Raw genomic sequence first — 72089 nt, 5'->3', positions numbered from 1 at the left:
CTTCTCAGTGACTAAGAACGCAGTGTTTTGATCGGCTGCGATATTATCCCTGCCTTGCTGCTCATTGTAAAGGCTCCAGATGCGCACACTATATATAATTAACAATAGAAGATATATCTTTTCTCAATACGTCTTTGTCTCCCTTCATCATTTCGCCTTGTCTGTTTTCTCTTGCCAAAAAAGCCCATGCTACAATTAAGTGTCTTTAGAATAACACAGCGAGAGTATTTCAGTTTAAAGGAACTCGGGGCAATTTCAGCTAGAAACACGAAGCTTGCCGTGGGGGGAGAGGGAAGAAAGGCCTAGTGCAGCTTGGACTTGAGAGAAAAAGGGTCGTCCGCAAGAAGCCTTCCCCAGCCCTACGGCCAAGCCACCAGTTACTCATGAACAGTGGCTGGCTCCCATTTGCAAAGCAGATGTAAATCTGACCCTCTAAGGAAATGACGGGAGGTTGGCATTGTGTCAGCTATCATGTCACTCGGGAAGCTCAGTCGTTAGAGGAAAGCAAAATACTATTTAATGAAGAGAAACATCAAAGCTTTTGTGTGTCGGGGCCGGCTTTGGGGTAAAAGGGCTCATGGAAGGTGAGAATTCTTTCAGCATCATTGGGATGGCCAGGTAATTAACAAGCACTGCTCTTTGCTAATAAACAAGCACTGATCTTTGCTAATAAACAAACACTCCGTGGCAAGGCTTCTGAAGCCCACCACCCGGTCTCTGGGCTTTTGAAAACTCAGCATGGAAAAGAGTTGACCTTTGGTGAAAAGACAGTGGCTGATGTGCTCTTAGCAGCAGCAGAGTAGGAAACAGAGGTGGCCAACAGGTACAACCCCTCTGGAAAGAAAACCGCAGGCGGAATGTCCCCCCGGACATGCCCACGCACCCGAGGTGCACCCTTCAAAGACACCTTCCACATTGAACCTCCTCTAATTACTACGGTCCCCGTCCTGAATTAGCAGGGACTCCATGGACGAGACAAACCCACGCACCGCCTTGCGGTCTGTAAATTCAGTTAGCAACCAGAGCAGGCTAATTTCCAGTGATAGCTTTTCACGGTTTCCTGTAGCATCACAGTTACAGTCAACATGTCAGGTTCTGTTCTGCCGGGAGAGGAGAGAAACCGGTGCAAATGAGTTGGGGTAGGGGAGAGAGATTTCTGCAGTTTCTTTTTAACAACAAAAAAGGCAACGCCCGCCCCTCCGTCTCCCACTGCTACGTGTGGTCCAGAGCCCCCAAGCAGAGACTTGTTTGGGCTAATGAAGGCCTTTTCCCATCTGGGACATTGGTTTTCTTAGCAGAGGAGGCTGTTAATCAGCGTAGTCCAAAAAAGCCGATGAGCTACACTGTTTTCATGTGTGTTTCTGCCGCCCTGCTGCTGGGATTGTAATGGGATTTTCACAGTCCAAGAAGGCAGAGCTCCTGTCCGACAGAACCCCCATCCCCCACCCCCGCCCCACCCTGCCTTCGTTCAAGACCAGGCATTTGTGAATGATTTCACATGACAGCAACGTGTGCATGACATGAGGTCTAGTAATTGTTTTACACTAATTTTGACTTGTGAATGCCCCTCTCCCCCAGTCAGGAGAGTTTTTAAAGAGATAGACAGACACATGGATACACAGACAGACAAAGAGATCTCCTGGTGTTTCTATTTTTCAGGCATAAATAAATTTACTAAGAAGCTTCGAAATCCCTATGCCATCGACAATAATGAGCTGTTAGACTTCCTCTCCAGGGTACCATCTGATGTTCAAAAGGTACGTAATGAACGGCCGCCACCAGCAGGGACCCCAACCCTGAAGTCTGGCCAGCCCCAGAGTCAGAGGAGCACAGGGCTGTGCTTGGGTAATTGAGATAACGAATCAGAAAATCCTTAAAGCGGCCTGGCTTGCAGGGAGGTGGCAAGGAAACCTTTGTCCCGAGCCTGAGACGATTACGGAAAATTACCCGGAAAAAGAGCTACTTAAGAATGATCTGGAACCCCTACTGTGTGGGTATAGTGTGATGGTGTTCTTCCGTTTTATGATCGCTTGCCTCCCCCAGGAGGATAAGATGAGCTCAGTGAATGGGAGATCCCAAGCTGGGGGGATTCTTATTTTCCCCCTCTGCCGCGTGGCAGGCATTTTAGGGGAAGTAGTGGACAGGAGGATTATTATTATTTGTTTTAATTCTTCCTTGCCCTTATCACCTCCTAGGCTCCCCTTCTATCTTTTCCCCTCTGAAGACTGAGGGATGCTGAGGGCAAAGCCCCCACTCACTCTCACACATAAAGGCAGAGATAGCGTGACATAATTGGAGATCGATCGGAAGTATTATTCACAGGTACTTCGTCCAGCGGCATCTGGTTTCTGTGGATGCATTGAGATTAAACGAGGCAACAATACCAGAAAGTCTCATAGAATACCTGATCTAGGCCCCTGCAGATCAGGCTGCCATAAATCCAGAGGAAGGAGGGTAGGCAATGATTTCTCTAAAGGAGCATCGAGATCACAGAATAGGTAGATGGGGAGACCGTGGTAGGACGTACCAACGCGATGATCAAAGACACAGCCCTTTATTATCTGACAGCATCCAAATCAAGTATCGATTTTCGTCTCCGGGCCACAGTCGCATCACTGGTTCCCAGGTGGCTTTGTGCGGATTACAGTGACTTGGAGGTGAAAAGCCCTAGAATTTTTTTCCCCTTCATTCTGAGTTCTAGAGATTAAAACAGACTCCGTGATGCTATTTCTCTTTCACCTCCATTTTATAATATAATTAGCTAATAACTGCGCTCTATGAATATGAAGTTACTCGTTAACATTTGCATCACATGATCATAAAACAGTAACCCGGCCCTGTTTGTTTTGCATTGAAGATTGGAGGGTATGTCACCCCTGCTCCCCTGGGGGACCCTCACAAAACACTCTAAGGAAAGGGTGCTTTTTTCATGTATCTGCTCTCGGCAAAGTGTAGCTCAACATATGTGATGGGACACGATGTCTTTGGGGAGTTTGGCACAAATGCTAAAAAACAGTGAGCACATGTGGTCTGTAATACAATACTTCAAATAAAGCCATTCTGCCGTCAGCCAATCAAAACCCACACACCAAAGCAATGGGATCGCAATGTGCAGTCACTTGGGTCGCAACATGAGGTTGTCCCTGCCTTCTTGAAGAAAGGAAATCACCATCAAGCACGCCCCACCGCAAGGATTGTCTCTACACGGTCGACATGGCAGCCCCTCAGAGCGGCCATCCATTTGGGAGGTGACATGATTACAGAGGGACACAGCAAAAGAGCATTCGAGGAGGATCTACAATATGCTAGTGAGATCCTCCCATGTGTCACCAAGAGTGCTTTCTAATAACACAATAGACAGTTTGCCACTGGGGACACTCTGAACACTCATGTTTATCACAGATGGTTTAGCCATTACATTGCGAAGGAAATTCCTTTTTAAGAGAAATCTATTTAACTTTGTGGCCAGTATCAATTTCAACATTTTTGGGGGGTGGGGGGGCTTCTCTCTGGCCAAATAAATGTATATAGTTTGCAGAGACATTTTTTTTTCCTCCGAGATTGTAGATAGTTTGAAATGACTCTTTCTTAGTAAGTCGCTGCGTCGTGTACTAAGGGAAGCACTCGCAAGAGGCAGTTATTAAGTGTACTTGTGGCTGAAAACGGGCACGCGCAAACCTAGAATTATCTGGCCGTGCCGCGAGCAGGTAGAAACCCAGGCATCTCATTAGAAAAATCTGCTTTTAATATTTTGGTTTCAAGAAATGATGCATGACTTCTCAAATCCTTCCTGCAATTAATCCCTTCATGTTCCTGTGTTTAGAAAATGATTCATTACCTTTGAACCTTCCTTCCTTTGCCTCGGTTTGTCCTCGGGGAGCCATTAACGCGCACTGTGGCGAGCTAGGGTTACCTAACCGCCGGCGTCCCGTCTGTTTGTTTTCACAGGTGCAGTACGCCGAACTGAGACCCTGCAGCAGCCACAGCCCCCTTCGGAAGAAGCGCAGTGCCGTCTAGGACACGCGCCAACTCTGGCCACCGGCACCCGATTCCCTGTGGGGTCGGTGAGACCCGTGATGTCTCTGTTCCACCGGTGGTCCCCACGGTGTCTTTCCAAAACACGTGCTGTGTGGAGCCCTCCCCCTCTTCTCCCCGCTTCTCCACGGGCACCGATTGCACACGTGTGCTCACGTCCACGCACACGGGTGTGCCGGTTGCGTAGCAGGTCAGCCCCTCGCAAGGAAACAAGCCAGAGACCGTTAAAGACTGATGTCCCTTCTCCCGTAGAAGGTAATGTAAGGCTGTCAAGGGTCTCAACAGCCTCCTTGAAAACAGCCGGGAGTCCACCTGGATTCAAGAGGGACTTTGAACTTGTTATGGTACCTCCACCAGATTCTCCTGAAGATCCGGTCATGTCCACTCCCGTCTGCACACTCCTTTCAGATTGTTGTTCACATGAGGCAGTCGGTTTTTCCCAGTTAGCAAATCCCTGGTAGCCATCGTCTCCCCACATAGTATATATCATGCATAGATTTTTAAATAATGACCCAGATCAGCTCAAGTCTTTGTGGGAGTCTTTCAGCCGGGATTACTGAAGACCCGTATGGAAAATTGTGGTCAACACCTCGGCGCTGGATGTCAGCCTCTTTCACCGTCCATTGCTGGCAATGGAAGGCCCCAGAAAGTCCAAAGGGACCACTCGTCCAAAAAGCGAAGGTTTCAGTGAGAGTATTTGGTTGCCTTAAAAACGCCATTTCTTCTGACTTGACTTCGCTTTATTTCCAAAATAAAATGTCAATATTATAGCTGCAGGACGCGGGGGATGAATGAATGAATTCTGAAAGTATTTAGAAAGAAAGGTGAAGGCTGGGGAGCAAGGGACTAACGAATGAAGGTGGACCGCTCACCTGATTGTCGTAATCCCTTCATTCGCCCGCATTTGGGGGCAGAAGGTAAAAATAAGGCAGCAGTCCAAAATGATCTTTCGTTCCTGAGCAAAATAATCTGCATGTAATACATCTATATCTCAGAACCGCGTTCCTAGAAAAGCATCATCCCCAAATCCTGAATAGTATCTGATGCCTACAGCCCCCATTTCATAGTACCCCCCCCCAGGTAAAAACCCCGATTTTGTGCATATATAAAATGTATGCCAATACTTTATGTTCAAATGATATTTAAGTTGTAACGACCGTATTTTGTTGACACATACTTTGTGCAGTTTTATATATATATAAAATATATATATATATGTATTGTAAAGCAAAGCCGAGGTAAAAAAAAAACAGATTTAATAGTGAGGTTTGCTATTTTTTTTTCCTCTCTGGGTTGTAATTTAATAATCTTCAAACAAAATGTTTATGAAAAATGCCAAAGATTCTAAACCTTATCATCCCGTGTCTGTTTTTCTTCATATTATATCTTCCTGGGTTTCTTTCTGGCTGAGCCAGATTTCTGCATGATTTGATTTGCTTCAAGTTAATGAAGCTGGCTGGAAAAGAGCCTTGCAGAAATTATAAAAGCTCCAGTAAATCTCTTAGTTGTACATACAATAGATATCCAAGAACCTCTTTTGTGAAACCAGTTACTCAATCTTCTGTGTAAACAATGCCTCATTGTCTCACTCCCGACTATCATGTAGTTTATCATAGTCTGTCATTTTGTAACGACCTAAGTCAGACATTTTTAAACAGACATGTGAGATCTGATAAGTCATTCGAACGAAAACTTTCAGCAAGCAAAATAACCCCTTATTTATTTTTAAAAGTAGCACTGATACTTTATTGTTGTTCTTTGGCTATACAATTTCAAAATGAAATAATTTGTCCAACAAGGAGCCATCATTAGCGACTCTTACTCCCTCTGTAACCCAACAGGAATTCAGAGCGTTAAGTTTAGGATGCAGACAGCAGCTGGGATTCGGGACCGAATCAACCTTTAATAAACTGTCAATGGAAAACAAGTGTTAATTGATTAAGGAGGCTTTGAAGGTTAAAAATGTTAGTTGTAAGGGGAATGTGAAGACTTGTACAAGTAATCAAACTCGGATGAAAGATTCCAGAATGCTTTATATAAAATTTATGGATTGTGGATTCACAGTACGATCATTAAAGATAATTTAGTAGGAATGTTGAAGTTTAGCCAAGCTCTCCTGGTTCTCTTCTCAAACCTCACGCTCCTGTTTCCAGCCCTGCCTGGATGTCTTAAAGGCGTCTATCCCTCGGTGGGTCAGAATCTCCATTATTGCTCCCTTGATGTGTTCAGGACTCCTAATGTCACAGTCTCCTTCTCGTTTCCTTATTTCCCTTACTGGCACTGGCATCTTCTGGGCTGGGAGACTCTGGGCATCCCATTTGTTGTTACTTATGTTATTTCCCACGCTTCCCAACCCACAAATTTGTAGATCCAGTGTTGACTGTTGTGTTATCTTGTCCATTTCTGATCACCACCCCCTAAGCCAAGGCCTCCATAACCTCTCACGAGTCACGGCGATTACATTATGCCAGATTAAACCTCATTCCGACTGTTCTTTTCACCAGGAATACTTTCAGGTTTCTGAAATTCTACCTTCCTTTATGTTTTTTTAAATGCTTGTTGGGGCGCCTGGGTGGCTCAGTCGGTTAAGTGGCCGACTTCGGCTCAGGTCATGATCTCGCGGTCCGTGAGTTCGAGCCCCGCGTCGGGCTCTGTGCTGACAGCTCAGAGCCTGGAGCCTGTTTCAGATTCTGTATCTCCCTCTCTCTGACCCTCCCCCATTCATGCTCTGTCTCTCTCTGTCTCAAAAATAAATAAACGTAATAAAAAAAATAAATAAATGCTTGTTTATTTTGAAAGAGAGAGAGCATGAGCAGGGAAGAAGGGGGGGTGCGGGGTGGGTAGAGAATCCCAAGCAGGCTCTATGCTCAGCGAGGAGCCCAACACAAGGCCTGATGTCACAACTGTGAGATTGTGACCTGAATCGTTATCAAGAGTCACCAACTGAGACACCCAGGTGCCTGAATTCTACCCTTCTTTAAAAGTTTCAAAAGTTTCCTGCCCCAAATAGGCTTTCTCTAACATCCTTGTCTGAATTACATTCCACCCTTCTCTCTTGTTCCCTCACATCTTCTATATCTTTCTGGCATTTGCCCTATTCTGCTATAGCTCGTAGTTACCAGAGGCTTTTGACCCCAGCTGTCCTCCACTGATGGAGCACCCTGTCTGGCACCTAATAGACACTCAGGAAATACAAGATTAATTGATTGAGTCATAGTCGACTTTTCTTCTCTGCCCTTTTCATGTATACAGAGGGCTGATCTGGGTAGATTAGCATGGTCGATCAGAGGAAGTAATTTCTTGCATTTAGTGCATAGCTTATATTGTGTGATATTATTTATAAGCTCTGGCATGCCCACTATAAACATTTAAATGATGTCTTATATTGGTGAAGTCATTATTACCTATATATCACAGGAAAATATATTTGTGCATGGTAAAAAAAAAAAAAAAACCCAAAAACTTTCTGATTCTTTTTCTTGTCATTTATCACTTCATGAACATATACTGAATACTGATGACCTACCTGAACAAAACAGACTACGTTCCTTTGGTAAAAGCCGGCGTGAAACAGATACCTTTCAAAAGGGGCATGATGTTTGTAGATTCAAGTTTGAAAAAGAATATTCTGGCTGCAGTGGGTAGACTAGCAATTATGAATGTCCACGGAAGAGCCAACTTGAAGTCTTGATAAATTGATGGGCCTTCAAATAGTATCAATGGGAAAAAATACAAGTGAAATTCTGAAATTGTGAGATGGGTAGGAGAAAAAATGAGCAGAGCTTATCAGTTGCTTGACTATGGGGTGAGGGAAAGAGTAGAGACAAAGAGGGCACTCAGTCTGGTCATTGTTGGGTCTGGGAAGATGGTATGTGCTAAGAGAGAATTATAGGAGCAGCCATGAAAGGAACAGCTTGAACCTGGTTTTAGAAGATGTTGAATTTGAGGTAGCTGATGAGGCTTCAAAAGGGGATCTCAAACAGATGCCAATATATATGCTTAAGGGTCAACATTCATAGAAATGATTGAAGTCACATGCTTTGAGAAATTGACTCAATACTCAAAAAGTCCTGTAAAGATGAGTCCACCTAGACTAAATAGAAATATTAAACAAGAGAAAAAGCAGTAGGCATACACTGTCATAGAATTCAACTGGTGGAGTGTATTCCAAGAAAACAGGTGTGGTCTATAGTGCTAACTACCACTGAGATCACATCAGTTGAGGACAGAAGAATGACCTTTAGTTCACAGCATGGCAACTTGTGGAGACCGTGGTGATGAGTCATTTCAGTTGAATGGTAAAAAAAAGGAAACCAGATTTGGGTTGAGAAATGAGTAGCCGTAGGAAAATGGAGGCAGCCTGGCAGTAACCCTTGAAAAATTCCACTAGAAGGAGAGCAGGGAGAGAGCACAGTGACTCATAATGAAAGAAGGGGCATGGAATTATTAAGGAAAAAAAATTAGATGTCATGAACTCAGTGTATACCTATTCACAACAAAAAACTCTTCATTAGTACAAGATGGAATGATCTGTATCATTTAAAACTACTCTTGTCAAAACCCACCTCTCTTTTGTGTAGTATCAGTCTAACTTTTATGGTAGTAAAATGGTGAGGAAATCAAAATAGAGTATCTTCTGAAAATGTTACGAGTATCAATGGATAATTGGATCAATGTTGACAGGTTACACTTAAAGAATGGCATAAAGCACATTGCTTCTTTATGGAGGTCTCTTTGTATAAAGCCTGCTCCTCTGGCATTTTAATGTGGTGATTTACACGGGGAAAATGGATAGTTAGCATTTTATACCATTTATTAATTACCAGGTACTTCCTATATGCTTTAGATGTAATAATCATGTAATTAACAACAAAAACAGTGTTATGAAATTAAATACTTATGGAAAGAATAATCTCATGCAAACTGTCCCAGAAAATAGTAAAAAAAAATAAAAAATAAAAAAAATAACACTTTTCTACATATTTTATGAGGCCAATATAATCCTCACTCCAATATCCAGCAAGGTGATACAAGGATAGAAAATGACTTACCAAAATCCCTTATGAATATAAATACAAAATTATGGAAGATGTGTAAGCTTCTACATTGAAAACATGATTGAGAGAAAGAAGATAAATAAATGTAAGGCTTCGCGCATTAGAAGATTCAGTATATTAAGATGTCAAGAGATTAAATATAAGCCCAATAAAAATCATAACTTTTGCAGAAATTAATCAGCTGATTCTATAATTACATGGAAATGCAACAATCCAAGAATAGTCAAAGCAATCTTGCAGACGATTAACACTGGCAGATAGCAAAATGTATTATAAAGTTATTGTAACTAGACAATGTGCTATAGGGACAAGTGTAGACAAATAGATTAAAGAAGTAGAAAAGATCAGGACACCCACACATATTTGGTTAACCTCTCACCCAAGTTACGTCAAAGGTAACGTATTTTCAGTGTGGGAACAGCCTGCAGTGTAGGGAAAAAACCTTTCTGAAAAATGACACTGGGTCACTTTAGTATCCACATGGATAAAATAAATACTGACTCCTGCTCTATTCTCATGAAAATCAATCCTGTATGAGTTGCAAATCCTAAAAGCGGAAGGCAAAATAGATTTCAGACATAGACATATGAAAACGATTTCACGTCTATGTGATAAGCAAAGATGTCTTAAATGGAAAACAAAAGGCTAATCATAATGAGAAAATACTGATAAATTGGAGATCATTAAAATTAACTTTTTCCTCAAGAAGTATGGTTAAGAGAGTAAAAGGATTAAGCCACAGAGTGAAAAGCAATCCATAATCTCTGTATATAATCTGGCAAAGAATTCTATCCAGAATACAAAAAGATTTTCTACAATGACAAGGCTGAAAACACAATACAAAAATGGGCAAAAGACTTGAACAGTCACTTCACCAAAGAGCCTATCCAAATGGCCACTAAACATATAAAAATGTGCTCGACATCAGTAGTCATCAGGCAAATGCAAATTGGAACCTCTGGAAAATGATATTACACATAGCCAAAATGGCTAACATGAAAATTCAAGTGTTTTTAAGGATATGGAAAAACAAATTCCTATATACTGCTGGTGAGTGAGAACATAAATTGGTAAAAGCAATTTGGAAAAGAAGTATCTATTAATGTTAACCATATGCATGCCCTATGACCCTTCCCCCAGTTTCACTCTTAAGTATATAACCAACAGAGGTGTGCATGCATTGGATAAAAGATGGGCCCGAGACTATTTATAGCAGCACTCCTTGCATAATTCCAAAAACAGAAACAGTATATATTCATCAATATCTGGGACAATCAATTGCTTATGACTCTACAATGAAATACCATACAGAAATGAAATGAAAAACGAATGTTGCATGCAACAACATAGGTACCTTTCACAAATAAGACTCAACAAAAGAAACAAGACACAGCACAAATAAGTGCCATGAAAGATTTCATTTGTGTAGAGTTCAAAAACAGGAAAATACAATCCATGGTGTTAAAACTCAGAAGGCTGGGGGTGTAGTGGGTAAAAGGAGCCATAAGTGGAATTCTTGGGTTCTGCCATTTTGGTCTGGATTCTTGTTACGTGAACCTGTTAACTTTGTGAAATTCATTGAGCTGTAAACTTATGACTTGTGTAATTGTCTGCATGTTTACTAAGAGGAAAGAAAAATTATGAAGCATGACAATTTTATTCCTCATTTACCATTAAAGAATCTGAAGCTGATCATGGTTAGTATTTTCAACATGAAACAAGAGCACCAATCCAAATAAACATTTTAAGTTGTCAGGACTCATTTTAAACAAACCCAAAGCAGACAGTTCCTCCATAATCTCATTACCCTTAAATATTCAATTACATGTGAACACAAATCCATCATCCTTTTTTAGAGATCTTCATTATTAGGAATACAAAAAACGACTTTCTCTAACTGATCATCTACTGAAGCATTAAACATTGATTTACATGCACAAATTGGCCCATGAAACTTCAGGATCTGAAGTGTTCCAGAAAGCTTTCTCTTTTTACTGGTTATACATATTTTCATTGAGGCTGGCATCATAAGTAGTAAAGTTTGGGAGGAGTCAAAAGTTATACCTGGCTTTTCCACTGCATAGAGGGTCGGCACTCCTAACCCCCACATTGTTCAAGGGTGAACTCTACACACGTACACATATATTCCTAAATCTCTGTGAAATTTCACGTATTTCCAAGGATTGATTCATAGACTCCAATTAAGAACCAGAGAACCTGTGTTTTCGGGCAAAACCTTCAGAGTTTGCTTCTTGCTGCCTTTGAAACCTTAGGGGGGAGGATGTGTTTTTCTAGAAGCCCAGTGTCAGCTGTCTGCTCTCCAGAATTCAATTCATTCATTATTCAATCCAGCTTTGTTTTTTTCTTCTGTTTTTCTGGGAAATGTTTTATTAGGCGAGTCTTCATAGCTGAGAAATCCTGAGATTTCAATTTGCTTTCCATTCCTTTAATTCATTACAGTAATACATGCAAGCTTCTCTTCTCCATGTATTTTCATTATTAGATCAAAGCAACTGGTTGGAAAAGCAAAAACACATGAAATCATTTGTTTAACAGGATAATGAACAGCTGGCATTATGATGTAGTATGCATCTACCAGAACCGTTGTGATCTACGTAGTGGTAAATGTCGTGATTTTGTTTTTGCTTTTATCTCAAAAGGTCTGCACAAGCTGGAGAAGTTATCCAGCAGAGAAAAGCGAACAGGGACAAGTAGAATGTTCCTTGCACAATGAAAGGAAACATTTTCCTCCCCTGAGGTATGAATCGCCTGTACGCCTCACCGCACGTTGGGCTGAGCCCAGGTAGAAGACCGAGGATTCTGAATGAGAATCTGAACAAGTGGGAGACAGAGTCTCTGACTTTGTGAAAGGGTCAGACAGCAAGGTCTGGGTTGTACAGAGAGCCATCATCCTGGGCAGAACTGAGCTCACAAAGTGAGGGACCCAGGCATGTGTTATCTCCAACTCTGAAAGTTTTACCCTTGATTATGTTTATTGTCAGCCTCAGGTTCAGCAACTTTTGTCCCGGGAAACTTATCACATGACTGATTAGAGACAAAGCCCCTTATCAAATAAGAAGAGCATTTCTTCTTTTCAGATTGTCTGTTATTTATCTAGCTAGCTAGCTAGCTAGCTATCATCTATCTATCTCATATTCTATTTTAAATTTACCTAAAATGTTTGTGCTATATCTCTTTCTCTCTTCTAAATCATTAATAAAGATGCTAAAACATGGGTAACCTGGGTGGCTTAGTTGGTTAAGCATCCGACTTCAGCTCAGGTCAAGATTGCGAGGTTTGTGTGTTTGAGCCCCACGTCGGGCTCCTCACTGACAGTGTGGAGCCTGCTTGAGATTCTGTCTCTCCCTCTCTCTCTCTGCCCCTCCTCCACTTGCTCTCTCTCTCTCTCTCTCTCTCGAAATAAAAAAAAAAAAGATGCTAAAACAGCACATAACCTTGATTCCTTTGACCCACTGACCAGACGCCTCTCTTTAACAAGATCCAATAGCGTTTACCTCTATGACCACCTTAAAAAAATATCAGTAGTTTTCAACCTACCAGCCTGCATTTTTTCGGCAAATTCAACTTAAAATCGGAGCCTTGTGAGATCCTGCTGAATCTTCTACTGCTTATTTTAAATAGCAAACAGATCTTAGGATTACTTCTAGATAACCACCCCCTACTCACTATTGTCAGGTTTAACCTTCATAATTTATGGCAATGTATTTGCTTATAAGACTCTGGACCCAGTTACAACCATACCAGTAGCTACCATGTATTGATGGTCATTTATGGTCAAGGCACTTTAAGATCGTAGTTTTAGTCAATTACGAAGGTAGTTTGCATAATTCACATGGTGTGTCTGGGCTTATGGTTTTGATCTGTGCTCCAATTCTTGATTTTACACGAACCACTTCAAAAACAGTCACGGTCAGGGCAGTGGGGCGGGGGTGGGGGCTTGGGGAGTAGGGAATACGTTGAAATCTGAGCAATTTTAGAACTATTGACTTTTGAATGATGAGGTTTCCTGACATTCTTTTCCCTTGCTTCTTATAAATGGTTACTTGCTCATGCTGTCCATTTCTACTGAGTATTCATATTGGCTGTTCCTGTGAAAGATTTCCAAATGAATAGTGTCACAGCTATTTAATAATTAATGCCTCCTTTTCTCCTAACCCTTGGTTTTTAGCCTGGATTTCGATTATTCATAGTGCTGTGGGAGTGTGCACGAATTCAATTCACATGTGGTCCTAAAACTGCCCAGTTAGTGTTAAACTTTAATAGTTTCAAACTTGTCTCCCAATGCCTTGATAACCTATAAAATTGCTACCTTATTTGATCTGTGTTTCACGCACTTTTCTCTTTTGTATAGCTGTCCATTCCCTCATTCAGAGGCAACAAAAATTTTACGTGTCCTAAAATAGACAATTTAAAAAGGGAGAAAATTCAGAGGACTGGTTGACCCCAACTTTGGGCTATACCAAAATAAAAAGCCAGGTTTTTTGTTTGTTTGTTTGTTTTTGTTTTTTTCAGCTGCCTTTCATTAGCATTTGATTGCTGCTAGCTTAGAGTTGGATGAGGTCAATGACCTAGAGCCAGAAAGATAAGGGTTCAAATCCAAGGTTTGGTCCTAAGGCACCAACTTACTGGCTGTGTTTGGGCAACCCGGTTATCTCCCTGGAGCTTAATTTCCTCATCATTACAATAGAAATAATAGCACTCAAATTATGAGGGTTTTGCATAAGAATATAAATGCTCAGCACATAGTGTTCACTTTTATGGAATTAGGATATACGCACAGAAAAGTGCACAAAACATAGGTATGCAGCTTCCTAAGTTTTCACAAATTGACTGTTCTCATGAAACTAATACCCAGATCAAGAAACTTAACATGGCCAGCCTCCCAGAAGCCTCTTTTGTGCCCCTTTCGATTACCACCCCTTAAGGGTACACGTAAAGTTTCTCAAACTGGGCCCTATTGACCGTTGGAGCCAGATAATTCTTTGCCGTGGAGTGATAGGATACTCAGCTCGGTAAGAACATTTAGCAGCATCCCTGATCTGTACCGATTAGAGGCCAGTAGTATCTTCCCGGGTCTGGCAGGATGTGAGAGTCAAAATGTGTCCGGATATTGCCAAACGCTCAGGGGCATGTGAGAATTCAGAATCTCCCTACGTTGAGAACCACTAGGATATACAGTTCTTTTTGCTGCCAGGACATGAGCTGTCCTCTGTTCTCAAGTCTTCTCCACTCCGTGGAGACCCAACCTTACCAGCTGCAGCCAAGAGGAATTTCTGAGTCACTGGCAGGTAGGCTCATCACCTGCCAGTTCTGTAAGGAGGTGGTCCCTGGGTCTGGGGCCCCCGAATGTCTTGCATGTTTTCCCCTTTCTCCACAGCTTTTGTCACCCCTGGCCAGTGGAAGTTTAAATTGGCTCGACCACTTTTGGGGCACCTGGGTGGCTCAGTTGTTTAAGCGTCTGACTTCGGCTCCGGTCATGTTCTTGTGGTTCGTGCGTCAGAGCCGCATGTGGAGCTCTGCCCTGGCAGTGAGGAGCTTGCTTGGGATTCTCTCTCTTACCCTCTCTCTCTGCCCCTCCCTGACTCCCTTTCTCTCTCTCTCTCAAAATAAATAAATAAAAACCTCTAAAAATTTTTAAAAATAATTTGAAGGAAGTTAGGAAGGAAGGAAGGAAGGAAGGTAGGAAGGAAGGAAGGAAGGAAGGAAGGAAAGGGCGGAAGGAAGGGAGGAAGGAAGGAAGGAAGGAAGGAAAGAGAAAGAAAGAAGTTGGTTCAACCACTTTGGAAAACTGATGGCAGTATTTATTAAGCATTTACTAAACTAAGCATACGCTTACCCTGACGATTCCCTTTTCCCATTTCTATTCAATCACTTACATCTAACCTTTCCCAGAAAGAACTGAAATAACTTGCAACCCACCATGTTGATATGCTCATTAGCCTTCCTTCCTATTTTAGTGGAATCTCACAGGTGAAAATAAGATACACTATTTCCATGATATAAGCTATAGCACATTGAGGACCTCAGGATTAGTATTAATTGTTTTGTAACAAATTATCTTATTTATAATTTGAATCAAATTCTGAATAAGTCTACATATTGTGACTATTCTGATACGTCTATGCCTATTTTGAAATCTCTTTAAGTTATTCTGTTTCTACTCTGTTCTTTTTTCTTGTAATTTATTAGTTGAAGGAACTGGTGTTTTGTCCTATAGAGCTTCTGACCATATGAAGTTTTTTTTTAATGTTTATTTTTGGGAGGGGGGAGGGGCAAAGAGAGAGGGGGACGGGGCAGACAGAGGATTCAAATCATGCTTGGTGTTGTCGGTGCAGAGCCCAATGTGAGGCTCCAACCCACATACCGTGAGATCATGACCTGAGCCGAAGTTGAACACTAACCAACTGAGACACCTAGGTGCCCCCAAGAAATATTTTTAAATAATATACATCATAGGGGCAACTGGGTGACTCGGTTAAGCATCCAACTTCAGCTCAGGTCATGATCTCACTATTCATGAGTTTGAGCCCCGCATCGGGCTCTGTGCTGACAGCTCAGGGCCTGGAGCCTGCTTGCGATTCTGTGTCTCCCTCTCTCTCTGCCCCTCCCCCACTCACACTTTGTCTCTCTCTCTCAAAAAGTGAATAAACATTAAAAAAGTAATATACAGCATAAATTCATGCTGATACTTCAAACTACAGAGTTTTTACTTAAATTCTTTAATCTTATTTGTGTGTCTTACCCCAAATGGAGAATCCTGGTTTTCAATAACCTTCCTCATGATATAATTAGAATATTACATAATAAAACATGTCATTTATCCCAGAACACAGTCACGATAGCCTGAGAATAGCACTACCACTCATAACGTCACAGAAATGTGTTCATTTATTTATGTAGTTCTTCAATTTATTGTTTTTGAGCTACTTAGAATAGATTCTCTCTGGCACTGTGCTACCAACTGCCGACATATGTAGGCTCATTTGTTTTAACTTATTTTCATTTTTAGGGATGGCTAATATTTCATTTTAGGGATTTTTAATATTTAATCTTTTAAATAATAGGTAAATAGTTCACTCCCTTCCAAAGTCACATCAACAACACAAAATATAATCAAGTAAGTCTGATTTCTATCGCTGCCTCGTCCTTCTCCCATAAGTAACCGTTTAGAACAAATTCTATGGCTTTCCCTGCCATTGTGTTTTTTCAGTTTTCTAGCATACACACATACAGACACACATATATTTCTCCCCCACCCCCTTAGAGAATAGGTAATCTACTAAAACATTTCCATGAAACTTAATCTTTTATGGAACAACCAGCTCTGGAGAGCACCCCACCGCAGTATTAAAAGGTGATCACATTCTGTTTGGCAGCTTGAATGTAACAGGCAATAGATATTTGGGGTTTTTTTCCATCTAGTGCTTTACAAATGACCCTGCCACGAACTATTTGGCACGTACATGCGTTTATAGTTTTACCAATGATTCCTTTGGATAGATCTTGAGAAGTTGGATTTATTGGTCAGTATATATGTAATTGTGGTAAATATTGCTAAATTCTTCTTTACAGCGCTCTTACAATTTGTATCGTCCGGTGGTGTTTGGGATTGCCTGTCTCCTCCAGCCTCGCCAACCTCGTAGGTTGACAAACTTCTGGATTTTTCCAATCTGGCAAGTGAGGAATAGGATTTTAGCATAGTTTTGAGTTTCTCTTATTGTGAGAAGTGCTTTTCATATGCTGAACATCCATTTTGCATTTCTTTTGCTTTGAGCTGTCTGATTACTTATCTAGCCCATTTTTTTGTGGAGGAATTTTGGCATTTTTTTCTATCTTTAGAACCTAATTATATAGGAATATTAGCTATCTGTGATATAAGTTACAAATATTTTTTCCAAGTTTGTCATTTTTTGAACTGTAAAAAAAACCTCTAATTAAAAGAAGAAAGTTTTTAGTTTATGTATATATATATATTTTTGGTTGTCCTATAAAATCACTTAATCTATATTTTTCCATATTGTTCCTGGATTCTGATTAATCATTAATGAACTTGTCCTCATTCACAGGCGACTGGAGAACTCACCCTTGTTTTTTATTTGTTTTGTTTTATTTTTAAATACTTGAGTTTTTTTTTCCTGTTTGTACCTTGAAATCCATTTGATTTTCTTCTGTCATAGAGGCTGCTGTCAAAAAGTCTAATGTCTGTCTGATTTTTCTATTACTTAAAAGCAACTTACTATTCTTCCTTGGAAGTTCAATAGTTTTACTAGAAAAATGCCTCAGTTTGGACCTTTGTTATCTAGGGTTGTCCACTTTTCCCAAGTAGACGGTGTGCCTATTCAAAATGGAATTTCAGTCAATATTCAAGGTCTGCTGAGTAAGTACATAGGAGGAGTAGACTTACGGAGTCATAGGGTGTGCACATCAAGCTTTAGTAAATACCCTCAGTTTTCCCAAGTGGTTGAACCTATCTGCATTTCAACCAGTGCTGTAGGAGAGTTCCGATGGCCCCACCTCCTCCCCAACGCTACATATCTCCACCTGGTCCATTCTACCTCTGGGGATGTCTGCGCAGCGGTATCTTGTGGTTTGAATCTGCATTTCCCTGATGACTAAAGAAGCCGGGCACATCTTCATACCTTTCTTTCACTATTTGGATACAGCACTGTCCCCTACCCTCCCCCCCCCCACCCGGTGATGTAAGTTACAAATATTCTCCTAAGTTTGTCATCTTTAAACTCTAATTATTGATAAAGTTTTGGAGTGATGGTGGGGTGGTCCGAAGCTGATGGCCACGAAAGGATTCTTGAAGACGTCTTTGGTGCAACAAAAGGTGATTTTATTAAAGCAGGAAGGGCTGCACTGGGGTTGTGGACAGTGGCCAGTTATGAAGGTGGGAAAGGTAAAGTCAAAAGATAGGCCTCCAGAAGGACTTTGATATGTTAAAGGGGACTCCTAAGCTACTTGAAGCCTTGCTATTGTCAAAGCTAAGGTTGTTTTCCCTCTAGTAAGGCTTTCACATTAGGACAGTAAGGGGTCCCTGGAGAAATGTTCTACTCTGTATTCGCCTCAAGTATTTGTCGGTGGGCTGCATGTGATAAGGAAATTTAATTTTACCTGCCATTTTTTTTCTTGCCTTTGTTCCCCATATCACTGTAAAGGGGTGATGTTGGGGCTCCGGGAAACCAAGTCTATGGGTTTCTGGAGATTAGGTTATTGATAAGATGCCTTTTTCTTGTAATTTAGGAAGATATTTGTAAACTGATAGAGACTCAGATCCTTTATGACTGTGGTGTCTATCAGTTAACCATTGGTTTTCTCTCCTTTCCTTTGTCCTAGGGCAGCCAGGAGTGCCTGGGGAATATCACACACATCCCACCCTGGGGGTGGGGGTGGGGTGGGGTTGGGGGTTGGGGGGTTGGGGGGGTTGCTAGCTTGTATTTTTGCCCTCAGCCTGCCTCATGCTCCCTTATCAATTATGATGGCTTTTGTAAAAAAAAAAAAAAAAAAAAAAAAAAAGAAAAGAAAGAAAAAGAAAAAAGGAAAGTTTTAGTTTTTATATATATTTTTGCTTTTTACACATTTGGTGGTTTTGCTCTCTGTAGTTTCAGTCACCTGTGGTCAATCATGGTCCAGAAACAGATGATCCTCTTTCTGGTGAATGGTGAGAAAGTGTGTAATAGCCTAACATTACATCACAGCGTCTGCATTTTTCACGTCCTTTCATTTTATCATCTCACATCATCACGAGAAGGATGAGGTACAGCGTAATATGAGATATTGAGAGAGACCACATTCACATAACTTTTATTGCAGTATGTTGTTATAATTATTCTATTTTATTATTAGGCGGTGGTGTTCATCTCTTACTGGCCTAATTTATAAATTATCCAAGGTATGTATGGGATAAAATGTGATATACATAGGGTTCGGTGCTATCTGAGGTTTGAGACATCAACTAGGAATCTTAGCATGTTCCCCTGTGGACAAAGACAGCCACCTGTAATTCTCCTTTGTGAAGTGTTTATTCAACTTTTTGCCATTTATTTTCCTATGTGAATTACCCTGGCTTTCTTTCATTGCATTATAGAACGTCCTTACGCATAATCTGCATATGAATCACCTGTCAGAGATATGGATGGCAAGCATCTTTCCCATGTTATGACTTGCCTTTTTACTTCTTATGACTTGCCAATGATGTCTTTCAATGAAAAGAAACTCTAAATTTTAACGCAGCGCAATTTATTGCTTTTCTACTTGTTTTAGGATGGAGACGTGGGTCAGAATAGCTTCACAGCTATTGTTCTTGCAAAGCGATTAACGAACACGGCTTTGCATTTTGAATGCTTTGTATTCTCCTTTTTAACACTGGTGTCTAAACCTTCTGCCCTTTTCTCCATGTTGCATTCGATTTCATTTCCAGTCATAGCAGTTTTTAACTTATGGGGGGGCTGGGGGGAACTTTGTCCTAAAAGGAAGCTTCGGTCTATTGGTTTTGAGATTTGAGTGTTCATAGTACCAAGATGGCTCCAGCTCGCTCAGACCTTACTAGGCACTCACCTAAAAATTGAAATGTGCAAAAGTCCTTGCTAGTCTCAAGGACTGCCATACCTCTGAGTACTTTTTGGAAATCTGAGTTGAGTTGTTTGGTTCGTTAGGTTTTTTTGTTCTTTTTTTTTTTTTTTTTTAATCTCAGATCCATCCGATGCCCCGTGCCTCCTTTGCTGATATCATGTAGGTCTTGAAACTGTCAAGTTTGTCCTCACCCGTTTATATTTTGAAGTTCATGGGGATGTCATGTTACCTACTTTGGGTGACTTATGTTATAGATAGGATTTGGTTATGCTTGCCTTCATGAAATGATTTGGAAAGATTATATATGTGTATAATATATATAGTCTTCATCATCTTCCTTGAATTTCTCTCACTACAGTTATTATCCTCATCGTGCAGAGGGGGAGCCAAGCCCTTAGAGAATCTTGGTCAAAGCCAAATAATGGAAACATGTGGATTAAGAATCAAGCCTATCTCTACGAACTCTAAGGTTTTAATACCTTGTACTACTTACGTTTTTACTTCCTCCATTCTATGGCCTACTTATATTATTTATATTATTGATTGATTGATTGATCGATATTTTATTTTTAAGTAATCTCTACACCCAATGGGGGGCTCAAACTCACAACCCTGACTGAGATCAAGAATCGCATGTTCTACTGACTAAGCCAGGCAGGCACTCTTATTTCTCTTTCTTTTCATCTAATTAAAAAAAAAAAAAATCCTGTCTGGCATGTTTCAGAAAGTATATAATATTTTAATAATCTTGTGTAAACATATAATTTATAAATAAATAAAACTAAATTATTGGAAGCTGTTCAAAATACCTTAACTGCTGAGTATTCACAGGGTTTTTTTTTTTTAAATGTAAAGATCTAGTAACTTAATCAGTGTGTATTAAACTATGTAATAGGAAGTTTGAGTACTTGCTATCATGAAGAAAATAAGAATCCTGACAACAAAGATTCATTTTCATCTTCTTTATAATAGCCAGTTGTTATAATGTGAGGAAACACAATGAAAATACATGAGAAATTATAAACAAGTGTTTTCATATTGTGGATTCTGATGCTGTAGATATCCAAATTTCGTAGGCAACCGAAAATACAAATTATTGAAGTTTCGTATCACATTAGCCAAATTGGGAAAACAACATCTATTTGGAGAGATAAACATTTGATGGAAATTGGCTCAACACTACACGTCAGGCTATTTTTTCCCTTCTTTCACTGTTGCTTAAAAGTATAATAAAGAGAAGTACAGTGAGAATGCCTGGAAGAATAAAGTCTCCCAGAATCATTAAACACCACCAGTTGGATCATAAGCAGAAACATTCAGTGAGGTTTAATTTGGAGGCAGGGTTTCCTTCTTAGGTCAAAAACGATAGGATGCATTAAAGAGACTCCTTTGTGTTGGTTGCTATGGCTGTTATAACAAATTACCAGAAATTTAGCGTCTTGTTTAGACATATTTGGGGGCACCTGGGTGGCTCACTCGGTTGAGCATCCGACTCTTGATTTCAGCTCACGTCATGATCCCAGGGTCCTGGGATCGAGCCCTGCATCGGACTCCATGCTGAGTGTGGAACCTGCTTAAGGTTCTCTCCCTCTCTCCCTCTGCCCCTCTTCCCCGCTTGCATTTTCTCTCTCTCTTAAATTAAAAAAATATAATAAAACATTTGGGGGCACCTGGATGGCTCAGTGGGTTAAGCGTCTGACTTTAGCTCAGGTCACAATCTCACCGTTCATGAGTTCAAGCCCCACATTGGTCTCTGTGCTGACAGCTCAGAGCCTGGAGCCTTCTTCAGATTCTGTGTCTCCCTCTCTCTCTGCGCCTCTCTGGTTCATGCTCTGTCTCTCAAAATATATTCTCTCAAAAATAAATAAACGTTAAAAATATATGTATAATAATATTTTTAAAAAAAGCAGGACAAATTTGCCTTATAGTTCTAGAAATCAGAAGTCCCAAATGATCTCACTTGGCTAAAACCAAGTTATCAACAGGACTACATTTTTTTTAGAAGCTCTAGGGCAGAATTGGTTTTCTTGCATTTCCCAGCTTCTAGAGGCCACTCCCACACCCTGACTCCTGACCCCTCCTCTATCTTCAAAGCCAGCAATGTTGTGCAGAGTCCTTCTCATTCTACCTTCTTCTGGTTGTCTTTTCCAATTCCCTATTCCACGTGCAAGGACTTTAAAACACTCTGTGTGTGTGTGTATTCATATGAATATATATATGTATATATATATATATATTGATCAGCAACCTTGACTCCCCTTTGCTATGTAGTCTAACATAGTCACAGGTCCAGGAATTAGGATGTGGACCTCCATAATGGGTCGTTATTCTGCCTACCACACTTACTAAGGTTTTCTAACCTAAATTGACAAGTTCTGATAGAAGTACATTTCTCTCTTGTTTTTTGAGGGGATTCTGTCATCCATATTTATTTTCAAAGCAGAATATCTTTTTCTTTTTTTAATTTTGCTAATGTTTTATTTATTTTTGAGAGAGAGAGAGAGAGAGAGAGAGAGAGTGTGAGCGGGGGAGGGGCAGAGAGACAGAGGGAGGCACAGAATCTGAAGCAGGCTCCAGGCTCTGAGCTGTCAACACAGAGCCGGACGCGGGGCTCAGACCCACACAACATGAGATCATGACCCAAGGCCGAAGTTGGTCCCTTAACCTACTGAACCACCCAGGCGCCCCAAAGCAGAATTTCTTATGCTCGTGTCGATTAAGCCCACGCCTTCACATGGGCAAGTGCATGCACACATATATACATACACACAGGCCTACTTTATTTAGGTCCCTGAAAAAACAATATTACGTGAAAAAAAAACACATCCTATTTATTTAAAAAAAATTTTTTTAATGTTTTATTTATTTTTGAGACAGAGAGAGACAGAGCATGAACGAGGGAGGGTCAGAGAGAGGGAGACACAGAATCTGAAACAGGATCCAGGCTCTGAGCCATCAGCACAGAGCCCGACGCGGGGCTCGAACTCACGGACCGCGAGATCGTGACCTGAGCCGAAGTCGGCCGCCCAACCGACTGAGCCACCCAGGCGCCCCAACACATCCTATTTATAATGAGAACATGTCTTCATCGAGTCTCGAATGCAGTGTGGGAGGATATAAAGAGAATCAAACTAAGAATCAGAAAATCGATGTTCTCCACCCGATTCTGCCCTTTTGTAAACTTTAATGTAAAACGTTAGTAGTAGCAGCACTTGAAAGAGCTGTGTAGACAGTCATGGACATTTAGTTATCTTAGAGGTATTCCCCATCATTAAAACTCCATTAAGGAGGCTCCCAGCCAACTAATGGTCAGGTCCCGAGGTAAAGAACTGAAGGAAGATAATCCTGTTGTAAATTGAACCGAGAAGGAAATGCTTTCATATGGTAAAGCCAGGATGGGAACCAAATAAAAGCCAGAACTCTAAAACTCTAATTCTTGATGTCATGGCTAATACTAACTCTTGAACTGTTGAGTAGGAAGGTGCAGTACGTGCTACCTAAGTGTCTCCACTAGGGTAATAGGATGAGATACTTAGGAATAGCACCCTACAGACTGGCTTTGTGCATGAAACGTGTCCAGTTTTCAAGATCCTGGCATTAGATTAGCCTATTTTGTTGTGCAACAACGCTGCCTCAATGTTCAGCCAAAGTGGATGTTGAAACTCGTCATTAGATAGAGTTTCGGCTTCTATTTCCCCAATTTTCGATTTCACACACCCATGTTATGCTTGTCTCCTATCATTTCAGAAAATCCCAAATTGCCAATCGTAATTGCATAATTCTTTTTGAACACGCTGTCAAAACGAGAGGCTTAAATCTAAAAATTCAAGTCCTTTCAATTGATTGGTTTGGGGAATTTGCTCGCTGCATTTGGCCCAAGATTGGATTGAAGTCGTTGATTATCTTAATAGTATACTTAAATTTGAACCACACAGCTTCATTACTTTTGATTCACGCTAGGAAATGATTATGTCGGAACTGGAAACCGTAAAGCTAGAAATTGTACAATAATAGAAATACCACTTAAGCTGTGAGTAGCAAAGGCAGACTTGAACCTTGCTGAAACCTCAAGCCAACAACCAGCGGCATTTCTTTTGTCTCCAAATCTCTTTTCTCTTAAAAATCGGTGAGCTGCGCGGAACTCCGTCCGCCAAAGAGATATCAGGTGCACGCATTTGGAAGTGCCCATATGCTTTTCCGCAAACAGACAACAGGACAGGCTAATGAGAAGTGTTCGCCTGAGGAATTCATCACGTTTTAATAGGTTTGTCATCTTGACATGAGGGATCACGTTAGTCATCATTTCCCACAAAGGTGAATCCCTGCACTGGACAGCGGTTTTGCATTTTAATGCTTGATGAATGAAAATTCCACCGCCGGCGTCTACTCCTGCCTCCTACTATCATTTAGGACATACATTTAGCCGGGCTCAATTTTGCAGAGAATTTTTTTTTTTAATGCCAAGACCAGGAGAAAAGTTAACTTCTAGCTGTGTGAACTGAAGTCAGTTCGTGCCACTGGGTCTTGCTTTTCTGATTTGTCAAATGGGGGCTTTGTGTGGAGAAAGTCTGGCAATTTCATGCAGATAGAAAGTGATAAGAGAAGAGAGCTAGACCAGCTGTTCAAGCAATTTGGAAAAGCGCAAGGTATTTTCTCTCATTATTGGAAATGAGACATTTTTGTGTCGGATTAGGATAATCCATACTGTTTAATGTATAGATTTCTATATTGTGAAGTAAGTCCAGGTTACATTTGAATTTTCTTTTTCTTTAAGCCTAAAGACCACATGCCTTTATTTTTTTTGTTCTGTTGATTTTAGTCCGTGTTTCAACTCCTCCGGGTTTGAGCTCAGGATGCCAGTGCCCCATGGGCACCCACCTCATTTCCCGCCCACCTGCTACTTCTTCTCTTGGGTCCTATCTACAGCATCCGGGGCCACATGCCCTTCTCTTCCTTGATTTTCTCTCTGATTATGCTGAAGTATGTCTAGAAACAAACTTCTAAGACAGACTATATAGAAAGTTAAGTATTGGAGCCTTTTACCGTCTCAAAATGTACTTATCTAGTACTCACCCTTGTCTTAGGTCAAACGTTCAGTGTTGATTTCACGATACTCCCTTGTTATAATCTCTGGGAAACTTCTTTGAGTTTCCGTTTCAATCTTTCAATTAATTGTCTAGTTTGAGGGGCGCCTGGGTGGCTCAGTCGGTTAAGCAGCCGACTTCGGCTCAGGTCATGATCTCGCGGTCCGTGAGTTCGAGCCCCGCGTTGGGCTCTGTGCTGACAGCTCAGAGCCTGGAGACTGTTTCAGATTCTGTGTCTCCCTCTCTCTGACCCTCCCTCGTTCATGCTCTGTCTCTCTCTGTCTCAAAAATAAATAAACGTTAATTGTCTAATTTGACGAATCGTAGTTTAAATTTGTTATTTTTCCCATAGCATATATTTCTGTTGTTGTTGTTGCTGTTGTCATTGTTGTTGTTGTTGTTCTTCTTCTTCTTTTTCTTCTTCTTCTTCCTATATTCTCAAATCTGAAGGTAATAGAATGTTTTGTTTTCAGTTTGTGCTTTTTTTTAACTTTATTTATTTTGAGAGAAACATAGACAGATGAGCGGGGGGAGGGGCAGGGAGAGAGGGAGAGAGAGAAGGAGAGAGAGATTGAGAGAGAATGAGAATCCCAAGCAGGCCCCACGCTGTCAGCACCGAGCCCGATGCAGGGCTCGATCACACGAACCATGAGATCATGACCTGAGCGGAAATCAAGAGTCGGATGCTTAACCGACTGGGCCACCCAGGCACCCCTCTGTTTGTGTTTTTACATGTTTTCCTGAGTCATCTTTTTCTTTCATGTTGGTTCTTCTTTCACATTACTTTTTTCCTCACAGGTCTGTGGATCCATTGTTGATTCGTTTTATTTTGGACCAAAGAACTCCATTGGCCATTCTAGGCAAGAGCTGCAGTTTTCTCTGCTCAAGGACAAGTAGGTCCTCCTCAGGATAAGTCTGCCTTTGGAAGAAGATCTCTGTCTGGGAAGATTGTGCCCACCGGCAGCACAGGCTTCTGTTCGGGTAGGTAGTGAGTCTGGTCCAGCCTATGGGTCCTTCCAAACACTGGAGTAAGAAAGACTTTGTTGTGAGATTGCCGTCACCGCGCTATGAATGTTGATGTTACTAACAGATGACACTTAGGCTGTTCTAAGTATTTCAAACAGAATAATTATTTAATTCTCAAAACAACTAAGTGAGGTAGTGCTATAATTATCCCCCGTCTTACAGATGAAGACAGTGAAGCACAGATAGTTAAGGAAATCGTTCAAGGTCGTAAGGAATAGACCTGAGCTTTAAATCCAGCCAGGCTGGCTCTGGAGCCTGTGCCCTTGACTGTTACATCTACTGCCTTAAGAAAAATCCGTTGGTATTCTCACAAGAAGAAATCTTGAGTTTTATGGGTCAAGACCATGCTGGCTTGCTGCGAATCCCCCTTCTCCCAGAACCTCTTCTCCTTCACGCCCCTTTGAGACCTTGCCAACTTAAAGCTGAGCTTTCTGAGTATCGCCAAGGGCGAAATCTCTCCCTTCTCCAATCCACCTGTGGGGGGACGCCACTGGTGCCATCTCCTATTGGGTATCACCCCTACCCTGCTCTCAGCATGTTCCATTCACCCCCACCCTGTTCCCTAGCTCTCGTCTGTGATGACTCCTCCACTCTCTCAGCTCTTTCGCGTTTATTCTCTCTTGCACGATGCTCTAATTTTAGTAGCTTCCCGTTAAAGACGAGCCATCCCGCCACGTTCAGTTAACCAGATTTGATGAAACCAACTTAACCCCAACGTTTGGCCCTTACTTACATATTTATCTGTTCAAATGATTGAAAAACAACCTGTGTCAATTAACACCACGACATTATTATTCTAAACTAGTAATTAGCTTTGATTAACCCGTGCTAGTCTAGTGATAAAGACAGGAATGTAGTTTATTGTTTCCAATACACCTAGACTTCAAGATGTGCTTTGATACATCGAGAAGCCTAGGCATAATAACACGTCTGAAGACACTTGCAATTTTATTCGGAAAGGGTCATACTGTAAAATTGTATTCAATTTCGACTCGTTCCTTCCATAATTTTTGAATACTGGCTGTGGACCTAAACACTGCGAGAGTCTTAAGATCTCACACAGGAGAAATTCTCTGCCTTTTGAAGCCCCATAATTTTTTGTCACAAAGCTTCATGATAGGTCTATTTCTCAGGTTTTAGAGAGAAGTTCTACAAATATAATAAAAGCTAATATTTTAAAGTTTAAACTTTCTTATTATTACTTAAAAATGAACCAGTGAAGTCAGTCCATAGACATTTCAAGTCACCGAGTATTATTTTCTCCTAAGAGGGAAGGATCAGTAGAATTGTAGCCAGAAACTTTACTGAAAGTCAATGCCACCTCTTTGCACTTATCAGGGCCAATCTTGCTCTGCATATTTTTGTGGTATTCGCCATGCATTGTTAACGGTGATTGTCATGTAATTAAATCACTGCTCATCACAAGAGCCTGTTTTTATGCTGAGATAAGCATCAGAAGCCTGCTGCAGGACCCCCAGATCAATAAAGATGTTCCCAGTAGGATTACAAAGAGGCTGGGGTTGAGCAGGGCAGCAGAATTAATTAGGAATGATTTCTCTTTTTCTTTCTACTTTCAATATATTTTTAATTGTTTTTCCATGTTCAATGGACTATGCCCCCCTCTTTTTTTTTTTTTTTTTTTAATTCTACACTGATGCTCAGACACTTCTGTCCTGAGATCTGTGAAGGCTGAGCTCTTAATCTTTCTCACTTTTGAGTCATATCCGCAACTTACTTTAGTCCCACTTATCTCTGAATTTCATCATTTGGAAAGAAACTTTGGAAGAGAGTTGGCCATCCAGTTTCAGAAAGCTATTTGAACATTAAAATACAAGCTTTGAACTGCAGGTGGATTTCTTGTTTTAGTTGGCATGCTCTTAAGAAAATGTGACATCAAGTTTTTAGAAGTATTAGTGTATTCTACAATGAGACGCAACTCGAATCAAATGTGAATTTTATTTGTTTATTTATTTTTAATTTTTTTTAAAAAATCTTTATTTATTTTTGAGACAGAGACAGCGTGTGAGCAGGGGAGGAGCAGAGAGAGGGGGAGACACAGAATTCAAAGCAGACTCCAGACCCTGGGCTGTCAGCACAGAGCCTGACACGGGGCTGGAACTCACGAACCGCGAGATCATGACCTGAACCGAAGTCGGACACAGCCGACTGAGCCACCCGGGCGCCCCTCAAATGTGATTTTTTTTTTTTAAAAGAAAACTCCCTGGTCTTCCATTCGCTTGCGTGGGACACCTCCTTGTCGAGTGACATGTGAAAGTACCAGGAGCTTGAAGGCTCATTTTTTTTTTTTTTTAGACGGGAAACGTCGTCTTCTAGCAATAGGTATGTCCCAGTGCAGACGGGGTTGCCGTAACAATGAGATCTCCTGTATTCCTAATTTCAAGGATTATTGAAATTCCTGGCTGCAGCAAGGGAGACCAGAAAATCAGCAACGCCGCAGCTGCAGGAGGTAGGATTAGTGGGGAAAGAGAGGCGATGGTTTCCAAAGGGTGAAAGGTGATGGGAGTATTTCCAGAAATTGAGAAATCTATTACACAGAAGAGGAGAAAAGAAGGAAATAATCAGATATTTCAGAACACGGGAGAGAAAGTGATCAATTAATGGTGACCCCCCAATGCCCTGATGGTAAGATTCTATTGTCAGGTGGACATGGTCACAGATGGGCCTTGACAGAGCAATAGATGGGTCGAGTGGGGACTTTGATTCTTCTTATATTCTCTGGTCTTCAATAATTAAATCATGCGTACATTCTTCCAATCAACCCACACTGAGTGCCCACTCGCAGGGGTTGATAGCATTTAAGGGAGCTATAGCATCCCCTTTGCCATCCGAGTTCAGACCAAGGGATAGATGCAGGAGTCAAACAAATGGAGGTGAAAATGTTTTTGTATTACTGCTGCTGAACAATTGAGGCTAAGTTTCTGAATACTGAACCCCAGAATTACATAGTCAGACCCAGGGGCGCCCGGGTGGCTCAGTCGGTTGAGCGTCTGACTTCGGCTCAGGTCACCATCTCCCGGTTCATGGGTTCGAGCTCCGCGTCGGGCTCTGTGCTGACAGCTCGGAGCCTGGAGCCTGCTTCTGGTTCTGTGTCTCCCTCTCTGCTCCTCCCCTGCTCACACGCTGTCTCTCTCTCAAAAATAAAGATTAAAAGAGTGTTGGATGACAGAGCCCTCCCCACATGGGGGTATTGTCTGATCCTGTAAGACTCAGAGCAGAAAGGAGCAGAGCCAAAGGCCCACTCCGTGTAGACAGGCAGATCCCAAAGAGAAAGAGGAAGTAGATCGAGTGGCTAGATCTCCTTCTTCCTCCCTGGGGAGGCATGTTGATAAAGGTGCTGGAGGGAAGTCAGGAGGGTTACTCCAACAGAGCTCTCCTCAGGGCGGTCTCTTGAATAGTGGACTGGGGCAAAGGACCATTCCCATTGACTAGGCTAGACACACATCTAGATACCTGCCAGGCCGGAACCGGATATATAGTTCATGCCTTCCAAGAGCTCTCAGTCCAGTATGGCGAAAGGAGCAGTGCGCAAACAATAGTAATACACGTGAGCAATTTTCTTTTCCAACACGCGGGGCGTGTTGGACAACATGGACAATAGCTGGCCCCAACCTAGCTTTTATTTATTCATTAAAAAAAATTTTTTTTTAACGTTTATTTATTTTTGAGACACATGGAGACAGAGCATGAACGGGGGAGGGTCAGAGAGAGAGAGAGGGAGACACAGAATCTGAAACAGGCTCCAGGCTCTGAGCTGTCAGCACAAAGCCCGACGCGGGGCTTGGACTCACGAACCTCGAGATCATGGCCTGAGCTGAAACCAAGAGTTGGATGCTTAACCAACTGAGCCACCCAGGCGCCCCTACCTTTCCTGCTTTGACGCCTACACGTCCTTGGTTCCTCTGCAATGACTCCATATTGTATCAGAAGGATGCATAGGCTCAGCTCAGCTCTTCTTGAATGGAGACATCCTCATCCCCAAATGTCTGGGGCACCCGGGTGGCTCAGATGGTTAAGCATCCAAGTCTTGATTTCGGCTCAGGTCATGATCTTAGGATTGTGAGATTGGGTCCCATGCTGGGCATGGAGTGTGCTGAAGGCTCTCTCTCTCTCTCTCTTTCTCTCTCTCTCTCTCTCTGTCTCTCTCTGTCTTGGTCTCTGCACCTCCTTCTAAAATAAAATAAAATAAAATAAAATAAAATAAAATAAAATAAAACAATAAAATAAAAATAAATGTCTTCTAACATCTAACACGGAGGCTTTGCAGGTGGACATATAGAAGGGATATTAAGTTAAATGGAGAGAAGCTAAGCTCCCCTCCATTGATGACCGGTCAGGCTTTTACTGTCTTCTCAATTCGCGCTGGGTGCTGAGATATCCCCACGCCCAAAGAAGGAAGCATCGAACCACACACTTGTGCAACTTCCCCAAGCCCTATAGCTATAGTGCCTTCATTTCTCCACACAGACCTGCAAGGGCCATTTACCATTTCAAGGTATTTAAATCTAGAAGGTGGCAGATGTGTTGTCCAAGGGAATTCGGGTTTTCTGAAAAGTTCCAGAGGAATAAGGAATGTCATTATCTGCTCCCTGCCGTCGTCGCACCATCCCTACATTTTTGTATTTTTCATAAAACAAAACCTTTTCCCTTCGCAGTAGAAGCTCTGAGTGACCTTCGTGCTGTTTATTGCCTTCCTGGCTGTATTGAAACTCCAAGCTGTGCCGTGGGATTTCTAAAGGACATGGGCCTCAAACCTGCCAACCTATCAATTTAGCGGGGAGAAAAAAATAAACACGAGTGTGCCTCTCACATGCCTGAGATTGTGTTTGTGACTAACCTTCAGCACAGACCACACTGTTCTCTAAGACAGACCTATTCTCGGAGAGTTTAGATCAACTTTCCCCCGCCCCTAGCCATCTTGGACCTTACCCCTGCTTGCTTTCGTCCCTCAAGATGGAATTGTCCCTTCTCTGCCCACAAGTAGCTCTTCTCTCCAAGGACGGTGATATAATGTCTAAAGCAAACCACGCCAGCCCACGAGTCCCCAGTAGTGGCTTGGGAGGTGACTTTCAGTGTAATGAGGTCTTGCGGGCACTAGGGCCCCGAAGAAAATTATGCGACAGAGTATACCCTTGGCAACCCTCCAACTTCATATCTGATGCTCTCCACGGGCAATCAGTTTCTTGGTTTTTGTTTGTTTGTTTGTTTATGAGGATTTGGGGCTTTTAAAATTTGATGAATCGAAAAAATACCCTCCCTGGTTCTTTCTTCTGCTTATGGAGTGTTACTCTCTATTGACCATAGGCAAGAGACCCAACCAGGACCGGAAGTTTCCTAGGTTTCAGATATAGGCATTGAAGAGAGCTGTTAGATTTCTATCTCAATTTGCCAGGCTGAAAGGGGCTCCTGGCAGCTATCTTGTCTGCCAAGTGGACAAAATCAGCCTGCAGAATCAAATCCAATAGACATGACACTAGGAGATGGGAGGGAGCTATTAGGTTCCCCTGGGACCAAAGCAAGGCTCATCCCCAGATATCCCCGTTATCCGATTCAATCATTTCCCCCTCTGCATAATGTACATCGTGTTGGGATTCTGTCACTATGACATGAATCTTGACTAATGCAGATGATAATGCAAAAGTGCTTTCTCCTGCTAATTTACAGATCTTTAATTACATATAATACTGAGCCTTAATTCGTGCTTCCTGGATATTTCTATTTCTTCCTTAATAATTTCTTCATGGTCTTCGCCCATATTTGACAATTTTCTTTTTTGTTTTGTAATAGCTTTGTATATACTTAGAGTATTAGTCTCTTTTCTGTCATATGTGTAGCAAATATTTTTTTCCCCAATTGTCATGTTTTTTGACTTTGATAGGTTTTCTTGGCGAATAAATGTTTCTTTTTTTCTCTTCTGCATTCTGCCTTTGGCATTATGCTTTAAAAAGTCCTTCCTAATTCAACATTGTTTTTCAAGTGAGCAGGCAAAATGAAATTTGAAAATCAATAGCATTCGTCTATACTTGGAATAAGGATTCAGAAAAGGAAATAAAAATTATGATACCTTTTAAAATAGCAACCAAAGCTCTAAAGTGCCTGGGTTTTACTAATAAAGAATAAGCAAGCTTGTATGAAGAAAACCCTAACAGAATTGGAGGACACACAAGAAAAATAAAGGTTAGATTAAAGAAAGAGGCATTCTTTGATGGGAAAACGTAATAAGAAACTTGAGATGAGTTCATATCTACTTAAGGGGTATAAATGGTAGGTGTTTTCTTTTTTGTTTCTAAGTTTATTTTGAGGGGGAAGAGGCAGAGAGAGAGGGAGAGAGAGAATCCCAAGCAGGCTCCACGCTGTCAGCACAGAGGCTGATGCGGGGATCAATCTCAGGAATCATGAGATCATGACCTGAACTGAAACTGAGTCAGATGCTTAAACAACTGAGCCACCCAGCTGACCCTTTCTTCTTCTTCTTTTTTTTAAGTTTATTTATTTATTTTGAGAGATAGAGAGAGAGGGAAATGGTAGGTGTTTTTGTTGTTATTCTTTTAACATTTATTAATTCTTTTTTTTTTCCAACGTTTTTTATTTATTTTTGGGACAGAGAGAGACAGAGCATGAACGGGGGAGGGGCAGAGAGAGAGGGAGACACAGAATCGGAAACAGGCTCCAGGCTCCGAGCCATCAGCCCAGAGCCTGACGCGGGGCTCGAACTCACGGACCGCGAGATCGTGACCTGGCTGAAGCCGGACGCTTAACCGACTGCGCCACCCAGGCGCCCCTAACATTTATTAATTCTTGAGAGACAGAGAGACAGAGCATGAGTCGGGGAGGGGGCAGACAGAGAGGGAGACACAGAATCCGAAGCAGGCTCCAGGCTCTGAGCTGTCGGCATAGAGCCCCATGCGGGGCTTGAACCCACAGACTGCAAGATCATGACCTGAGTGGAAGTCAGATGCTTAACCAATTGAGCTACCCAGGCGCCCCTAAGTGGTAAGTGCTTTTGAAAGGGCTTCTCACCGTGTTAGCGTTTCAGATGCTCACTAACCCTAAGGGGGAATGCTATTAACAACATCAGAGTGGATGCTGGGTGGGGTTGGAGTGTATGAAGCCAGAGAAGTAGAATGGGAATGAGGACAGGGAGAAAAAAAAAAAAAAAAAGATGGGAGAATGTGTTTTTACAGACTGATGGATGACAGTCATGAACTAAGGAGTATTTTTATATCATGTTTGTCCCTGATGTCCAACAGTGAGGAAAGCATAAAGTGAAGTAAAACAAAATGAAAAAAAAAAATCAACCTATATTATCTTCTAGTACTTTTAATGTTTTATTTTTATTTGGCAGAAATTGTGAGTGAAGTACAGACCTTATCAGGTTTTCTCTCCCCCTAAAATTATTTAGCCAATTGCTGAAATACATTTTATGAATAATTCCTTCTTCCCCACTGTTTTAAAATGCCAAGTGTATTTTAGAATAATATACATATGGATCTGTTTCTGTCTTTTTTGTTTGTTTGTTTGTTTGTAATGATCAGTCTGTCTTTTCTTACACCGGAGAAAAACTTTAAGAGAGATCAGCTTTATACAGGTCTTCTGGCTTCCCGTTCGATCAATCACCAATTCGCACTCATTCTACCTTCTACACGTCTGTCAAACCCTTCAGTTTCCCATTTCCGGCGCCCTCACTCTGGTCAGTTGCACTACCATCTCCCTCCCGGAACACTGCTGAGCTCACCACCGAGTCGCCCTGCGTGCATTTCCCACACAACAGAAAACAATACACTCCTTAAGCCATTCATTTTATTGTGTCACCTTCCCTGCTCAGGACCCTTAGGGAGACTTTCACTGCACTCAGATAAAATCTATTCCGTGTTGCATGGTCTGCATGTGGCCCCGGTTGTTTCTCTCCCCCCCTTAACCCTACGTCTTTCTCTGGAGTTCCATTGTTTTGTTGACGCTGGACTCTTTTTGTTTCTTGATTGTGCCAAGATCTTTTCATTGTAGCCCTTTCAAACCCGCATTCCTTCTCCTGGGAATTCTTGTTCTCTTCCATCCTTCTTTAAAAAAAAAATACATATATATATATATATATATATATATATATATTTATCTATTTTGAGAGAAAGAGAAAGAACAAGCAGGAGAGGGGCAGAGAGAGAGGGAGAGAGAATTCCGAGCAGGTTCCTCACTGACAGCGCCAAGCCCGATGTGGGGCTCGATCTCACGAACCGTGAGATCATGATCTGAGCCAAAATCAAAAGCCGGAGGCTCAACCGACTGAGCCACCCAGGCACCACCCCTCACCCCCACCCCCCCGTGCCGCCTTCCTTCCTTCAGTCAGGTTAAATGTCACTTTCTGCCAAGACCTCGGATGAGCTGCACAGACAGCTGAAGTAAGCTGTGTCCTCCAGGTTGGGGATAGAAAAACTGTAGCACCAAACACTGCTCCCCACAGCCTGTAGCTTTCTTTTAAAACACTTGTTACTGCTTGTGATTGGATATTTACAATATCAGTGTCATCACTTTTTACTCTCTCTCTCCTTCACTTAGGCCGTAAGCTCCTTGAAGGCCGGGCCATGTCTGTTCTGTCTCGATCTCCCACAAGCAAAATGCACACAGTAGGTCTTCAAGTATCTACTGAATGAATGGTGAACATCTGGTTGGTCATGTTATTCCCTATCCTTCTTCATTTTAAACAGTTCCAGGCTATCTGTCCCAGCTTCTTCTTCTACCTAAACGTTCAGAAGATTTTTTTTTCCATGCTCGAAAATATCCTACTGCGATTTCATTATATTCGTAAACTATTTGTGGATGATTTACAATCTTTGTGATACTAATCTGTCAATATGTGAACATGACATAATATTTTACAGCTTTAACATTTTTTTTTTACTGTTTATTTACTTTTGAGAGACAGAGAGAGACAGAGCACGAGTGGGGGAGGGACAGAGAGAGAGGGAGACACAGAATCCGAAGCAGGCTCCAGGCTGAGCTGTCAGCACAGAGCCCAGTGTGGGGCTCGAACCCATGAACTATGAAATAATGAGCTGAGCCAAGGTTGGATGCTTAACCGATTGAGCCACCCAGGTGCCCCTATAGTATTGTTTTTTACCTCATACGAATTCTACTCAGTTCCTATGAGGATTATTTACACTTTATTTTATATTTTTGGTTGCAACTGGGTGCAATATTTTTGGAAAGGAGGGATCCTTTTCTTATTCTGTTTTCAAAGTAGATACATTTTTAATACAGGATCTTGCTGGTATTTTCTATGTTTTTAAAATGTATTTAAATCAAGCGTTTGCGCTAATTAATAGATCTTACTAACTTTTCTAGGTAGGCAGTCATGTAATCTATGGACAACTTATTCTTTTAATTTTTTTAAATATTTATTTCTTTTTGGGAGAGAGACAGAGACAGAGAGTGAGCAGGGGCAGAAAGAGAAGGAGACACAGAATCCGAAGCAGGCCCCAGGCCCTGAGCTGTCAGCACAGAGCCCCACGTGGGGCCCGAACTCACAAACCACAAGACCATGACCTGAGGGGAAGTCGGACACCTAACTGACTGAGCCACCCAGGCGCCCCCGGGGCAACTTATTCTTTATCCCTTTCATTATTAGAACTATTATTGCATTTTCATATTTTATCTCATCAGTTATCATTTACACAAGAATTTTAAATAATAATAATCAAATGAGATAATTTCATCATGTTTGTCGTCCCAAAGAGAATTTATTTGTTCACCATTAAGCATGATGCAGTTGCTACTGTGGCATAGATCCATTTTCATGTTAAAAAGCAATGTTTAGAGGCGCCTGGGTGGCTCAGTCAGTTAAGCATCGGATTCTTTATTTCAGCTTAGGCCCCACAACCGGGTGGAACCTGCTTGGGATTCTCTGTGTCTCTCGCTCTCTGTCCCTCTGCACCTCCCCCCTTCTCTCTCTCTCAAAATAAATAAATAAACATTGAAAAAGCAATTGGTATCCCTTTTACAAAGAAATTTTGTATGAAAAACGGTATTCAATTTTATTAAAGGTGCTTGAATCCTCAATACAAGAATTAGAAAGAACATGATTTGGGGGCCACAATCTTGAGCGTTCCAATCTGAGCAACTTCATGGACACCTTTTCTCTGACGACGATGTCGGGATCCACACAAAACACCACTGGCTATTAGCTTCGCTGACTTTTCCTGGCCTGCAAACCAAGTTCACTGGTTCATCGGACGTTTTGCTGCATGCTGGTCTCTTCATTATGTTTTCCTCTGATTTGGCTACAATTTAAGAAAGGGTCACACCTCAAATGTTCATTTTGCAAATAAGGTGGCTGAAGGAAAAAAAAAAGTGATGTTAAGTCTCACATTTTGGAGATACTTGGGCTTCTTCACTCTGAGATAGAAATGTATCTTCCAATTTGCTCGGCCCTCTAAGCTCCTGCAAAATTAAATGTGAACGTTTCCATGAAAAGTAAGTTATTATTATTATTTTTTTTGCTGGCTTTGTGTTCCTCTTTGTTAATCTGCTCATGTGGCCAAAAATTACACAGAAAATTATTGCGAGAGCTACAGCTCTTGGAGCATTTTTGTCCCAGGGAATGGATTCCCTTTTCTTCCTTATTACGAAGAGTATTGAGTGTGTGTGTGTGTGTGTGTGTGTGTGTGTGTGTGTGAGTGTGTGCGTGTCTGTAGATGCATTTTGAAGCAAAAACTAAATCATAGGAGTCATCCCACAAAGGCCATCCTGCCACCGCCCACAGTTCATTGGCCCATCTCTCTCTCCTCCCCCCACCCCACCTCATCTCCACCTCCCAACCCTGCAAGTAACTGGCAGTGCTCTCCTCCTCCTCCCTGGGCCTCTGTTATCCCAGCGGCCGCCGCAAACTCATTCCTCACTTTCACCAAACTGATTTCTGTTTGCGGAGCAGCTGGCGGGAGCTTTCCGAGGCCAGGAGCTGCCTGAGAAGCAAGCCTGCTTCCTTCCACGGTCAGGGGGCTTTTAGAAATAACACCCTCCTTGGAGGAAGTCAGAACAGCAACAGGAAAATAAGTAAAACCTATTATAAAACAGTTGTCCCAGAACTTGGGCACGGCGCTGGGTGGAGATCGATATACTTGTGAAGGTTAAATCTATTTTCACACTGTGTTCTATTTCACAGTTTAATGGTGTTTTAATGTGTCTGTCACCGAGCCCCTTCATGTTATGCAGGTAGGGCCTTTACAAAGGAGAAAGAACCCGGCTTTTCAAGCTTCGCTGTAACATCTTATTTACCAGCTGCGATCTGACATTTTCTTTTCCCTTCCAGAGCGACGGCGGGTCTGGCTCTCCCTCTCAACCCCTCTGGCTCTCCTTCCAATCCTCATTTGTACTCCTAATTTTGCGAGGAGGCAAAGTTGAGACCCTGAGCGAGATTCTTAGGTATCTCTCTGAAAAGCTCTCCAGCATAGTTAGCCGTATTTAAGAAGAAGGTAACTAAGACCTTTCTGATTCGTCCTCCCCGTGTCCTCAGTTGGCCTCCTACATTGTGTGGGGGATCCCAGCTGGTTCTGGCCAAGCTCACTGCCCTCCCTCTCCTGCTGGGGTTTCCTGCTCAACCCCCAACTTTGTCTCTCTCTCTCCACCTTACACGTCAGTGAGCACGTGGTCAGGGGTCTCGCTTTGCTTCCCCACCCTCATGAGAGAAATCCTGACTATCCTTGCCTCCGAAGAGATCTTTCCTTCTACCTTGACACAAGTCAGCCATGGGAACTGTGTTAGTTTTTCCCAGGGCTGTTGTAACTTGGTGGCGTAAAGGTAACAGAAATGTGTCCCCTCGCAGATGTGGAGGCTGGAAGTCTGAAACCGAGAGCAGGCAGGGCCATGGTCTCTCTGAAGTCTCTACGGGAGACTTTCAATTAACTTCTAGTGTTACGGGAAATCCTTGGCTCTCCTTGGTTTGTGGACACCTCCCTCCCACCTCTGTCTTTCTCATTATATAGTGTTCTCCCAATGCATTCTCTTCTTATGAGGATACCACTCATATTGCATGAAGGGCCAGCCTACTCTACCATGACCCCATCTTAACTAATTGCATCTGCGATGGTCTTATTTCCAAAACATGGTCACAGGCTGAGGTCCTAGGAAGGATGTGAACTTGGGGAAATGCTATATGTGATAGTTAATTTTATGCGTCAACTTGACTGGGCCACGGTGCCCACCTTTCTGGTCAAAGAGCGTTCTGAATGTTCCTGCAAGAGTGTTTTTGATGAGATTACCAGTTAAATCTGTGGACTTTGAGTAAAACCGATTGCCATCCATAATGTGGGTAGGCCACATCTAATCAGTTGAAGGCCCAAATGGAACAAAGTCCTGCTCTCTTCCAGGCAAGAGCAAATCCTGCTAGCTAACTGGCTTCAGACTTAAACTGCATGATTAGCTCTTCCTGAGTCTCCAGCCTTCAAATCACCCTGCAGATTTGGGACTTGACAACCTCCATAACTGCATGAGCCAATTCCTTAAATCTTTTTCCCTATTTACACACACACACACACACACACACACACACTGGCACACTGGTTCTGTTTCTCTGGAGAACCCTGGCTAATATATTATCTAACCCAGTACAGCCCTGTAGATAAAGTATATAGAAAGTGTCCTGTGGGAAAACACATATTATTTAATTATGCTCGATAAGGAAGAAACAGAATTTAGGCACTCAGATTTCTGGGTTAGAGTCATGGAACCAGCATGACATCTCCCTGTTTGTCATGAATTCCAAATGGCTGGGTTTTCAGTGGAATTCAAATTATAGGGAGGGGAGGGCACCTTGACTAGGTATAGCTTATAGCAGAAATTTCCAAAGGATGGTCCTTGGAGATATCTGAGACTGTTGCAGAGGATCCACAGAATTAAAACTATTGTCATAATGATAGTTTTTTTTTTGCTTATTTTAATTGAAATTGACCTTTAATTTTTTTTTTTTTAATATTTATTTACTTGTGAGAGAGAGAGACAGAACATGAGCAGGGGAGTGGCAGAGAGAGGGAGACACAGATCTAAAGCAAGCTCCAGGCTCTGAGGTGTCAGCATAGAACCCGATGCAGGACTTGAACTCTCGAACTGCAAGATCATGACCTGAGCCGAAGTTGGACGCTTAACCAACTGAGCCACCTAGGCGCCCCTTGAATTGACCTTTAAACTGATGAAACCGATGTGTAATGTGTCTGAGCATGAGTCAATGTATTCCCCTCTGCCCCCAGACATTGTTTCTTTACTAAAGTGGACTTTCAAGGCAATAAAAGCCAGTTTTATTTGAGAATGCCATTAGGAGAGCAATGAAAATTAATAATTGCGTTAATTCTGACATTTTTTGTTGTGGCAAAATCAGAAGTTCACCCGAAGCAGTTTTGTGTCTTATCAGGTATGATGGTTACCTGGAGGAAAAGGCCTTGTGTGATTGAGTTGCTAGCTGAACTAGCCACTTTTTTCATGGAACAGTATTTTTACTTGACAGAACAATTAACAAAGTGTACTTACTCAGACTTAGGCACTTGGCAAACATTTTCTTGGAAGTGAGTGACGTGAGTCTGTCACTTAAAGGTAAATGAGAGTATTTGTTACAAATGATGAAAGGCAGACTTTCAAAAGAAAATTAGAATTTTAAGGGTGCCTGGGTGGCTCAGTCAGTTAAGCCTTCAGTTCAGGCCATGATCTTTCAGTCTGTGAGTTCGAGCCCCACGTCAGGCTCTGTGCTGACAGCTCAGAACCTGGAGCCTGCTTCCCATTCTGTGTCTCCCTCTCTCTCTGCCCCTCCCCTGCTCACCCTATGTCTCCCTCTTCCTCTCTCAAAAATAAACAAACATTTAAAAACATTAAAAAAAAAGAAAATTAGAATTTTAGAGAACTTGTGTCTGCCATTATGAGCTTAACAGCTCTCTTATGAGGCTCACAGTGATGTTGATTGTTGATGAACATGATTATTACTGTATCATGAAACATATCAAGGTTTAGAATGTTTGCCTAACACAGTGAACTATTGTTTTCCAAATGACAAAGGCAAGATATTACAAAAATCACATGTGAGTAATAGATCCATTCAAACAAAAAGACGAACTAATGTATGTTAATGTTCATTCATGTAATTTCAGATTCCACATTGCAACTCACCTTTAAAAATTATTACTTGTCAAGTTTTGGTGTAATATGATAAAAGAATACCTATAATTATCAAACAGGCTATTACAATACTCTTTCCTTTTCTAACCCAGACAGATGGTAAGACCAAACATTCATCATATTCTTGAACCAAAACAATATATTTTAATAGGCTGAATACAGATGGAGGTGGAAGCCCCAGTCTTCTATTAAACCAGACATTAAAGAGTTTAGCAAAAAATGTAAAACAGTGCTACACTCCTCACTAATTATTTGAAAATACAAATATGCTATTTATTTTAACATGTAGTAGATTTGTTATTATTTTAGGTGGAGACATAACTACTCATAAAAATTCCCAATTTTAATTTCCAATACAGCAAATATTGATATAACCCATATAAACAAAAGCTCTTTGGAATCCCCCCCTCAAATTTTAGGGTGCCTGGGTGGCTTAGTTGGTTAAGAGTCCAACTCGTGACTTCAGCTCATGTCATGATCTCATGGTTCATGGGTTCCAGCCACACCAGGGCTCCATGCTAATAGTGCAGAGCTTGCTTGGGATTGGTAAGGCCTTTCAAATAATTGAATCAGGCCCACCAAGATTATCTATTACAGCTCGAAGACAGATTTTCTAGGATTATCTCCTTTGCTTCAAGTGAACAGATTATGGGATTTAATGACATTGACAAAATAACTTCATTGCAACACAGATTTTAGTGTAAACAAATAAATGAAAGCTATTGTCTAATCAAATTGACACATAGAAAAAGACCATCACAGTCCACCCCTTATCAACCTGGCATCCATACACATCTCTTTAAACCATACTTAAAATCCAAACATTCATTCCTGAAGGGTTTGAGCTATTTGCAATCCTACCTCACTGGGTTGTGGTAGTTTTCCACTGACTTCAATCATAGAATGTGGTAGTAATAAGAGATAACCCTAAGGGATCTCCCTTATTCCAGACATATTCTTACATCCATTTTGTAACTCATTTACACTTTTAATCAGGAACAATCCTGCTAGCCAGTACAGTAGCCTCCTTATTTGTCTATTGATCGAGACCCTTGAATTGCCCAGTGGCTGGGTGACATCTTGATTATACTGGACTGCTTATATCATAGATGGAACAGCACTATGTTCTTATTGGCAATAGATAATTAACTCTACATATAGATCTGTCTTTCCTGTGTGCCTTACTCTTGCCAAACTACCATCTGTGGGCTTACAGAATACGTATTGTCCTTTGTTTTACTTGGCATCCTTACTCTTGGGATTAAGACCCAAGCAATGGTCACTCACTGAGACAGCAAAGACTTGGAGAGGAATACTTCGCAATCAGTTGTTGGACAAATGAGTTGCATGTTACTTGGATAGGTCAAAAGATGTGCAGATAATCAATATATAGAATGTTTGAATCATGGGACTAGATGACAGAGAGAGAAAGAGAAAAGTAATAGAGCGCTCCCCCCACCCCTTCCCCACAACCCTTGAAGGGAGATATATAACAGAGAGAAAAGAAACAACCAGAAAGATTAAGAAGTAGTTACCACTGACCTGAGGGGCTAAAAATATGTATCTTTCTGAAGACTAACTCACTTTAAGTATTTTGAATTTTGTAGTGTTTCACAAAGAGAATCATGCCTTCTGCTGGTCTGCCATGCAAACAAATGTGGGAATCATGGTAGAAAATTTTGTGCTACAAACCAAATATTTATTGATCTCTGCTACAAAGAAATGAAAGAGTAATGAGGGCTGAGGATAACTCATTCATTCATTCAATAAGAGGTTTTTCAGAAAATAATACATAAGTGACATTAATTTAGGCATGACGAATACAAAATTTAATAAAATTTGCTTCCTCACTAAAGGTAATTAAGAAACGTTTTGGTGGAAATATAAGACCTGACTCAGCATTTTATTTCGATAGGGATCCAGGAGAAGACTGAGAAATCGCAGATTTGGATTTAAACATCTCATCACAGGGTTTAACAATGCTCAGTGAATATGAATTTTGGAGAATTAAGGGAAAAAATGACCAGCTCAGTTAACTCCTGGGATATTTCGAAACATTTCACTTCTCCTAGAATTGAGACACTTTTTTTTTTTTTATCACCATTTTGCACTTTCCCAGGGAGGGTATGAACCAGCTGCCTATTGAGCAAAAATATTACCATCCAATTAATATTTTGGAAGCAGTGACAGACTATCCTAACCTCCTGGCTCAGCAGTCTGTTCTGAGAGTCTGATCATACAGGAAGTGAGATAAACGTGGGGCCAGTCAGTTCATCAGGCCCTCACCACAAAAGAGCAGAGGCCACTTACTGAAGTCTGTGAATCACAGAAGGCTGCAGCAGGGGATTTTGCATTTGAATTATGAATATTTAAATAGGCTTATTAAAACTGTGTCCACAGAGAGCAAAAATGCATTTGCTTTTAAAACAGTTAAAAATATAAGAGGTAGTGCAGAACAGTCTCTAACTCATGGAATTTGGAGTCAGAAGACACAGAGTGGATCCCTGTCTCCAGCACCTCCCAGCTATGTGGCATGGGGAAATGAATTTGACCTCTATAGGTTTTATCCAACACTCCACTTCACTTATTCTCCTTCATTTGGTAACAACAACAACAACAACAACAAAAGGAGCATGGTCTTTAGAGCCACTCTGTCTAGATTTGAATCCTGGCTCCATGATTTCATAACTGTGCATGTTACTTCATCTCTCTGTGCCTCAGTTTACCTATCCATAAATGGTAATGATGCCAGTAGCTATGGCAAGGCCTTTTTGTAAGATTACATAAGTTAATTCATATAATATGTTTAGAACAGTGTCAAGCACATAACAAGCAAAAAACAAATGTCAGCTCTGACATGAAATACTATGTCATTAGTGTATGCTAGAGCCGTGCTTGGTGATCAGACGAATTAGTGAACAAGATGGACAGTCTTTGCCCCCCGTAGAGACAATTAGACACACAATGACAAAAGAGGGGCTATGAACATTTAGTATGGAGACTGCAATGTTAAAGAAGCTCCTAAATTAGTGTTAAGGGGTCATGGAATGCATTCAAAGAGAAGTGAAGTTTAAGCTGAGGCATAATAGATAGATAGGAATTAGCCGAGAACAAAAAGGGGAAGGATATTAGAGAGAAAGAAAATATGAATATGGGTGGGAAGGATGGAGGATGGACAGAGAGAGAGGGAAGGAAGGAAGGAAGGAAGGAAGAAAGGAGGAAAGGAAGGAAGGAAGGAGGAAAGGAAGGAAGGAAGGAAAGAAAGAGGAGAGAAAAACAAGAAAGAAATGAGGAAGAAAGAGAAAGAAACAAGGGAAAAAGAAAGGAAGAAAGAAAAGAAAAGTCACATGTCAAGTTGTAACAGGGAAAGGCTTAGAATGAAGTTTGAAAGGCCAGGTCACAATTCATCTCGAAAAACGTATTAAGGAGTTTGAACTTTATTTTATAGACATCAGAGAGCTCAGGAAGGAATGATGATATTTCCATTTTTTGAGTTTATTTATTTATTTTGAGAGAGAAAGACAGAGAGAGAGAGAATCGATAGCAGGCTATGTGCTGTCAGTGCAGAGCCTGATGCAGGGCTCAATCTCACAACCCTGGGCCTCAGCTGGAATCAAGAGTTGGACGCTCAACCGACTAAGCCACCCATGTGCCCCAATATTTCTGTTTTGGAAGTACTCTGGACTGACAGGGATTAATGGGAACCATGACTTGGAGTGGTCAAGCAAAAGCAGAGATACCACTAAGGTGGTTGTTACAGCAAACCAGGCAAGGGATGATAGTGTCTTGAGGCATGATAATTCAAAGATATATTTGAATCATTTTTAAGAAAGAGAAACACAAGTCTTTGGTGATTGACTGGATATGGGGACTAAGAAAGGGAATACTCAAGGCTGGCTCCAGACTGATGGTTTGTGCAAGAGGTGCCTAGTGATGACCTTCACTGGCATGGGTGGGGGGACATCAAATGTAGGCTAGGTTTGGCTTGGATGAATGAGAAAAGAAAATGTGTCTTATTTGGGATCTATTGATTAAGGATACCAAGGGCAACAACCAACTAGAATTCTCCAACGGGCAAGGGAAAGGTCTGGGCTGGAGACACAGGGGATCTGTCCATATGGAGGTGGGTAATACAGAGAATGGGTAATACAGAGAATGAGAGAAGAAGAAGGCCTTCCTGGCGGGGAACCTGGAAGATACCATCCTCAAGGGTGGACCTAGGAAGAAAATTCTGGAGAGAAACTGAAGTGTTATTGCAGAGAAGTAAGAAAAGTGAGAACGTTAAATGCCATGTAGGCATTTAGGCACTTTCAAGAGTTGAAAGTGTTCTTTAAAGTGGGAAGGAGGAGTAGTCAAAAATGAAGAGGTCTGCAAAAAAATCAGGTAGGAAGAGGGTTCTACAGCTTGGAGGCCATTGACAACTCTGGGTAGGGCAGTAGTAGTGAGGTGAGGAGGTTTGTGTTGTTGTTATTGCTGTTGTTATCATTATTTTGCTATTAACTTATACGAGTTCTTTATATCTTTTGAATATTAGCTTCTTATCAGACACGTGGTTTGAAAATATCTTTTTCCATTTCATAGGCTGTCTTTCCATTTTGTTGGTGGTTTCTTTGGCTGTGCAGAAGTTTGAGTTTGTTGTAGTTCCAAAGGTCTATTTATTTATTTTTTAATTTTGTTTCTTGTGCTTTAGGTGTCACATCCAAAAACCCAGCATCAAGGCCCACATCAAGTTGCTGTATTCCTGTGTTTACTTCTGGGACCTCCATGGCTCCGGGTCTTACGTTTAAATCTATCATACATGTTGAGTTAATATTTTGTGAGTGGTGTAGGTACAGTTTCACTCTTTTAATTTTTCTTTTTAAAGTTTTATTTATTCTTGAGAGAGACAGTGAGACAGAGTGTGAGCAGGGGAGGGGCAGAGTGAGAGAGGGATACAGAATCGGAAGCAGGCTCCAGGCTCCAAGCTGTCAGCACAGAGCCTGACGCAGGGCTCGAACTCACGAGCCGTGAGTTCATGACCTGAGCTGAAGTCACACGCTTAGCCGACTAAGCTACCCCGGCGCCCCCAGTTCGATTCTTTTAAATGTGAATAATCAATTATCAGAGCCCCATTTATTGCAAAGACACTCTTTTCTCCATTAAGTGTTCTTGGCCCCCTTGCCAAATACTAGTTGACTGTTTATGCTTGGGTTTCTTTCTGGGCTCTCAGTCGTGTTCCATCTCAATTCTGTTTTACACCACCACAGTGGTTTTTGATAACCTTAGCTTAAAATCAGAAAGTGTGATGCCTCCTGCTTCGTTCTTTCTCAGGATTGCTTTGGCTATTTAGAGTCCCTTGTGGTTTCCCGTAACTTTTAGGAATGTTTTTTTCTACTTCTGTAAAAAATGCCATTGGAATCTTGGTAGAGGTTGCATTGAATCTTTTGGTAATATTGACATTGTCACAATGTTAATTCTTCCAATCCATGACCATGTAATACCTTTCCATTTATCTGTGTCTTCTTTGATTTCTTCCATCAGCATCTTATAATTTTTAGGTTAGAGATTTTTGCTCTCCTTAGTGAAATTTTTTCCTATGTATTTTATTGGGGTTTTGTTTTGTTTTGTTTTGTTTTGTTTTTAGGTAGGCTCCAGGCCCAGCATGGAACCCAACATGGGGCTTGAACTCACAAACTGGGAGATCGTGACGTGAGCTGAAATCAAAAGTCGGTTACTTAACCAACTGAGCCACCAGGCACCCCTCTTAGTTTTTGCCTTGTATGTTGGATACTCTAATGTGAGACATTATCTATGTCTCTTTTTATAATTTTTAGTTTAAAATCTATTTTGCTTCATATAAATATAGCTACCCCTGCATATTTTTGTTACCATTTCCTTGAAATGTTTTTTTCTCCCATGTTTTCACTCTTAGTCTGTGTGTGCCTATAAAACTAACGTGAGTCTCTTGTAGGGAGTTTATTTTTGGATCATTAAAAAAAAAAACGATTCAGCCATTCTATATCTTTTAATTGGAGAATTTAATCCATTATGTTTAAAATAGTTATGAATAGGTAAAGACTTACTATCGCAATTTTATTAATTGTTTTCTGATTATTTTGTAGGTTCATTGTTCCTTGTTTCTTATCCTTTTGTCTTTCTTTGTATTTTAATGTATTTTGATATCAGTATGCTTTGAATTATTTATCACATTCTTTTGTGAAGTCACTACAGGACTTTTCCTTGTGGTTATGGTGAAGCTTACATAACATATCTTCTTTTTTTGATAAAACTTTCTTTTTTCTTTTTTTAAGAGAGTAGGGGGAGAAGGAGAGGAGAGAAAGGATCTTAAGCAGGCTCCACACCCTGCACGGAGCCCTAGGTGGGGCTCGATCTCATGACCGTGAAAACATCACCTGAGCTGAAATCAAGGGTCAGACACTTAACTGACTGAGCCACCCAGGTGTCCCAACTTACATAAAATATCTTAAACTTATAACCCTACTCTAGTCTGATAAATAGAATTTGTAAACTGTATGCTTTTACTTCACCTCTTACCTCACATTTTAGGTTATTGCTATTATAATTTACATGTTTTTTTTAATATTTGTAACAAATAGATTATAGTAGCTATGGTTATTTTTACTATTTAAATTAAAAAAACAACAACTGGGGTTGTAAGCGAATTATGCACCATTATCATATTCCAGAATCTAACAGTGACTATATATTTACCATTACCAGTGAAATTTATTCTACCTTTTTATGTTTTTATGATGTCAATTAGCATTCTTTTACATCCACTTAATTCCTTTTAGCATTTCTTATAAGGAGATTCCTTTAGTGTCTTGTAATAAACTCCCTCAGTTTTTGTTTGTTTGGGTAAGTCTTTATCCTTCCTTTATTTCCGAAAGATAGCTTCACCAGTTATAGAATTCTTGGTTGACAGTCCCCCCCCCCCCCAATATTTGAATATATTATTCCATTTTCTCCGGGGCTAAAAAGTTTTTGTTGAGAAACCTGTCATTAATCTCGAAATTTTCCTGAATATAATTTCTCTCTTTTTTCTTTCTGCTCTTAAAATTATTTGTCTTTCAGTTTTGCCTATTTAATTATAGTATATATTGATGTATCGGGTTCAGGTTCAACTTATTTGGTGTTTTTTAGGCTTCATGGATCTGGATGTCCATTTTTGTTCCCAGGTTTAGGAAGTTTTCAGCCATTATTGCTTTAAATATACTTTCTCTCCCTCCCTCCCTTCCTCCCTCCCTTCCTACCTTCCTTCCTTCCTTCCTTCCTTCCTTCCTTCCTTCCTTCCTTCCTTCTTTCCTCCTTCTGGAATTCCTAAAATGTGACTATTGTTTCTTTGCATTGTGTCCTATCATTCCCATAGGTTTTCTTCACTCTTTTTCATTATTAATTTTTTTTTCTCTTCTGACTGGGTAATTTACAGTGGTCTATCCTCAAGGTCTCTGATTCTTTCTTCTACATAGTTACTTGAAACTTTCAATTAAATTCAATTAAATTTTCAGTTATTGTATGTTTCAACTCTAGATTTTTTTTTATGGTTGCCATTTCTCTGTCAAACTTCTCATTTTGTTCATTCATTGTTTTCCTAATTAACTTTACCTATCTTTCTATTTTTTGTTTTTTCGTTTGTTTGTTTGAGTTTATTAAACTTCCTTAACGGGTTATTCTAAATTCTCTGTCTGGCGGTTCATAGATCTCCATTTTATTTAGGGTCGGTTATCGGAGTTTTATTAGTTTTTTATAGTAACGTCATCTTTGCCTGAGTTTTTATGATTCTTGATTCCTTTCATTGTTTTCAATGCATTTGGATAACTGGGCTCTTTTTCTAAACTTTACAGGTTTGCTTTGGCAGAGACAGTTCTTAACCAATCAGCTCAGTTTGGGTTTCTGGATGGGTCAGCTAGTAATGTCTTTGGGCAGGTGGGGTCTGCTATTACGGTCTATTTTCGGGTGAAGTAACTGCTCTCTGAGGATGGAGATGAACGGAACATGCCGTGGGCTGAAAACAGTTGGCTAGAATTGGCTGCCTTTGTTCCATACCCAAGTGAGGCTGTAGGATAGGCTCTGTATTTGTCTGCATTCATGGTCAGGCTTACCAGATGGTTGACACCACGTACTATATTCAGTATTTGAAGGGGCGACGAATTAGCGTCCCTGCCCTGGAAATGAATGCAATATCACAGGACCCAAGGCCTTTACAGGTCTTGTTTGAGGATCCAAATCAGGCCAGAGTTTGCACTGAATTCCCTGGCCAGGTGAAGCCATTGTTTTTTCCCTGCGGATGGGGAAACTACAAGCTCTACACTCTGTTAGGTTTCCTGGATGGACAGGGTGAAGGTTGTATTCAGTGATGAGTCGAGCTATAAATTAGATTTCCTGCCCAGGTACAGCAGAAACAGCTCTAAACCTGGTAAACTCACTTTCTCTCTCTCTCTCTCTCTCTCTCTCTTTTATTTTTTAACTCAATCCAACTCACACCCAAATTCTCTGGCTGAACAGGGCCACTGGCTTTTATCTGCAAAGTATTGGCTCTGCCCCTCTGCTTCTGGTCCGATGGAGTTGAAAGACACTCTCCACAGCAGGTGGGCTCTAAAACAGCTTCCTTTCCTGAGTGGGAGAGGCAGGGGCTGCTCCAGCCTACTCTCCATTTCCCACGCGGGCTTTCTTGTTGGGAGGGGGCGGGAGCTACCCTCAGGCTTGGCTGTGAACTAATCTCCCTGCCTGTGGGTACCACAGGAATGTTCTGTGCCAGTACTGGCTTGTTCTGGGGGCGATCGGCTCCGCCCCCCTGCCTCTTGGTTCAAGTGCAATGGAATCTCACCACTTTCAGGAGTTTTCACTGGCCCTTCCGGTCAAATGGAGCTAGAAGACATGCCCTGTAGTGGGTGAGGCTGTAAGTCAGCTCCTTGGCTGGTTGTGGGCAAACTAGGCTGTTGGGCCAGCAAAACTCATTTGGGGATCTGAATTAGGCAGATCAGCACACCCTCAAGTTCCCTGGTCAGAGAGCACCCCCTGCTTGGTCCAGTCAGTGAGCAAAATTGCTGGCTGAGCCGAATAGTTCAGCACGAAAGGTATGAACTTTGTGCCAAGATCTGTGTACTGGTGGCCACAGGACCACCCTGCCTTCTGGGTCACAGTCAGATTCCCAGTGGTTGGGCCCCACAGATTCCACGGCAGTCCCTGTGATGTGAGATCAGAGTAGGGGCTCTCACAAAGCAACCCACAATGTTGGAGTGGCTGGTTGTCCTCCCTGGGTTCTCTTTTCCCACTGGAGGAGCTGGGGCCCAGGGGACATCTCTCTGCATGGTGCTGTACTCGTCTTGGGGAGAGACAATGTGGTCAATGTGCAGCCGTTCCTCTTACCCTTCTAATGCAGCCCATTTTGGTGTCTATCATACTGGGAGGTGTTCAGCCTCACCCCTGCAATTTTCCGACCCTCCCAGTAGTAGACTTGCTCTTGAAAAGTTGGTAGTTGTTCTTGTGAGGGGGAGTGACGTCAGGAACAACCTATGTCACCATGTTGGTGATCTCCCCTTTCTTATAAATTTGATTTTGTCTTACATCCTCTGTCCCCTTTCCCTTGGCTACTGGCAAGGATGAACATAAGTAATTGCTGTTTAATAGCAGGTGCTTAGATGGAAAATGGATTCCATCACATGGTTTCAGGCACAGCACTGAAATTTTCTTTGTGAGAAATACAATAAGGAGTGAAAATTGAAGACGGTTGAAGATTACAATTATGAATGTTATTTTTAAAACTGTGAGACAATTAGATATGATGAGATGTGGATGTTCTCTGATGTGTTAGAAGCCTCAAAATATTAGCATTGTAGCATTAGCAAAACATTAGCTAGCATAAGCTTTGAAAATGTTTTCTAGAGACAATATTTTATCCGGAAATACAAACGGCATTGACCAATTATCACTGTTTAAATTCGTCTAGCTCTTGCATCCAAAAGCCACAAAGGCGATGTCAGTATAAGAGTTAGAAGAAAATAGGGGCGCCTGGGTGGCTCAGTCAGTTAAGTGTCCGACTTCAGCTCAGGTCACGATCTGCGGTCCGTGAGTTCGAGCCCCGCGTCGGGTTCTGTGCTGACAGCTCAGAGCCTGGAGCCTGCTTCCAATTCTGTGTCTCCCTCTCTCTCTGCCCCTCCCCCGTTCATGCTCTGTCTCTCTCTCTCTCTCTCTCTAAAATGAATAAACATTAAAAAAAATTAAAAAAAAGAGAAGAAAATATGAAAAAGATTTCGATGTTGACATTAACGGTGCCCTGTTGGCCAAAGCCCATTAAATGGCATAGTTATCAGGGACAGTTCTTTAGTCCTTATGTGTGCTCTTGGTGAAGGGAGGGATTAGAGACTTGGGGAAGCAGATCCCGTTTTGCTTTATTTAATTGTTCAGTTTTTTTTGGGGGGGGGAGCGCAAGCGGTAGGAAAACAAGTATTTTGTTTCAACACTGACTCTTGACCAGGGAGTTGACAAAGTTTGAGGAAGAAGAGCCTCTTTCTACCCATGTTTTAGGAAAATTACTCGTATGGTCATTTAGCATACTTTCTGGTAAAGTATGGCCCTTTAGCAATTGTGTAGTGGCCTGAGTAATAACCTGTCTTTTTTGCACGTTTCCATGGAAGGAAGAAGCTATAGTGACCCGTAGCCCCTGGGACCAGTGTCTGTCCCTAATGTTGGATGCCTGTCCAACTTAAAGAGCAATCATATGATTTAGTGTAGGACGAGAGAAAACAGACTAACTTCTTAATACTTTACAGGTTTGGGGCAAGTTTATATAACTGGGGGTGGGTAGTGATTATTAATGAGATTCTTTGCTTTAAACATAAGATTAGGTGGCCTTTGTTCCCTGAGATTTAATTTCTTTCCATCAAATTTAGCAACACCTTGCTTTCTGTGGAATCCATCCAGCCACCAAATATTACTGAATTCTCTTCAACGTCAGGATCTGGTGTTGCCTACAGAATGGTTTCTTCCTTCATGGACTTTATGTCCAGTTTTAAATAGAAACAGGTAAAAACATGAATGATATGGGTGTGAAGAAAGAGGGAGAGGGGGTGGAAGGAATCAAGGAATGATATGCAATCCCATGGGTTCAAAACACTCACAGATAGGGGCGCCTGGGTGGCTCAGTCGGTTAAGCATCCGACTTCGGCTCAGGTCATGATCTCACGGTCCGTGGGTTCGAGCCCCGCGTCGGGCTCTGTGCCGACAGCTCAGAGCCTGGAGCCTGTTTCAGATTCTGTGTCTCCCTCTTTCTCTGATCCTCCCCTGTTCATGTTCTCTCTCTCTCTGTCTCAAAAATAAATAAATGTTAAAAAAAATTAAAAAAAAACACTCACAGATATTTCTCTAAAGAATCCCTTCACCTCTGTTCAGAGTTACCTACCATGGGCCAGGGCAGATCAGGGTTCTGAAGTCCGCTGACACGAATATCCACATCCGAGCTCCTTCCTCCTCAAACTAATAAGAAGTCGGGTCTAAGCCCACGGTGTTTCAACTCAACTCTCTTCCGTTTTCCCCAGCCATCACTACTGTTGTAAAACCTACTCACCCTCACTACTTGTTTCTAGCTCTCATCCCCCCCACTGATGATCATTACCCAGAAGTAACAACGGATCAATGTGTTGTTCAACCCAAAAGCAAGACCGCCAAAGTACATTGGTCATGGAAGTGGAAACTGGCAGTGACTTTTCAAAGATATCTGCGTGAGTAGTCCCAACATGCAGTCTCCCCCACATAGTTTGGTTCCTCCAAGGAAGTCCCTCAATAGAACATCCTTTAGACATTGTCTTTATAAAACACTCTTACCCATTTAACCATATGACAAACTTGTTGCTCAGGAAATGATTGCATTTCCTTTCATCCCTGCAGAAATAAATTATTAGTTATTCAAGTGTTCAGTGGCTTCAAATGAAGACAACATTTGTAACCAAAGATACCGGGAATATGGTAGAGAACAAGAGAGACCTGTTTCTTCTCTAAGGGAGCCTATATTTTGATGAGAAAGATAGACATGGTAGAAAAACTTCTTTAATTACTAATTACAGTGCCGTTAGGAAGAAGCACCGAGACTGGTAGAAAATTACAAATGACAATCTGAGATTCTGGGAACCCAGTATTTTTCATCCAACTCATAAATATTGCCTTTCCTGGCTTTAAACTTACTGCTTCTGGAATCAGAAGGGACTTAGCGTTGTTCATCTTTTTAAGGTCTTTGACTTTCTTCTTGAAAAAGAAAAAGATTATTAGTTTCTCCCCTTCAGAAAATTAGGGAGAAATTTTTAATACGTTTTGGAAGTAGGAGGACACAGGAGAAGTTTGTGCTACTTAAAGCTCTTTTCTCAGGAAAGCCCTCAAGTCGGCCTCGTATTCTGATGAGTCAAGGTTGTTCTTTCTGTGGCCACAAAAGGGCCTGCTGCCCAATGAATTCTGGTCCAGGATAATCCTCAATTCTAATTAAGGTGCTTTGCAAGCCCACTTATCTGACAGAAGCACGCAGCAAACAACAAGTGATGAGGCACCAGCAGGAGGAAATGAAACCTTTGTCTTGAAATCCAGGCTTTTACTTCCTCCCTGTTTAAACTCCAGTTGCCTTGGGCACAAAAGAAGCAGTGACGATCGTGTCCGTGGCTCCAGCAGATGTCATGGTAGCAACTGCTTTCCAGTCTATTCAGCTAAACTCAGGAGGGAAACCACTCCAAGGAATGACCCATTCAGCCGTTATATTGACAGGACCGCATTGACTGCCATGAACAGCATTTGCATTTTTGTTTTTTGTTTTTTTTTTTTTTTGCAGTCACCCAGCAGTTGACTGACACTTGTTCAGTTTGACAATAAACAGACAAGCAACCACATTTGAAAAGTCGCAGTTTGCAAATATTCTCACTTTACTGCATGACCTTTTTCTCTCCCTGCCAGAATAGCAGTCTCTGAGGAGAGAGGGCTTGGGAAGTGTGTGTAATTTCCTTTTTAAAGAATTATATAAAAGTGTGATGGCAGGGCATTAGGGTAAATGACTTAAAAGCATAGGGTTTCAGGGGTGACTGGGTGGATCAGTCGGTTAAGTGTCTGACTTCGGCTCAGGTCACGATCTCAGGGTTTGTGAGTTCGAGCCCCACGTCTGGCTCTGTGCTGACAGCTCGGAGCCTGGAGCCTGCTTCGGATTCTGTGTCTCCTTCTCTCTATGCCCCTCCCCTGCTTGTGCTCTGTCTTTCTCTGTCTCTCAAAGATAAATAAATGTAATAAAAAGATTTTTTAAAGCACAGGGTTTCAGGATGGAAAGAATTGTGGGGATTTTATGTGCCTACCTTAACTTTTCTTTCTTTATTTTTTTTTTAATTTTTATTTATTTTTGGGAAACAGAGAGAAACAGAGCACGAGCAGGGGAGACCCAGAATACGAAGTAGGTTCCAGTCTCTGAGCTGTCAGCACAGAGCCCGCCGCGGGGCTGGAACTCACAAACCGTGAGGTCATGATCTGAGTCGAAGTCGGACGCTTAACCCACTGAGCCACCCAGGCGTCCCCCGGAAGCAGTGACTTTAAAGAATAAAATGGGCAAAAACACAGTACTGAATTGTTAAGCAGATGTTGGACACACATTCAATAATCACACTGGTTTGACAAGCAAGGAAATGCAATAAACATCAAATATAAAGTGGTTGAGAAATTTTAAGGACAAGGGGAAAAAAAAATCGGTAAGATGAATCTCAAGCGTAATATGAGTCTATTAAAAATCCAAACCACAAAGAGCACATGCTGTAACCACTTGGGGAAAGGGTGACTGGAAAGAAGTCGGGGGTGCTGGTCAAGGTCTATTTCTTGATCTGAGCTCTGGTTACATGCCTATGTTCATGCTGCAAAAAACCAGAAAACTGTTCACTTATGAATTGGGCCCATTCCTATATCACAATTAAAACTTTAGGGGCGCCTGGGTGGCTCAGTCGGGTAAGGGTCTGACTTCGGCTCGGGTCATGATCTCGCAGTCTGTGGGTTCGAGCTCCGCGTCGGGCTCTGGGCTGACAACTCGGAGCCTGGAGCCTGCTTCGGATTCTGTGTCTCCCTCTCTCTGAACCTCCCCCGTTCATGCTCTGTCTCTCTCTGTCTCTCAAAAATAAATAAACATTAAACAAATTCACATATTTTGACCGTAGAAGACGAGACTTTCGTCAGTTTCAAAAGCAATGAGGCTGCGTTCGAATTTGTATTTTTTACACTGTATGGATATGGGAAGTCGTATCTTGCGAGAACCTTGGAAAATCAATTAATGGCTTGAATTCAGGGCGTCTCCGGATCCTATCATATGCCACTTAGCTCACTTGCTGGTTTTTGTCTGTAAAAGGGAGATGATAAGACATTTACCGTCTTGGAAACTACAGGCCATGTGGGAGGGCTGTTGAGGTCCTTTCGGTTAAAATGGGTGATGGTGTCGTGAGGGATAAATGTGTCCAGTGTGGAGCAAACAGAACCCCTCCCTCTCCCTGTAGAAACACTGCCTCATCGGTTCTATAAATCACCTGTATAATCCATCCTTCCAAAGTCATTCTTCTTGTGTCAGAAGCACCATCCAATCTTTGGTCTAATTATTCAAAGGTTTTTAGTTTGGAGTTCTCTTTTGCATTTTTGTCAAAGCCACATATCCAAAAGTGAGGACACAGTGGTGGTTTTGAAACATGGCTGCAAAATACCTTGACATTTCCTCTCATGGAGAAAATGTCTCTTGTGCCAACCATGAATGACGGGCTATGGCCCTTAGGCCCAGAGCGTGGGAGTTCTGAGGGGTAGTCATGGCTTTGTTGGGATGCTTGGGCTTAACGTCTTGAGCGGCCATGTACAGGGTCTACCCTGAGACTGCCATGTTGGGAGAAAGCCGGACCATGTGGAGATGCCACGGGGAGGTGTTGCAGTCTTTGAGTCCTTCAAGCCCAAACGACAGGCGTGCAAGTGAAGAAGCCTTCAGATGATTCCAGCCCTTAACCATGAATCACCCTTCTCCACCCCAGCCTTTAAGTGATCCCAGCTAAGGCCCCAGACATGGGGGACAAGTCTTCACCACCGTGCCCTCACTGAATTCCTAGGTCACAGAATCCTGGAGCATAATAAAATGGTTATTTTAAGCCAGTAGGTGTTGGGGGTAGTTATGTAGCAACAGAAGGGGAACCTAAGGAATTCTCAAAGTTTAGTGAAGTTTAACCGCTATCATTCTGCTAGAGAGACTGGACTCTGTATGTACAGGGATGAGTGAGGCCACTTGAGATGTGAAATGGAGAGGTGTTGTGGGGCTGATATCAGAGAGATGTTGGTCCCAAATGCTACACGTGGCCATTGACTGAGCGACAGTCGTATCATTCACTGGGAGAGGGATTCCAATGCATTCCCTACACAGCAATGCGTATGAAAGCAATATCTTTCTGAACTATAACTCATCAAACGAGTAGTTGCTATTTTTTTATGTTTATTTGGGTGGGGGGCAGAGAGAGAGGGGGCAGAGGATACAAAGCAGGCTCTGCATTGACAGCAGAGATCCTGACGTGGAGCTCGAACTCAGGGTCTGTGAGGTCATGACCCGAGCTGAAGTCTGACGCTTGACGGACTGAGCCACCCAGGTGCTCCAGTAGTATCTGTTCTTAAGAGTGATGTCTTCTCAAAGACAGATATCATATGTTTTCACTCATATGTGGAATTTGAGAAACTTAACAGAAGACCATGGGGGAAGGGAAGGGGAAAAAATAGTTATAAACAGAGAGGGAGGGAGGCAAACCATAAGAGACTCTTCAGTACAGAGAACAAACTGAGGGTTGATGGGAGGGGTGGGGGAGAGGGGAAAATGGGGGATGGGCATGGAGGAGGGCACTTGTTGGGATGAGCACTGGGTATTGTATGCAAGCGACGAATCACGGGAATCTACCCCCCAAACAAGGAGCACACTGTAAACACTGCATGTTAGCCAATTTGACAATAGCGTATATTAAAAAAAGAAGAGTTATGTCTTCTCCTTGGTGAAGATGATTTCATACTGATTCTATTGACAGTCTCTTTGTCTTCTAGCCCAGGTGATATTGTGAGAGACCACAGGTATATCCAAGAACGATGGGACCATTGAGAAGCGCCACCTTATTGGCCTTTGAAAGGTAAAGCATGACTCATGGTCAGTTCTGAGCTGTGACCATAGATGGGCTGGGGAAAGAGCACAAGTTCTACTTAGAGCAAGGCCCAGGCTGAGGGTCAGAACAGTGCAATGTGCACTCACGGCTGAGGCACCTCTCACCTACTGCATTTTTTTCCTGCAGAGGAAAATGGTATTTGAAGAGGGCTGAATAGAGCTGGGTTTTCATGACTGTTAGATACTATATCTTCTCTCACCAACATTTAAAAACTGGGAGCTTAGGAGCACCCGGGTGGCTTAGTCAGCTACGCGTCCGACTTCGGCTCAGGTCGTGATCTCACGGTTCGTGAGTTCGAGCCCCGCGTCGGGCCCTGTGCTGTCAGCACAGAGCCTGCCTCAGATACTCTGTCCCCTTCTCTCTCTGCCCCTACCCCATTCATACCCCCACCTCTGAAAAATAAGTAAAAATTAAAAAAATAAATACATCAAAACTGGGACCTATGAGGTATCCAAGCTATAGGGGAGAATTCCCCCACCCTGGAAACTAAAGACATCCCTGACCTCTTTTGACCACAGAAGACTGCAGGATGAAGGATTAACAATTATCTGGGCATCATCGCCTCCTTTCATTCTACTGTAAAATGGGTATAATATTCCTCAGCAAGAAAACTTATAATTAATAAAAGTATTTGGAGTTCATGGGGCAAGGAAAAGAGTTCATGGCCCATTCGTATGGAATTTACGGAGGAATCGCTCAATACCGTACAGGCTTTGGCATGGTTGGGGTGTTAACCTCAATAAGGTATAAGGGAACTAATTCTGAATATCAGATTAAATTTGCTCTTGTGCTGTTTTCCTTTTTTTCTCCAAACAGTATTGTGCTCCATGCATCCTGTTGAAGTCCCCTCCCTGGCTGGATGCTGGATTCCATCCCCCACCCTGTATCTCTTAACAAGCTCCTTGGTGCAGCTGGAATTAATGCTTCCTGTCGTTTTAAATAATGTGACATTGAAATACAATTTTTTAATGTGCTGGCATTTAATATGCCACAATATTTCAGTTATTTTACATTCATTTGGGTGCTCTAGTGTTATTACAGCTGTTATGAAATTCTGACAAAGAGGTGCATTTCTTTCTTCTCTTCCACCATAATTGCTTTTTGCCGCATCTCTGAACCGTAACCATGGCGATCTGCAACATTCATCAGAGGACCCCTTGTTATTCCCTCGTGTGAATGAAAACAAAGTGGTATAAATACTCAGAGAAGTTTGAAAAAGGAAGCTTTTCTCTTTCTTTCTTTCTTTCTTTCTTTCTTTCTTTCTCTTATTTTTCTCTTTTTTCTGTTTCTTTTCTTTTTTCTTTACTTCTTTCTTTCTTTTCCTTCTTCCTCCTCCTCCTCCCTCTCCTCTTCCCCCCTCCCCCTCCTCCTTCCCCTCCTTCTCCTCCTTCTCCTCCTCCTTTTTCTTCTTCTTCTTCTTCTTCTTCTTCTTCTTCTTCTTCTTCTGCTTCGTTTCCAAATGTGGAGGGTCTGTTGAGGGGAAATTAAGCTGCATGCTTAGATATTACTTCATTTATCTATTTACCTTTAATGAGCCATTTTCTATATATAGCGCCTTTCTGCAGAAACCACAGAAAGAAAATGAGAACCTAAGTCCGTGCCTTCGGGAAGAAGGAACTGCTGTCATTAAGAATGAAAAAGGAAATGAAAGGTTCAGTCTTCCCTAAATTTGACTCATTACAAATAAGTCCTTGTTTGAGCTGCTTAATGGGGGAACATCATTACCATATTGTTGGAACCATTTTGTTGATGTTTTGACTTGTTCTTCCTTTTTATGGGGGGGTGGTTGAAATCACCATGTTCTGGTTGTGCTTTAAATGGCCATCTTTATGCCAGTTTGGAAAAGGTTGGGAGGTCGACCCTGTCTCATTTATCTGTACTCTTCTTATCTCTTTCGTCCTGTTCAGGTTGATCAGGTATGAGAAAGATTCAGGTAAGACGGGTATAGAACTTCCAGTGGGTAGCCTCCATGAAATCGCACTACAGGCACCCTGGAGGGGCCCCACTCCGTTGGTATGCCAGTACAAGTAACACCTGAGACTCAGCTTTGCCTGACATGTGAGTTAAATGGTGGTGCTGCTGTTTCAGTGATTTGAAAATCAGGAGGCGGGGACCCTTCTTACTTTGATTTTCCTAGAACTAACTTCAAAGAATTTACCTCACATATTTTTTTTTCATCGTTTCCCCGGCACTTCCTTTTGGGTACCTAAAATATTATAAGATTTGCCCTTTCTATCAAGCAGAAGATGGACAAGAAGGAGTCTAGACTTCAGTGCTATCTAAAGGTAACAGGCTTACTTCTGCCAAATCTTCAATATTCTACTATAACATTTTCCCAGTGTGTCTGTTGTGATCAACTCTTGAGTTCTTACGGGCAAGATACAGCAAATAGCTGTAATAAATTTTCAAGGCACAATCATTCCAGAAGCAACTGACTATGAATGAGAAGTATCCATGGAAAGGCTTGTACCAAAACTTCAACATCTGTGGAAGAGAATCGTCTTTATGGAAATTCCATGTGATTCTGGGATTGCCTGCTTCAAAGCTACTTGGGTTTGATCTGTGGTCTCATTAGGTTCACCTCTCCCCTAAAACGTTCAGCCATCCCAACAAACTAATTCTGCTGGCCCGTGGTTTTAATGTGTTAGTAGAAACTTTTAGTGATTGTGATTGCCGTGAGAATGTGATTTCTGATGCCCAAGTTCATGGAGTTTAAATAGTCCAGATTTCCAGCTGCTGTGCCCTGAAGACCATTGTTCCATTTGCTCCTAGGCCGCATTGCCCATGAACTACACGATCGAGCCAATGATTGAGCGTACATAAAGTAAATATTCTATAAACAACTCATCTTTTATACCACCGGGTCCAGAGTATCTAAGTTTTTCACCCAAGTATGTCATTATCTTCAACAACAATTCCATTGGTTGGCTTGGGAGATCATTGTTATCCTTAGTTTGCAGATAAGGGGCACTAGAGATCTCAAGTAATATGACTTAAGACTTCAGGTACCTTATTCCAAGTTTTCTACACCCGACTCCTCTTCTAGATGAGCAACATTTCATTTACTCATCCATGTATGTATCCAAAAAATATCTGGTGAGTATCCACTAGGTCAGATACTCTATAAACTGATGGGAGCAAATCACCATTGATATCTGTTAATGAGGAATATCTGTTGTTGTTAATGATCTTAAGGTTAATGATCTGTGAGCCCAGCAACAGATGCCCGGGTGATTCTGCAAGACAGTATTTTGAGATGCCAAACATGATCTGAGTGTTTGTCAGATCGCCCAAGCCTATCTCTTGCTTCTCTGCATTCTATTCTAAGAGAGCTCAGATGGAGGAGTCTCCATTCAATGTCGAGTCCTAAATAGACAAGCCACCTACGTGCTATAAAAATGGAAGGAAATTCATATGAAGAACCAAAGGGCTTTAAACATTCCAGGAGGAGAATTATCTGAGGAGACGGAAAAAAACAAAACTGGCACATAATGAAAACATGGAAGTCAACTGGAAAAACGCAGGCAAAGTATGAAACGTAACAATAAAGCCAACACACGTATTAGAAGTAACGCCATGTAGGATAGCTGCTTTTGAGAATGGAAACCACATTTGAACTGGAATAGGCAAAATTAAGAAAAAAAAAAGAAATGAAAGTAAACATAATTGGCCCACGGATTCAAGGAATGTTTGAGGAGCAGGTTGATTCAGGGATACCTATAACTAGACCACAGACAGTGCCAGGAAACTTCCTCCATCCACATTGCTGTTAGTGGGCATGTTAGATTTATACTCTCCCACTGTGGGCTTTCTTTCTTCGTGTCCGTTGACGGCTCCAGAATCTCCATGGTAAAAATTTGCACCAAAAAATAGGGGGTGAATTAGGTTTCTCAGTTTCAGTTAGAAAAGTTCCAGGGAAGCCTTCTGAATGACCCACTTCTTGACTGATTAATTGTAGATGGCGAAGGGCAGGGTCAGTGGCAGGAAGGTCCCTAGCGAAAGGGTAACACTTGTTGGGCAAGACCCTGAAGATGTTCACTATAGACAAAGGATCGGAAAAAATGTCACATCCTGACAGCATGCCATCATCAAAATAATTCCTGCTTGAATAGAAGTGTAAAAGAAAATACGTTAACAATTCAACAAGAAAGAAAAGGTGATTTTTAAAAATAAGTCTCTTAACAAAGTTTTTTTCTAATGTTTTATTTACTTTTAAGACAGAGAGAGACAGAGCATGAGTGGGGATGGGGCAGAGAGAGAGGGAGACACAGAATATGAAGCAGGCTCTAGGCTCTGAGCTGTGAGCACAGAGCCCAACGCGGGGCTCGAACTCATAAACCGCGAGATCATGACCTGAGCTGAAGTCAGATGCTCAGCCGACTGAGCCACCCAGGGGCCCCTAAACATACATCTCTTTAGATGGAGGTGATCTGAAACGAAGAATAAGAGAAGTATCACATTGATTGTATAAATTTCAGTGTTCTCCTTAAAAAATATAATAAAAAGCCAAAAGGCAAACATAAAAGAGAAAAATACGTTGCAAAAATTATTATGTAGAATTGATACCCATGATAATGTGTGAATTGATTTTTTTTCAATTAGTGAAAAATATCTTAGAAAACGCTAAGATATTAGGGAAAAATTATGGACAAGGAACATAGACCATACACAGAAAATATACATATGTATATTTTAAGAATGTTATCAATGTGTCAACATCATTAATAATCCAAGAAATGCAAAGTAGAACAATTAAATATCATTTTTGTTCATCAAAATTGTGAAAAGTGAAAACACTCAGTGCTGGTGAACTTCTGGTGAGCTAAGCACACCCAAACAAAGCGTAAGACGAAATTAACGTAACTTTTATGGGGCAGCGCAGTCAAAATGATCCTTCTGTAACTCAGATGTGCTAATTCTCATTTCCACCCCTCCCCACATGGCTGCCTTCAACAGCTTAAAACCACTCCATGGAATGAAAAGAGATTCTTCTCAGCATCTAGTTGCTGTGAGCCCCACCTACCTCTCCAGCCTCATTATTTACTTCTAGACCTTGGGTTTTAGTTACCTTGTTTTTATAGTTCCTCAGATATACCAGACTGTCCCTTGTCAATTGGCTTTGCATATGCTGTTCCCTCTGCCTGGAACAGTCTTTCTCACTTTGCTCCATTTTTTTTTTTTTTTTCCAACCTGTTTCACTTCAACTGTTCCTTCGCATCTCAGCTCAATAATGATTTTCTCGTTTCCTAACCTTCCTAGCAAGGTCAATTGCTACATCATAAACTTTTCTATTTCAATGCTCCTTTACTCTTAACGATACCTCTTAACTATAAATGCGTGTTTATGTCCCTGAGTCATTGATTAACGTCCACCTCCCTCACTACTCTTTAGTGAGGATCTTTAAGGTATAAGATCCATATATGCACCCACTTCTCCCCCCACTCCCACCCACTGGCTCTGGCAGCCACCTATCTGTACTCTACTTTTATGAGGTCCCTTTTTTTTTTCTCTTTAGATTCCACATATATGTGAGACATTATGGTATTTGTCTTTCTCTGACTTATTTCACCGAACGTAATGCCCTTAAGGTTTATCCATGTTGTTGCAAGTGGCAGGATGTGCTTCTGAGGGGACATGTAATGCACAGTCTGATGGCCCTAATGAATAACCATTCACACTACGCACGAAATGTGTATTAGAGCGTCGCGAAGAGCGTAGGTCTTAGAAGTTGTCATCACGAGAAAAAAGTTGTAACCGTATGAGGAAATAGATGTTAACTAAACTTATTGTAGTAATCATGGCGCCATGGGCACACGTATCAAATCACTTTGTTGGGCATCGGAAGCTGAAACGATTGTTATATGTCAATGAGAGCTCTGTAAAACTGGGAGAAAAGATTGACGTCAGCAGACAATACCGCTGCTTTGCAAATTGCTGTGTTCCCAGGAACGAGCACACATCCTGGCACATAGTAGGTACTCGACAAGTATTTAGTGAGAATGAAAGATTAAATTGTGCTACATTCTTAGATAAGGAAAAATGATGCATCGTTAAAACTGAAGACTTTTTTAAAAACGCGAAAGCGTTCTAACACACATACACAAAATATTCTAATACAAATGCAATAACATTCTAGTACAAAAACACAAACCTGTATACAGAGCGTGATCACATGTGTATATAGATAGCCACGTATGCAAAAAAAAATGTTTAAAATTAATTGCCTCTGGATTTCTAGATAGTAAGCTTTGTTTCCTTATTTCTCATTGTCTTGTAATTTGAAAAGTGTTCACGATGCGTTTATCAGAGTTTTATTGTCAGAAAAAAAATTTTAAGTTTTTATGTTTGTTTATTTTGAGAGTGATAGAGAGCAAGCAGGGGAGGGGGAGGCAGAGAGGGAGAGAGAATCCCAAGCAAGCTCCTTGCTGTCGGCGCAGAGCCCCATGCGGGGCTGGAACTCACGAACTTCAGTATGCACCTTCATTTAATGATTAGAGCATCTTGCTTTGAAATGCCCTGATTGTCCTGGGCCTCCCGGATGGGAGTATTGGCCCACGTTGCTCATACCCTTGGGGTTTTGAGTCATATAAATAAGGTACATCGACTGTCTCTCAAAAACTTTAGGTGTCCTTTTAGAATGGCCATCTTTGAAAACCAAGTGAAAACTCTAGCAATAAACAATGTGTGTGTGTATATATATATTATATATATATTATGTATATATAATATACATATATATACATATATGTAATGTATGTAATGTAATGTATGTAATGTAATATATATATATACACATATATAATGTATATACACACTATATATACACATTATTTATTGCATATAATATATGCAATATATTGCAATATGCAAAATATTGCATATATATATATGTATATATATATATGCAGGGGTGTCTGGCTGGCTCAGTTGGCTAAGCGTCTGACTTTTCATTTCGGCTCAGGTCATGATCTCACAGTTTGTGAGTTCGAGCCCTGTGTCGGGCTTTGTGCTGACTGCATGAAGGCTGCTTGAGATTCTCTCTCTCTCTCTCTCTCTCTCTCTCTCTCTCTCTTTCTGCCCCTTCCGTGCTTGTACTCTCTCTTTCTCTCTCAAAGTAAATAGATTTTAGGGAACAGAAGCCCTCACCTCAAAACAATTTACCTTGTTCTTATTTTACATCCTAAGGAAAGGTAGTTAATTCTCTTCTTCGCTATTTTAAATCCTGGTCCCAGCTTGCTTCCTCAGTGAAACTAACCCTGTAGACAAAGAAGGACAAACGCATTCAACTGAAGTTGCAAGTTCTGATCTGCTATTAGTGGCTGCAAAGTGTCCTTCTGAGAATACTAAGGTCACATCTGGGCTCAGGGGAAAAGTACATTTTGGCCAAGAATGGAAGGCGCTATGAATTTCCCACACTTGCCCTTGTTCTTTCTACAAACAGCTTCCCTTTGAATGGCACTGACAATGCCACGTTTGACAGTCCCCGGACTCATGGCCCCGGATCTGTCTAAATTTACCGACTCCTTATCCTTAGAGGCAACAGAGGTGGCATCCGAAACTTCTGCCATTTTTTAAAAAAAGTTTATTGATTTATTTTGAGAGCGAGAGAGAGACAGAACATGTTGGGGGGAGAGGGGCAGCGTGAGAGGGGTTGGGGAGAGAGAATCCCAAACAGTCTCTATGCTGTCAGCATAGAACCCAACGTCGGGCTCGATGTCATGAACCCTGAGATCGTGACCTGCGCTGAAATCAAGAGTCAGACGCTTTCCGGACTGAGCCACTCAGGCACCTCGACTTCTGCCATTTTTAAGGAACACAATCTCATTTTGCAGCCCAGACAACTTCGAAACCCGTACAGGACATCTAGTGTTTTATTTTAATTTAACTTCCCATCTCTGGCTGCTGGCAACACAGAGCAGATGAAGGGCATAGAGTGAGGCATAAGCCATCAAAAACTGCCCTGGCTGTTCCCTTCCCGGTGCGATGGGAGACACCATGTGGTGTCAGGCATTCATTTGCAGGTATAGAGTCTGTAAAATTGTATTTGAAAATTAAAAAAAATTTTAATTAGGAGGCAGCATCTGTGAACCTTTTGCTGGAAGCCGCTGGTTTTTTTTTTCTTCTGATAAATGATCCCAGCTCTGTGGCCCCTTATCCCCTTCCCACCATGGCAGAGATTGTAAAACCAGCCGTCCCTTTTGTCGCTATGCTGGGTAACAGTCCGATGGAGACTTCTCTGCTGCATATTTAACAAGCTATTGATGCCTCCCAGAAAACTTTGAAAAATATTTAATTTAAAGGCAATTCTTTCTTCACAGATTCTCTGCACTGCCCTGTTTTCCTCTCAACCCCTTATTTCCAGAAACTGTGTGAATCGAAGCCGAATATGGAGTGTATCAACTCCTTTATCCCTCCCTGGTAAAATCTTTTGTTTGAGACAATATGATCCACTCCAGCAGCCAGCTGGGGGAGCCACGGGTAAAGACATTTTTATTTCAGCAGCGCCTGGCTGGCTCAGTCGCTTAATCGTCCGACTTTGGCTCAGGTCAAGATCTCACAGTTCGGGGGTTCAACCCCACATTCGGCTCTGTGCTGAGAGCGTGTGGAACCTGCTTTGGATTCTCTGTCTGCCTCTCCCTCTGCCCCTCCCCTGCTCTCTCTCTCTCTCTCTCTCTCTCTCTCTCCCCCTCCCTCTCTCTCAAAAATAAACATTTAAAAAGCGAATAAAAATAAAGACTTTTTTATTTCAAGTAGGAGCTATTTAATCAGGTGTGAAAAAAAATCCTTTCTACCAACCATGGTGTCGTGTTCTCTTTCTCTGAACTGAGCAGGTGTTGAGAAGGGCAGCTGTGAGACAGTACTACAGACCACAGTACAAACAGGCCAGAAGTATCTGTGGATGCTGAGGGTCTGAGCCATGAGGGTTCATGGCCAGGTTAGTTGAAGACCGAGGGCTACTAAGTGCAGGTGGGCTGTGAGGGTCTCAGACCCAGCTGTGTGTTGAAGGAGAAAGAAGCAGGTGGAGAGTGAGCTATAAAAACCATCTGGGTCTGAATCCCTGAAGCGAACACAGAGGAAAAAGAAGAGGTGGCTGCGGAGATTCTCGTTTCCAGGGCCAGGGATCGGGTATGATAAACCAGCAGAGATGACATGGACTAGAAGTAGCCTAAGGGGCAAAGATGAGAGAATATAGGTTGGAGAGGCTGGGTGGCAGGGCTCTGCGAACCTTACCGAGTAGGTGTTACGGGTTGAACTGTATCTCTGCAAAAGGTGTGAAGTCGCTCCTAACACTCAGTACCTGTTCTGGAAATAGAGTCTGCAGATGATCAGGTTAAGATGAGGTCGGCAGGATGGGCCCTAATCCAATATGACCGTGTCCTTATAAAAATAGGAAATTTGGACATTGAGGCAAACACAGGGAAAATACCACATCAAGATAGAGACAGAGATTGGGGTGCTGCGTCAGCCAAGGACTTCCAGAATTACCAGCAAACCATCAAAAGCTCGGAGAGAAGCATGAAGATACTCCCTTAGAGCCCTCAGAAGGAACCAATATGGACCCCTGATATCGGACTTCTAGCTCTCAGAATTGTGGGACCGTAAATTTCTGTTGTTTGAGCCAGCCAATTACAGTACCTAACAGCCAACGACAGTACAGTAGGTTTCACAACCACAAAGCAGATATGGCTAGTCTCCCAATATCCAGTCTCCGTTCTTTTTTTAGTGCAAGAATCTTGATTTCTTACTGGTTCCATTGCCAACACCTGTTTCCCATTCTTCTTTGCAGCTGGCTGTGCAAGTGAAACGTAGGGTGATGAGATGTGGGAGACTTTAGCACAGCTTTTTTGTTTTGTTTTAAGGTTTATTTATTTATTTTGAAAGAGAGAGAGAGACGGAGAAAGAGACAGAGAGAGAGAGAGAGAGAGAGAGAAACAGCGTAGGGACAGAGACAGAGGGAGACAATCCCAAGCAGGCTCTGTGCTGCCAGCACAAAGCCCAATGTAGGGTTCAAACCCATGAACCGAGAGATTATGACCTGAACCTAAACCAAGAGTCAACCATTCAACCAACTGAGCCACCCAGGTACCCCAGCAAGGATTCTTAAAAGAAAGGGAGCAACAAGGGTTTTTTCTCTTCCTTCCTTCCTCCTTCCCTTCCCTCCCTCCCTCCCTCTCCCCCTCCCTCCCTTTCCTCCCTTCCTTCCTTCCTTCCTTCCTTCCTCTCTCCCTTTCCTTCCTTCCTTCCTTCCTTCCTTCCTTCCTTCCTTCCTCCCTTTCCTTCTTTCCTTCCTCCCTCCCTTTCCTTCCTTCCTCCCTTCCTTCCTTCATCTCTCCCTTTCCTTCCTTCCTCCCTCCCTTTCCTTCCTTCCTCCCTTCCTCCCTCCTTCCATTCCTCCCTTCCTTCCTCCCTCCCTTTTCCCCTCCTTCCCTCCCTCCTTCTATTCCACTCTTCCTTCTATCCTGTCCATTCTTTCTGTTCTTCAAATTTCAGTTTTACTCAGGTATAATTGACAATTTCTTTCCTTTTTCTTGTTTCATAGTCTACTCTGCTTTCTAACCTTGGAATGCAATTCAGATATGAGGGCTGGAGCTGGAAAACTAGTGCTGGAATGGTAAGCAGACAGGTGGAAGGAGCTGGGTTCTCCACTGCTATGGACCAACTCTGCACTGCCTTCCTCCATTCTTTTCTTTTCTTTCCTCCTCCATTCTTCTTTGATATTAAAGAGAAATAAAGCTCTATCTAATTTAAGAAGGGTTGTTTGGGCTTTGCTGTGTTAACAAGATAAGCCTGTCCCTTACCAGTATGTAGTTGTATGCATGACTCAGGGAAGGGATATGGTTCACCCATGACCATATGACATTAATGCTTGACAGATTCTCAAATGACTCTTTGTTCCCTTCCCTACTCCAGCCTTTATCAAAGTGTGTTCCGTGTACCCCCGTTTATATCACGGGGAGTGCTGGTTAAAAATGCCAAGCTGTGTGTGTGTGTGTGTGTGTGTGTGTGCGCGCGCGCTCAGCCCTTCTGAATTTCAGCCTCTGGAATAGGACCCTGGCAAGTTACAAAAGTGTAACTAAGTCGATTCTTGGTCACCCTGAAGATTGAGAACCTCCCCCTGTTCGAGCCACCTCATACTCAGGAATCTGGGAGGCAGAGATGGGGACCTGTAGACATCATTCCGCACTTGTGGTTTTATAGTCCACTGACCTGAGGACCCTGTTGGAGTGAACTCTGCAGATGTGAGCGAACAGGAAGCACAGCCATCTGCCACATTTGCCCTAGTAGAGGATGGCGTGTTGGAGACTCCCACGTGTCCCTGGGTGTGTGGGCTGGAGCAGAGAAAAATCCTGGTTATAGCAATCCCTGGGCATTCTTCCACATGCCCCACTGAAAGGTGAATGTGATTCATCCCTGCTACCTATTGCCCCTTCCACATGATTGTCCTCCTGCCTTTCCCCTCGAACTTCTGATTCTTTGAGTCTCCGTCTGCTTTTCTATCCCTCCCTTTCTTCCTCCCCATGTCAACCATTTACTATTGTCTTCACTCCCCTTTAATCCCCGAAAACCTGGGTAACTGGTATACAGTCTCCCTCTGCGTCTCAACTCAAACTCCTGGCCTCTCGTTGCTGAGCTTCTCTTTCCCAGTGACCTCAACCTTTCCACCACCATCACCCACTACCCTCCTCCAGCTCTGAAGCTTCCTAGCAGAGGCAGTACCATGTCGAAAATCACGAATCAAAGCAGCGAATTCTCCCAAGGTGACCCTTTTATTGTCCTGGCTCCTCTGCTCAAGTAGCTCCCTTGCAATATGGCATCAAAGCATGAGTTGCAATCTTGGTCTCTCTCCATTCTCTCCATCAATTAGCCTCTCTTCCTTTCGGTTTGTGTACCTCCAGTTAAGAGTGCCTTCTCCATCGAGGCTTGGATTCTTTTGCAAGCATGCATACCTCCCTTGCCTCTTTGTCCATTCTGTCTGAACAAAATCTCAATCCAGAACAGACCAAATCACTTTCATTCTCCAGCTCATATCTAGCCCCAAAATTAAGCCCTACGGAGGGGGAGGGGGAGGAATCACACAATTAGACAGATTAGAATCATTATGAATTCATAATCTTTTAATCACCTGCCTCAGCTGGGCTCTCATTAAAGCCTAGCACACCATCTATTTCTCTCGTCAGCTTGTCCCTCACTGTCCTATCAAAGGAGGATCCATCTGCCTGTGGACTGGTTCCCAGAGCGTGCACTGCCTTCTTATTTCTTTTGCACACTATATCTTAATCCTCTTTCTCACTTCTGCCTCCTTCCCATCAGCATATAAGCTTGTTTGGGCCTCTCTAGTCTTTCACAAACAAAAGCAGGCGTGAAAGCCATAACCCTCCCATGGACCCTACATCGCCACGGCTACTACGATTTCACTTTACTCATTTTCACAGCCACACTTCTCAAGAGCGTTTCAGACACGCTCCCTTCACATCAACACCTCCTGATCACTTGGCAATCTGTTAAAGTCTGCTTCCAGCCCTGCCACTTGTACCCAAACTGTTCCCACTAAACCCCTTAGTGCTCTTCCCGTCCTTGGATCCAATCAGAGAAAACGGGAATGGTCCTCATTTTATATAGGTGTGGGTTTCTGCGACTGTTTTCCCGTCTCGTTCCAGGGTCCAAGCTAATAGACTCTGCCCTGGGACATACCATTCTTGTTACAGAGGGACAAAAAAAAAAAAAAAGCAAGAGTCGGTTGAACAAAGGCTTCTGTGTTATCCATCCGGATAGGGCAAAGGTTAAGTCTGCTTACTTCACAGTAGCCAAATCAAGTCACACGCGTGGTCAGGTCCAACGTCAATGGAGGGAGTGGGTCTGCACCCCTTTCAAGGGTGGGGACAGGTAGCATAGCAACAGGCAAGAATGTATAATATGAGGACGCTGCTACGGTCCGCCACAATTATTTGAACCATTTGGTTCTTCCTTGTTCTCTCTTTCCATCAGTTGTGTCAGTCTTACTCACCTCTGTATCTTCTTGAACTTCATGTCAAGGCATTCACAGTAATTTGCCAATTTCCACCCACTTGACTATCTGCCATTTCCATCTTGTGTTGTCACTCTCTCTATGCTTTTGCTTTCTTTCCTCCTCCTCCTCCTTTCCCCCCTCCTCCTCCTCCTTCTTCTTCTTCTCCTTCTTCCTCTTCTTCTCCTTCCCTATTGTTCCTGTCATTGTTGAATAAAGGGGAAGAGAAGAAAAATTGTCGATTGAGTCCACGAGATGGGTATAATGTGGGGCCTTCATTGCTGTAGGTTTTCATTCCTTTATTATTGACTTTATAGTATATACATTGGAGTGGCTATTAAAATAACCTCCACCTTCTCTGTCTCTGGGTCTCTCCCACTGTGAATGTCTTCACTGCAGTGCACAAACAGGTGTTTGGTTCTACAAACACATTTCGAGCCATGAGATTTGTGCTCTATCAGTCGTCTTCCTTGCTAACTCCAAATATTATGGTGTATTCTCCCTCATACTCTCCTTCATTCTTCACAGCACAGGAAGTGTTTCTCACTCTGGAAACATCCAATTCTTCTCTCTTTGTGCACACTTGTGACAATATTATGACCTTATCTTATTCCACTTAACACTATTTACCAAGAATGCCTTAATGACTGGTATATGGAAACTACGAATAAATAATGTGACTCGATTTTCCCAAAGACAACTGGGGTTACATACATGTCAAAGAAAACCTAATAGATCGGGATTTATTTCTCCATTAGCTTTTTAGGTTTGCTTATCTTTCAGAGTAATTTAAATTGAAATGGAAGACAAATCCTTATTTGATTGTGAGGCAATTCAGTGCTATTTATATTGTGTGAGATGGTGTGGGATCTAAGTGCACTGTTGTTAAAAGGCTATTTAATGTCACATAGAGGACCTATTAATTTTTTCAATAAATTGCTGGAATGTCCAGCCAATTGCATACATTTAACAGGGAGAGTCCGTTCTTCTACAAGTCTGTCTCTGTACTTTGTGGTAATGGTGCTATAGTTTATGTGCTGTTAGACATACTAAGGCACTGCCTTTGTCATAAAAAATCTGGAGATAAATCTCAAAGTAACGGTGTGATTCTGTTAGAAGAAGGTCAAAAGAATGGTAGTCCTTTGTAGCACAACTCAGAGTCAACAAGCAGAGAAGGGTAGGGATTTAAAAAAAATATATTTCTTGATAGTTTGCTTTGTGTTAATAATGAAACATATGATTGTTAATGTTGAGTTTAACATGATGCTGGTAAGCAAGCCTACTAATTTAGGCTTGAAATAAAACTTGGTCAGGGACATTACCTTTTTACTTGATCTGAAAGACCGGAGCTCATAAAGTTGCTTTCATTTTCTTGTGTACAATTGTTTCATAATGTTAATTAATTAATACTCATTTCTGGTATATGTGCATTGCCTGTTGAGAACAGAGAGAATTGGGAGGACAGGGACAAGATTATCATAAATTTCAAATATAATTGTATGTTTACACGTGACTACTTTTATTTTTCATGTAAATTTTTGACAAACAACATAAGATAGAACACAGGGTCCATAAATCAAGGGTCTTCTCTGTTTTATTTGCCATTATTTCCCTAGAACCTAGCCTGATGCGTAATACATAGTACAGTTGATAAATATTTGCAAATAAATTAAAGGATAAAAATATGATAAAGAAACACAAATGGCACTTAGGGTTTTAAACTGGTGGTGTAAAGATGCAATCTTTTTTTTTTTTTTTTTTTACTTTCTAAATGTCATACACTCACCAGAAGAATGTTGCTACAAAACAGCTGAAAATTTTGACAAAATATATTGCTATGGAAATAACAACAAAAGTAGTAATAATAAACTTGTGGTTAATAACAAGTAACAATGAAGTTGTGGTTTATAATTTTTTAAAAAATCACGTTAAGAAAGGTTATAAATATTCAGGGACGATAGAGCAAGGCAACCCGAAGAGATAAAACATTGAGCAAGCAGGGACACCTGGGTGGCTCAGTCAGTTCTGCGTCTGACTTCAGCTCATTCATGATCTCATGGTTCATGGGTTTGAGCCCTGCATGTGGCTCTGTGCTGACATCTTGGAGCCTGGAGCCTGCTCCAGAATCTGTCTCCCTCTCTCTCTGCCTCTCTGCCATTCACACTCTGTCTCTCAAAAATGAATAAACGTTAAAAAGAAAATTAAAGAAAAAAACATTGAGCTGGCAAACCTTGGGCATGGCATGAAGAAAGAAAAATAAAATCATTACCAAAACAAGGGCCACACTTCCAAGAGCATGAAGTAAAATGGTCTCGTTGCAAATACAGTGAGAAAGATGGGGAGAGATTAAAATACACAAGCAAAATAAAAAAGAAATGAACAAAGAGTTAAAAGGACTAGAAAAAGCAAAGAATAAAAGACTATCTGGCCCACATATTATCAGTGTGTCCAAAAAAGAAAGCTGAATTAAAGGAACAAATAAAATCATCTAAATAAATAACTTATATTTTTAAATTTGTTTTTTAAAGATTTTCATTTTAAGTAATCTCTATATCCAATATGGGACTCACACTTATAACCCCAAGATCAAAAGTTTCATGCTTTACTGACTGAACCAACCAGGTGCCTCTAAATAAATAATTTTTAAAATTTTCACAAGGAAAATAACACTTGAATCTGTAGATCTATAGTGCCAAAGGGAGAAAAAATTAACACAGAACAACCCACCAATAAGACTTAGACAAATAAAGTTATTGAACTTTAAAGATAAAGAATATTGTTTTGGAAATCCAGGTAAAAACATCCAATCCACCCCTAAAAAGAACAAAATGTCAAAACTGGCCTAAGGGTTCTTTTCTCTCTCCATCTTTCTTCTCATCCCTCATCCTGCATGTATATAAGAGACTATACCATGAATTATATACGTGTGTGTGTATACATATTA

At 41.7% G+C, this 72089-nt stretch overlaps 1 protein-coding gene and 1 long non-coding RNA gene across 9 annotated transcripts in view; both read left to right on the top strand.

Annotated features, from left to right (window-relative positions):
• Positions 1-17357, top strand: part of MCTP2 (multiple C2 and transmembrane domain containing 2) — a 248416-nt gene extending 231059 nt beyond the window's left edge. For 3 of the 6 annotated variants that reach the window (XM_049614045.1, XM_049614046.1, XM_049614051.1), the window contains 2 exons: positions 1660-1757; positions 3949-10505. In XM_049614045.1, the coding sequence (XP_049470002.1) occupies positions 1660-1757; positions 3949-4017 (167 nt within the window). In that variant the 3' untranslated portion in view covers positions 4018-10505. Of the gene's footprint in view, positions 1-1659; positions 1758-3948; positions 13807-16685 lie in introns of those variants that run through there. The other 3 variants (XR_007453911.1, XM_049614044.1, XR_007453912.1) reach the window with 3 other exon arrangements.
• Positions 17358-18554: 1197 nt separating this feature from the next.
• LOC125910265 (uncharacterized) lies at positions 18555-46030 on the top strand. Of its 3 annotated transcripts, XR_007453914.1 has the most exons (4): positions 18555-20157; positions 25571-25753; positions 34367-34434; positions 35851-46030. It is a non-coding gene; the product is annotated as an uncharacterized LOC125910265 (long non-coding RNA). The 3 variants fall into 3 exon arrangements; XR_007453915.1 differs by having other exon boundaries at positions 34367-46030; XR_007453913.1 differs by lacking the exons at positions 34367-34434; positions 35851-46030 and adding an exon at positions 30472-32377.
• Positions 46031-72089: the final 26059 nt, after the last annotated feature.

This window comes from Panthera uncia (genome assembly GCF_023721935.1).
Source record: "Panthera uncia isolate 11264 chromosome B3 unlocalized genomic scaffold, Puncia_PCG_1.0 HiC_scaffold_1, whole genome shotgun sequence".
Classification (NCBI taxonomy): Eukaryota; Metazoa; Chordata; class Mammalia; order Carnivora; family Felidae; genus Panthera; species Panthera uncia.
This window is presented reverse-complemented; position numbering and strand designations above follow the sequence as displayed.